The sequence below is a fragment of the Oculina patagonica genome, chromosome 4, assembly GCF_052425735.1.
Source record: "Oculina patagonica isolate OP01 chromosome 4, crgOcupat, whole genome shotgun sequence".
NCBI classification, from domain to species: Eukaryota; Metazoa; Cnidaria; class Anthozoa; order Scleractinia; family Oculinidae; genus Oculina; species Oculina patagonica.
In genome coordinates, this window is record NC_135761.1 from 61168874 (window position 1) to 61240703 (window position 71830).

At 39.5% G+C, this 71830-nt stretch overlaps 4 protein-coding genes and 2 pseudogenes across 8 annotated transcripts in view; 2 read left to right on the plus strand and 4 right to left on the minus strand.

The window, feature by feature from the left end:
• The first annotated feature begins 6301 nt into the window (after positions 1–6301).
• LOC144648933 (adenosine receptor A1-like) lies at positions 6302–7475 on the plus strand (annotated as a pseudogene).
• A 6421-nt stretch (positions 7476–13896) lies between these two features.
• On the minus strand, positions 13897–32686 carry LOC144650986 (uncharacterized; annotated as a pseudogene). The gene is made up of 12 exons (XR_013570237.1): positions 31927–32686; positions 30151–30246; positions 28419–28526; positions 27614–27811; positions 27057–27301; positions 26619–26752; positions 25387–25672; positions 24351–24566; positions 23607–23817; positions 23122–23224; positions 22398–22467; positions 13897–14162 (listed from the first exon to the last, which is right to left on the minus strand). The product of XR_013570237.1 is annotated as an uncharacterized LOC144650986 (transcript).
• Positions 16008–20092, plus strand: LOC144647801 (adenosine receptor A3-like). 2 transcript variants are annotated; one of them, XM_078507509.1, is made up of 3 exons: positions 16008–16042; positions 18289–19255; positions 19653–20092. In XM_078507509.1, exon 2 carries the CDS (start codon positions 18318–18320, stop codon positions 19242–19244), a length of 927 nt encoding a protein of 308 aa, XP_078363635.1. In that variant the 5' UTR covers positions 16008–16042; positions 18289–18317; the 3' UTR covers positions 19245–19255; positions 19653–20092. The 2 variants fall into 2 exon arrangements, with proteins under 2 accessions (XP_078363635.1, XP_078363636.1); XM_078507510.1 differs by having other exon boundaries at positions 19750–20092.
• A 1719-nt stretch (positions 32687–34405) lies between the features above and the next one.
• LOC144650987 (uncharacterized) lies at positions 34406–48064 on the minus strand. Of its 2 annotated transcripts, none has more exons than XM_078510835.1 (10): positions 47314–48064; positions 42001–42201; positions 41121–41370; positions 40077–40210; positions 39498–39780; positions 38812–39027; positions 37854–38063; positions 36516–36618; positions 35857–35926; positions 34406–34737 (listed from the first exon to the last, which is right to left on the minus strand). In XM_078510835.1, the coding sequence occupies exons 1-10, from the start codon at positions 47953–47955 to the stop codon at positions 34636–34638; spliced, it is 2211 nt and encodes a 736-aa protein (XP_078366961.1). In that variant the 5' UTR covers positions 47956–48064; the 3' UTR covers positions 34406–34635. The 2 variants fall into 2 exon arrangements, with proteins under 2 accessions (XP_078366961.1, XP_078366963.1); XM_078510837.1 differs by having other exon boundaries at positions 42001–42204.
• An 18011-nt stretch (positions 48065–66075) lies between these two features.
• Positions 66076–66816, minus strand: LOC144648640 (uncharacterized). Its single transcript, XM_078508148.1, has one exon. It carries the CDS (start codon positions 66727–66729, stop codon positions 66076–66078), a length of 654 nt encoding a protein of 217 aa, XP_078364274.1. The 5' UTR covers positions 66730–66816.
• A 1732-nt stretch (positions 66817–68548) lies between these two features.
• Positions 68549–71830, minus strand: part of LOC144650989 (uncharacterized) — a 19508-nt gene continuing 16226 nt past the window's right edge. For both annotated transcript variants that reach the window (XM_078510838.1, XM_078510839.1), the window contains exons 9-10: positions 69998–70067; positions 68549–68881 (exon numbers count right to left, since the gene is read on the minus strand). In XM_078510838.1, the coding sequence (XP_078366964.1) occupies positions 68780–68881; positions 69998–70067 (172 nt within the window). In that variant the 3' untranslated portion in view covers positions 68549–68779. The remainder of the gene's footprint in view (positions 68882–69997; positions 70068–71830) is intronic.

A 71830-nucleotide genomic window follows, 5' to 3' on the forward strand; every position in this document is an offset into this window, starting at 1 on the left:
TAACATAATTAAGTGCTACCGACTGGAATTTTCGAGAAAAAAATTTCAAAACTCCGATTTCGCATTTCTTCATATTCAGTCAAAAGAAACCCTTTGGTGAACTATTTACGAAAATGACATTTAAAATTTTCAAAGGGTTTTTATATTTGAGAAAATCGGCAAAAGGTTAAAAGGCCGTTTTCGCGTCCCCGCCGCCATAGGGTAGGGTAGGGGGTCAAGGTTTATTTTGTCATTGATCTTATTGTCCCACAAAGTGACTGACCAGATTACCTGGTGTAATCAGTTACCTTAAGGTTTAAGATGGTAGTAATTTTAGCGATTTTTTTTAGCAAGATTTAGCGACAATGTAATTTAGCGATTATCAGATTTTTTTAAAAAACTGAAAACAGCAGGCCCTAGAAAAAAAGATACCCAGTGTAAACCAGTATTTCATAAAGTAATAGCTAAGATGGAAATAAATGTTCAGTAAAAGAACAGAATCACTAGACGGCATTGTCAGAAAGAACAAAGTTTCGATATCCATTTCTTAAAAGAATTTTTGATGTCGACTATGATTAATTTATTTTCCTTTGGGGAGGGGGGAGGGAGGTACTAAAATTTAACGAGTATTAAATTTGACGAAGACTAATTTTAGCGAGTACTTTTAAATTTAGCGATTTTCGTGCTACTCGCTTAAATCACTAAAATTTGAAGCCGTTAAAAATTGCACCCTTGAGGTATGTTGTACTGACAGCAGCCTGGGAACTAGCTAAGGGTTGGCCCTCAGCCCTCAGATACTGAGGTGGACAGAAATTCAGGAAGAGAGGTTTAACTTAAAAAAAAAACAACAGCGACAAAAAACCTTGTAGTAGAGAGAAGAAAAGGACCAACCTTGCAGAAAAAAATTGGTCGGAAATCATTTCCTGTCTCCACTTCTCAGTATTTGAAGGTTTGCCCCTTGCCTTATTTTAGGATATGTGGGACGATTAAATGCAGAGGGCCACACAACGTTAGGAAGACTTTGGCACAATTCTTTGTCGGATCTCACGTAGCTTGGAGATGCGTGTACTAGAAGTCACTCGAGGTGTATAAAACAGTAATTTTAAATGCACGGCTAGTATGACGACACTTAGTATTGGACAATTTATTAGGAGCTAGCTTATGTGTACTAATTATAACAGTGGCGGATCCAGACCTTTAGGTAGGTAGGGCCCCCAATCATCCTTACCTGAAATTAGCTCTTGAAGATGATTTTTCTTGGTCCCGTGGGCCTCGGTTTAGCCTAAAAATAATGGGGACCAGGGCCCAATGGCTTCTCCCCTTGATCCGCCACTGTTTTTAATAGCTGCAGACGCAACAGAACACAGAGCATTTTAACTTGGTCCCGCATTCATGCAACTACATTCCTGGACAAGTTCTTGCAACAGGACCACATAAAGAGCCCTTTTCCTCACTTGTGGTACAGGAACAGCTAGTCCAAGTTCATTGCAAAAGAATTGTAGCTGCCACAGATTTTTCTTCGAAAGAGAGTTTGCCTGGACCATTTCCCACACAAGGGCCTGGCCTAAAAAAACAAATTCTGAAATCGCTAAATTAAATAGTCACTAAATCTTGCTCAGAAAAATGGCTTAAATAAGTAGCCCCTAAAAATAGCAACCTTAAGGTAACGATTACTTCTGCAATTCTGGTAATCTGGTCAGTCACTTTGTGGGACAATAAGATCAATGACAAAATAAACCTTGACCCCCTACCCCCCCCCTCCCCCCGCCCAACACCCGTATAAAACCTTCCCTTTCCCCGCTATCCAAAGGATGGAATTTGATTTTAAGAGTCTGGAGGTACAAAGAGGGAGTCGAGATTGGTTGTGAATGCCGCAGTAAAAAGACAGAGAACTGCAAACGGGAGAAAGGCAGACAGCTTGGGAACAGTGGAGCGAAGGGGAGAGCGTGACGACGGCTGACAACGGCTGTGGAGTTCGCCTTTTCGAATGTGTTTGGTATTTGCTCAACCAGCCGAGAATCGTTACTTGTTATGTTTGGACATGTATGGTAAGCTGCTGCTAGTGGTATAGTATCTTTTGCTTTATAGCCATGAGTGTTTTTTTTTATTGTTATTGTTAAACAGGAAATCAACAGACATTCAGACAGACATCTAATTCCAGTTCTTGCAGTTCTTGGTAAACATGTACATGTATCAGTTCTGGCGTATAATATCAAGTCGAGGACCCGCACTCTTAAAAGGAAAATATACAAGCAGTTGAACACAGCTACTTCATTTTGCGATGTTCTCCTATAGATACGCTTGTCGATAAGATCATCATCTTGTTTATGAACACGATTTGCAAAATTCATGTTGTTGACACACAGACTGAGGTATTCGAAAAACTTTACAGAATCGATACAGCCGGAACTAAAAATAACTTTTACCAGTGTTAAATAGTTAGTAATTTAATGAAACAGAACCACCAGAATAAAATATGACACGCTTCGAGACTACTTTGTGAAGACATTTCGCTTTGAATTGTTTTATTTCTTTCACAGTGCGAGTTACACAGTGTGAGCGGCAAAGTCGGTAAATATGACACGAAACTTGACCTTTGTATTTTTGCGGTCAGATCAATTATCCCATCCTCTACAATTAATTTTTATATGAATACAAAACAGTAAATTATACATAAGATAGGTAGACTTTTTCGAGCATAAACTGTAGCCAAAGTGAGCAAAACTAAAACACATTGAATAAATCAGATCGAAATGTGTTTACTAGTGTTGCGTGACCGTGACAATTTTTGTAGTCAATTTATGAAATGTTCACTATGCGTTTACTTCTCTCAACGGGTGGTTTTTAAATTACCCGGGCTGGATTTTTTATATGTTACAGTACCATAATAGTACTTGACGCCGATCTATATTTTATTCCAAATTTCGATGTACCAGGACACGATTTTTGCCACCAAAGTTACCCTTGTTTCAAGTGTTTACCAAAGTGCTCAAAATACCAATTTTCGGGCTTTAAAAAAGATCTGTTTAATTGCATCGTTTTGCAATATTTTTAGGTTTCTGTGTAGTATATTGGATGCCCCGCATACCTGCCAAAGATAAATTTCATACGTTCAACCTTCTTTCCGTACGAGTGTTTTGAATACCCACAAAAATTCGACAAAATTTTATGGCGGCGGGGACGCGAAAACGGCCTTTTAACCTTTTGCCGATTTTCTCAAATATAAAAACCCTTTGAAAATTTTAAATGTCATTTTTGTAAATAGTTCACCAAAGGGTTTCTTTTGACTGAATATGAAGAAATGCGAATTCGGAGTTTTGAAATTTTTTTCTCGAAAATTCCAGTCGGTAGCACTTTTAAGTGCTATCAAGAACTTTAAAAAGTTCTTGATAGTCGATCTATTAGCTGCTCAGTGTTGTAAATTTACATCTTTGATTTATGGCAATTGATAGATGTTCCTATGCGAACACTTTGATTTATTCTTATTTTTAGACGGTATAATTTTAGTTCTTTTTTTTCCACAGTATTAAAATTTCAAAACAAAACAAGCAGCGGAAAATAGCCATTTTTTCTCTCCAGGACACTTTTGTAACTAAATAGCGTATATTTTAAAGGTACACAAGCTTCCGAACCAACTTATTTTCTTCATTACATCAAAAAATGGCAAAAAATTTTGTAATATCAGTTATATGAAATATATTAAAACGGCCACGTTGACAGTGTCGTTTTGCAGTAAATAGGCATCCACCGATTGTGCTCGGCACCTTTTTGGCAACTTTTGGCTTCTGGAGAATCGTTATGTGGCGCAAGCAACTCAAAGCACTTTTCTCCGGCCAAAGCATGATTGTAGCATCTTTTATCGATCCTTTATCGGACACCATTGGTGAGTTTTATAATTTTTGTATGAATTTTATTTTTTTGTGAACTTTAGGACGATTAATCATTTTAGGAGCAATTTTTTAGCAACGTTTGAGCATTTTTGGAGCACATTTTATCATTTTCGTAAAACAATAGACCAATGCCTAACAGTCTAGTTAAGGGCTTTTAGCGTTGCCGTAGCAACTAATAGAGAGGTTAAGCATGACGTTTACGGCAAACGGCAAACGGCAAAAATAATTCTGATTTTGCTCTCTTTTTCTTTAGCACTTAAATAAAGCCAGTTGAAAAATAAGAAAAAAAATCCCTTAATCACAGTAAATGCAAAAAATATCCCTAAATTGTACAAACGGCTAAAATCAGACACCAAAAGTTCAATTTTTGCCATTTGCCGTTTGCCGTAAACGTCATGCTTAACCTCTCATTATCACTGAACAGTGGGCCAACTGTGGTAAATGCTGCACACTGGATAACATAACATAACATAACATGAACTTTATTTTGAAGAAATTTACCTCACGCTTTATTTCGTACTACAAGCGAGTGTACGTCTCTATTATTACCAACATTTGAAGAGGTAATCCACAAAAGGTAAGCTGAGTAAACTAAAGAAATAAAAGAGCTTTGATGCAATTTATTTCAGTATATTTTATTTTGAATTTGTTTTCCAAGGGAAATGATCTACACTTGTGCATGACTCGTTTCAAATTTCAACAACTAACCTACATCTAACTAGAATGATTGGAAGAGCTTTAAGTTCTCAGTGACGAGGCAATAATTTTCTAACTTTCCTAACCTAGAACTAATTGGGCGACAATATGAAAGATAAAAGTAACGTCTTGTCTTGAACCTTACTGGGCTTGTTCTTATTTATAAAATTAACTTTATTTATAAAATGCTGAATTAACTGAATTATACGTATACGAATTATCCTTCTCAGAGGTATTGCCCGTCTAACACTGAGATAATTATATACGGCCAGGTTTCATCTCACAATTAGTAAATGCAGTTTCATAATTGTCATTGTAGTGTAAGTTTGCAAGAGCATTCAAAGTCTTAGAGTGTCGAATCGGCAAGATAGGTTGAAGAATTTGTTCCCATTTATTTCAAACTGTATTTTTAATATTCTGAAATGAAAGATTGAATTTTTCAATTTCATCCGCAATTGGTAGATACGCATTGCTTCAAAATAAAGTTTAGGTGTCTTTTAATTGACGCATACTTTTTATCACCCAGGTTTTAAGTTATTGGCGTCTAGATATGTCACGATATGGCATGAAGCTGTTAGCAATGACATGAAAACTGACGATGACGTCAGAGTGGTCACATAATATTAAATGCTAAATTAATATCGATGTTCGATTTTGCAAAAGTTTTATTAACGATGATGTGGTATATATTAATGTAAAGGTTATAAATAGTATCGGCTATATCACCTTTCCTCTAAAGCACAACCCCTCTTTATGATCTTGGATATCACATATCTGAAACTTTAAATAACGAAACTTTCGAGCAGTACAAATGTTGTATAAAATAAAAATAAAAATAATATTTATTTGCCAAGGAAAAACACAATGCGGACAACATGTTAGAACTAGAATAATTGTTAATGAACCTAGACTACCATGTTTCTATGCAATAGGAAAATTACGGAAACTATACGAGGGATTGCTTAGTCTTTTTAATTTGAGTAAAGAAAAGACTGGGTCTACATTGAAGAGATTGGTCGATTGCAGGTGCTCCTTTCTGTCAAAAATCCTTTAACAGTTAAGGCTGACATCGGCTTTAGGTTGTGCCTTTAATAATAAACAGACTTTTATTTCGTCTTACATACTCATACTTACTCTTTTTTTGGGATAATTTCCTTGATTGCGAAAGACGAAATTTGAAATGTTCTAAGAAACAAGTGAAATAATTAAAACAGCGAAAAATATATAGACGGCCAGTGCCTGCGAAAGAAGTTCAATTAAGTACAGTCGTTGGAGCAAAGTGCTCTGGGACGATTCGAACACTTCCGTTCCAATTAAAAATTTCATTCGATTTGACAAGCAAACAAATAAAGTTTTCGTTAGATTGTTAAAAAGTGCTCTATCGGGACACTTCAGAACAAAGCGAACCTTTCAACCGAGTTTAATTAAAAGCCGGTGGAAACAAAACGGAAACAGTTGATCAAACAAATCAACCGAAAAGGATGAAAGCTACATGTAAAAGCTAGGATGTCCTTCCATAGGTCGACTTAATTTTATAAAGCCGCTGTTGATCGAAATATGAAACTTGAAAGAAAAGGGTATATGTAAGATCAGCAGAAGTTAAAAACGAAATGTTTGTAAGTAACTTCTATTCAAGATGTAACTTTCTTCCATATAAGAGCATTAATTTTAGATATTTAAAGTCACGGATGCCAATGTTAAAATAAAACTAACATTAAAATTCTCTTTTATTTGAAGTTTGACACCTTTGGCTTTCGTCATGGATTTTAACACATGGAACATCGTCTGGAGTTTGTGTTTTGGATTGTTAGCGACATTGATCGTTGTTGGAAATGTTCTCACCATCTGGATATTTCTCAAACAGAGACTTCGTAAACGCGCTCATTTTCTGCTGATTAGTTTGGCTGTTGCTGATTTACTGGTTGGATTGCTGAGTGCACCTATTTTTATAGCAAATAATGCAACGTTAACTTTTGGTGAAGTGAAGAAGGCAGAGTTTGTATCGAGATATGCCGACATTTTTACTGGTATAACGTCTATGTATATGCTTGCCGTTATTTCCTTGGAGAGAATGTACGCCATCGGTTGGCCTCTTCGCCACAGAACTCTGAACTTGCGAGTTTACATGTTTGCTATTGTCATACCATGGATCCTGGCAGCAATATTCACCTCTATAGTGTTATTACGTGACCTCTCTCTCATAACTCTTGAGCGGTTCTTATACCCCCTCATTTTGTTTCAGAGCACGCCTCTGTTGGTTATGTGTACTGCGTATTGTGTTATTTGGAAGAAACAAAGATCACCGACGATTGGTAACCAGAATCACGTAGCAAGAGAAGCAAGATTGGCAAAGACATTGTTTATGATTACAGGAGCTTCTCTTTTCACCTGGCTCCCATTTTAAATTCTGAACCTGTTGGCAAATGTTGATGCAATTATATTGTTCCCTTACTTTTTGGCATTTTTTTATACCATCAAGTTTTTACAATACAGCAATTCGCTTGTAAATGTGATAATTTATCCATTCAGAATCTCAGGATTTAAGAATGCTCTCCTGCAGATGTTTCACTGTTGTGAAATTCCTCGTGAAAGAGGGAATGAAGTTGATCCGATCCATCAAGTGAGACTGGGTCAGTTGCGCTCTTGCCAAGAGCTGCAGGTTCCTAATTATTAGAAAATTTTTTCAGGGAAAGAATAAACTGCGGTACTTCAGGATTTGCTACCATAAACATATGGAGTAATGAAAGAACCGCTTTCGCTTGATTTCTCATCGCTTTGACTGGCTTTGGGGGCTTTCTTCGCCGGATCCAAAGTCATGGTTGCTAACTAAACTGTTTCAGCGCTCGTCCCACTTTGTCTGATTGAAGAACATCCTGAGATGTGAGAGACGCCATTTCAGTGCTCCAAATTAAAGTTAATTTTTTTTCAGGTTCCTGATTATCGCACTGAAACTAGTTTTTAATTTTTATTGATTCACCATTTTCTTGTATTTGTAAAAGAGGTATAACTTGTCTAGAGCTTATTTTACATTAACATTATAAAAAGTATGAAAGGTACATAAGTCAATAGCTCTTAAATATGTATATTTTTCCGAATGTTGGGAATTGAACTGTTCAGTGTTTAACAGGGTACCGGTTTTTCTATAGGTTCCACACTTCCTGCAAGTGATCGACGTCCTAAATATCTTAAGGCATTTAATTTTAAAAATTAAGGAAATAATTTATATTCTGTGAGTACATAATTTACACTCCGCATGGACATAATTTATATAGCGCATGTATGAAGTACGTAATTTAAGTCGCGTATGATGAATAAGTACAGTTCTGTGTTACATTTTTTTGCACCAAATTTACGGAAATTAGGTCACGAATACCTCGGAATATGCGGAACAAACTCGTGGTCCGGTAACTAGAGGGTTATGCTGGGGTTACTTATTTAGCAACTTATCTGACCTTGGAGACTGCAGGTTTAGCCAGGTTCTAAACCCAGAAGAGTGGCCCAAGCAAACAACTCTCTTCGCGCGTTGAGTTCTTAAGTGTCATTGTCAGAGAAAGTGTTCCAGACCTTGCAAGTCGGGGTCAACCGATTTTCTTGAAACTTACTGCAGAAGTTGGCCTTGATGACGTATTCCAAGAGCCATTTGGGTTTGGTTTTCTTACTTTTACCTTCAAAGTTCCAGGGGTGGTCCCATATTGAGCCTTCAAATCATGAAAAATCCTGTTTTTGAAGGAGTAAGTTTGCACTTGTATAAAATCAAACATTTGACTAACTACTTGTAGGCTGTGATTCTACTATAAATGCTCTTTCATTTTATATATGCCGATTTGGCATAGAGGGTTCTGACAGTGTGAGGTATGGCACGAAATTTGGCCAAATTTTGATGAGAAAACCACTACCCAAACTTGCCAAAATTTCGATGTTCATATTTTTTACTTCCTTACTAGCAAAAAAGGACACTTATATCTGGAGTTATCCCAATGCACGTAGGACAAAATTCAGTTGAGAAAAATTTGGGCCGTGTAATTTTTTAGCTCTTTAATGACCCATTTTGAAACACACCCTGACCTAATTTGCATATTGTCAAAACCAATAGTTTAACATCCATACCTATTTTGTTTATTTTTAAACACTTCAATTTGCCTTGGTGAGGCTTAAAGTTCTTAAGAAAGCTGTTATTGGCAGTAATAAGGCGAGTAACTTAACTCATATACAGCTAATTCGAGAAATGTTGTCGGAAAATAGCACAAAAGTGCACGCAACAAGACCGAAAGGTAGTATGGATAGAGAAAATACTTCACGTGCTGAATACTAATAAGATTGCAACATGACAAACGCGAATTTGCACGTTTTCTGTCTCTTCAGACATGTGGAAACAAAGTACTTTTAGCCAAGCCGAATTTAAGAAGAATTTTAAAAACTCTAAGACATGCGACCGAAAAAGTAAAGCAACAGAAAAGGCCTCCTGAGAGGAAAAACATTTCATCCAGGCCAATATGCAACCACATTTTGGTCTTGTCGCGTGTGCACTTTTGTCCTTTTTTCCGACAACCTTTCTCGAATTAGCTGTAGATTACGTAGCCCTACAGAGATTCATTTAGTTTCTCTGATTGGTTGTTGCTGGGTTACCAATTTTCGCGCGCAAACAACAACAACCAATCAGAGAAGGAGGAATTGCGAATAGGAAATTATGTGTCTTCGTATCTTTCACTATTTCTAAGGCTTGTTGAGGTTTCGATTGTTTAAACCCTCATAACAAAACGGCGTATTTTTAACAAGAGAAACTAGTAGAAAAAGTACTTTTGTGCCGATTTGATTCTATTTTTAGTTTAGAAAACGAGACAAGTTTGGAACACTTCACATTAAAAGCTTAATTTCATTTTTCAACCAATGAAAGTGTCTCAGTAAAATTTGTGATTGGCATGCTGAACAGTTCAGCCCCATGGGATCGATCCCTGTTTAAACCAATTAAGGGTATGTTTATAGCGGCGCTCCAGCGCGCGCGCCAGCGGAGTACCATGGGTAAGGAAATTGGGTAAACCCATGGAACCGAAAAAATTTGGTTATCGAGTGAGCGCCGCGTGCCCGCGTCTACAGACTCTCAGGGAGGGGTGGGGAGTCACAAGGCATCCCTAGCAGGGAGGAGGTGGAAGAATGCCATCTTATCATACCCCAATAAACGTTAAGGTTTACGTCGGCTTGTATCTTTGATATTGGATATCCATGTTATGGTCAATTGACAGCTGTTAAAACAAGGTATCCGCTGACCAGTATCAAATGACCATATCGCGTGCTCACGTGTACAGCATCGAGGTCATGTGTTTTTTATATCGCGGGCTTAAATCTGACTTTTTTGTCTAGGGTAATGACAGGATTTTGTATACGCAATTTCTGCGATTGGATCGGAGTTGACGATTTATTTCGGCTATGGATCTTTCTTGAGTAGTATACGTTTAATAACTATCAATAACTGTATTTTCAATGAGAGTATTTTCACAAATAAGAACCAGAAAATAAGTGTGGAACTCCGCTTTTAGGCTTGGCTAAATCTAGAAATTGTCAAAGAATAATGTTATTATCAATTCTATTGTACTGTGAGAAACGTTACACATTTTAGCCATTTTAGGAGCAACTGTCTACTATTTTGGAGCGGCTTTTGAGCATTTTTGGGGCAAATTGTTATCATTTTCGAAGCACAGTCGGCCAATGCCTAATACTAAAAGCCATAAAAGGTCGGAATAGGGCTAGCGTCTAGGCTTCGAACGTTGCCGTAGCAACTAATAATATCAACAGTAGGGCAGCTGTGGTAAATGGTGACACACAGGAAGTTCAAAATTGTTTGGAGCAATACACTTCACGGGTTATTTCGTACTACAAACGGATCCTCCTCTTTGATATCACAAACGATTATCATTGAAAATATTCCCTCAAAAAGGGTAAGTTCAGTGCACTAAACTCTCCAGAAACCGATCACTCTGCAATCACACTACATCTCAAATCAGAGGATCTAAAGCAAGATAGAGGCTCGGGCACCTGGAAATTTAATAACTCATACAAGACTCCGATTACGTTACCATTCTCCAAGAAAGTATAAAAGACTATAAAGAAAAATATACTGCTATTGAAGATTTAGGGCTAAAATGGGACCTAATTAAAATGGAAATCCGGGGTTTTACGATTAAATATTCCAAGATGAAAGCAAAGAAACGCGAAAATGAGGAAATGACGCTAAAAAAGAAAGCAGAAAAGCTGTTGTTGGAATCCGGAAAGAATCCGAAAGACAAACGAATACTAAATGAGCTTTACGCTACTAATTTACGTCTACAGAACTTAATGCGTCATAAAACAAAAGGCGCTATTCTCAGGAGTAAAGCACGATGGCATGAACATGGTGAGCACAACACCAGATATTTCTTTAACCTTGAAAAGCGAAAACGGTGAAGGAAAGCGGTGAAGGAAAACGGTGACAAAATTGAAACTTGGTGAAAATAAGTACACAAAAGACCAATTTGAGATTTTACAAGAAGAGAAACGTTTTTATGAATCACTTTACAAATCTTGGCGTGTTTGTACCCCGGGGTACTCACATTTCAACTGTTATTTTATATCTGAATAGTTACCGTTAATGCTTGGCGAGAGAGACGAGAGAGGGGGCGCTAATTTGAAGGGGGGGGGGGGGGAACTTGTTTCGTTTATCTATTTTCAGCCTCAAAATGACATTTTTTTTATTTCTAGCGAACCCGCATTTTAACATATTACAGCAAGGCGCCCAAAAGTGTGACCACCTTTAATTAATTCATATTCTTTCGTGCAACCACCATCCAATCAGAAGCCAAGGACAGGTTCCAGTTGACTACTGATTGGATTAAATCTGCACGGAAGAATGTGGATAAATTAAAAGTGGTCACACTTTTGGGTGCCTTGCTGTAATAAATTTTGAGCATGATACGTTCTTAGGGCCTGTTTATATGGAGGAGAGTTGTCCCTGGTAGGAGGGCTACCCTCTCCCCCGAGCTATCTTTTGCCGAGCGTTTATATGAAAAAGTTGTCCCTGTTGACCGAGCCAAAACTTGGCCCTCTCGGTTCAAAAGACTGGCGAGAGTTGTTTTGAAACATCTATTATGTCTGCCTTTTTTAAATAAGGAACGCTGAAACATCGACCACGACCATTTTTTGGACAAATTTACCGCCGAACTCGATTTCAATGTATCTGCAATTTTGTTTTGGTCGACTGCGCATGCCCTGTATGTGTCAACTTGTCCCTGGTAGGCGAGGCGAAAATAACCAAACTGTTTATATGGAAAAAAGTTGGCTCGCTCCCCAGGGTCACCCCACCTTCAAATAATAATAATAATAATAATAATAATAAATAATTTACTTATATTGCGCAATTATCAATTTAAAAATTTTCAATTGCGCATTACAATATAGTTAAAAAAAACTAAAAATTTAAAATTTAAATTCACAAGCTAAAAAAAGATTAAAATGTATATGACTATAAAAAAAAATGTACAATTAAAAAGCTTTTAAAAATAAAAAGGTCTTGATGGCTTTCTTGAAACTTCACCTAATTCACCTTCAAAGCGAGTGACCCTCCACCCAGGGTCACCCTGCCCCCCGAGCCAACTTTGCAATTTCTTATATAAACAGTTCGCAGCTATTTATAAAGAAACGTATGAAAAGCTATTTCGCCCGGGGTAGCTCGGTATGGAGGGTAACCCTCCTTCCAGGGACAACTCTCCTCCATATAAACAGGCCCTTAGGACGCTCTTAATCAGGTAATGTTTGAAGTCTCTGGAGGCTGAAACTTGAAAATGGCCTCATAATTCTAGGAACGTTCAAGGCAATAACAAGAAGTCGACAATTGGGCGCGAAGTTTTACGAGGAACTTACTAACGTGAAGCGCCAATGCACTCACATGGATAATTCCCTCGGGGAAAATGCATATTTGAAACTGGGCGCAATTCGGGCGTTTATGGTACATTTGCTTTTTTCACGATCCCATAACACACCTTGTTTACCCCCCCCCCCCCCCCAACAAACAAAATTGTATAAGCATTGTTTTCTAATTCTCTTGGGACGGTTGTACGTCATTGTAAATCCAAGAGGTATTGATATAATGCTTATGGAAAAAAATTGGAGGAGAAACAAGACGTATTATGGGAACGGTGAAAACAGCAAAAAACTTTAATACGAGGGTACAAAATAAAATTCCGGAAGTAAACAATTTAATTCTGTAAGTACATAGGTTACATTGCGTTCGTTTATAATTTAACTGTATAATTACATAACTTAATTACAAAAGTACAAAATAAAATTCCGTAAGAAAATAATTTAATTCTATAAGTACAGAGTAAAATTTCGTAACTAAATAATTTAATTTCGTAAGTACATAGTTTACATTGTGTAAGTACATTATTTAACCTTGTAATAACATATTAAGTTATTTGTAATAACTCCGAAATACAAAATAAAATCCGCAAGTTCATATTTTACACTGCTTAAAGAAATGATTTATATTCTGTGAGGAATGATCTACACTGCCTAGTAGATAATTTACATTGCCCAAATATGAACACATAATTTAAGTCACGAGTGATGAATGAGTAAGTTTTTGTTCCACATTTATTCTGCAGTTTGACCAAATTTTATTACGCCAAATTCACGGAAATTAGTTCATGACTACCTCGGAATACGTAAACTGAACCTGTGGTCCGCTTACTAGAAGGTTATGCTGGTTTACTCATTTTACAGCTCGTCTGATCCTGAAGTCTGCAGGTTCAGCCAGGTTCTACACCAAGAGGGTGGCCCGAGCAAATAACGCTCTTAGCGAGCCCAGATATCGCGAAGAGATTCGAGCCGCAAAACTTCTATCCTGACGATACAGAGATTCATGTAGTGTCTTAGTTGGTTCCTTGTTTTTCAATTTTCGCGCGCAAATAAGTACAACCAATGAGAGACACTACACACATCTGTGTAGAGCTACGTCATCAGTATGGAATTTTTCGGGTCAAATGTGAAACGTTTCTCGCGCGGAGAACATCCAAGCGCGGAGAGCGAAATGACTGTTTACGTAGGCTAACATAAGACGTCCTGAATTATGGTGTGAGCTGTTTGCTGCCTCGCCGCCAGTCGCTCGCGATCGTTGGGAGAAATGTTAGTTAATTATTGAGGAAAGCGGGGTCCCTCCCCATAACCCACCGCTCGCACTTCGCGCTCGCTCCCAATCTTCCCACTCGCGCTACGCGCTCACTCCCAGTCCTCCCACTCGCGACTCTCTATTAGAATCCGCGCTCAATCGGCCTTGGAAAAGCCTGTGGAGGAGGCAGAGCTGTTTGCACAGCGTTTGGACCCTTCTGGCAAGTGTGGGACACTGCCATTTGTGAGCGCCAGCGGTTTATTAATCCACAATGAGTGCTGCCTCACAAAGAAGTGATGTTGGTTGTGCCTTCGATTGTCTGTTCAAGACAAAAGCAGGCTAACAGAAAAATCCGACTATCCTTCTAGTTTGTCCAACGCATCTGTAAATTGTAGCAAATCGAACAAGCTCTCCAGTTTGAACTCAGTTTTTACTGAAGTATAGAAGAAATCTGGACTTGTCTGCAAAAGAGAAAGAATTTTACAATTAAATTTTTTATCAAAGTAGTATTGGAATATTACCATGATGTGGCGACAAAATTTCCTCCAATAGACCTCTTTAGCTTCGTTTTTGTTGTCCCATTTCAGACCATGTGATGTTGCCCTTGAGAATCTTCCAGATAGACAAAAGAACAACTCTCTGGAGAGTATCACATGATCTGAAATGGACAATTTACATACATTGTTAAAGAGGTCTATTGCCCATGATCGCATCCACTGGTTTAAATCCAATTTCTTGTCGAAATATCAATCAGAGTCAAAGATGAAGGCGATGTGAATAAAGAGACTAAACTCTAGAGTGAAATGCCTGAATATAGAGGTGAATTCCTAAAACTACGGCTCGTAAAAAGTTTAAACAAGACGAATAACGACGTTTGGGAAGCAATCTTACCTGGCGAATTGCAGGCGAACCATGAGAAAACGCTCTTTTCAAACGTGGCATGTTATTATATTATTGTGAAACGGGAACAATCCACAAGTGCAGCTTGAAGCGAAAAATTCAAAGACGTGGTCTGTGGTTGACTAAAAAGTTTTTTTCAACAATATGTAAGTGGGTGACTCAAGAAAAAATTTATTTATTAGTTATTTTGTTTTCATTCAACGCAGTTATCCAGTACTCCGGTTAATGACACTCGGGCACTTGCGAGTAGGAAATTCTGCGTCTACGTGTATCTTTTCCTGTTTCTAAGCCTTGTTGTCGATTGTTTGAGCCCTCGCCACAAAACGGCAAATTTTTAACAAGAGAATCTAGTACATAAAGTACTTCTTGTGCCGATTTAATTCGATTTTTAGTTAAGGAAACGAGACAAGTTTGGATCACGCCACACCAAAGGCCAGTAAATTTCAGTCCTCAACCAATAAAATCGTCTAAATGGAATTTGTGATTGGCAGGCTGAACAGTTCAGCTTCTTATATTGGATCGCTTTCTGTTTAAACCAATTAAGGGTACTTTTATGTCAGTAAATTAAATGTCAAGATATGGCATGAAGATGTTAGCACTGCCATGAAAACTGACGATGAAGCCACAGTGGTCTCGTAATATTGAATGCTAAGTAAATATCGATGCTCGATTATGCAAAAGTCTTTGTCACAGATGATCTGGTGTTAATTTATTTGCACCCACCTTAAGGTTATAAATAGTATCGGCTATATCTCCCTGCCACTAAAGCACAACACTACTTTAAGATCTTGGATGTTCCAAAGAATCAACCGTCTGGAAACTTTTAACAACTAAATTTTCTAGCAGTACAAATTTTGTATATAATAATAACCTTTATTTACACAAGTTTCATAACCAACTTTTTTTACTACATTAAAAGGGCCAAAATTTGATAATATCAGTTATATAAAAATATCTCAAAAGCAATAACTTTTACAGTGTGGTTTTAAACAGGCATCTTTTTGCGTTTAGCTAGATTATTGTTTGTTTGGGAGAAGCAACTCCAGCAATTTTCGGACACAAATGGCAGCTCTTCACCGATTAAGGGTACCTTTATGTCAACGAATAATGTTATTATTTATCCTATTTTATTGTGAGCAACTTTTCGCATTTTAGCCATTTCAGGAGCAACTGTCTTCTATATTGTAGCAGTTTTTGAGCTTTTTTGGGGCAAATTGTTGTCATTTTCAAAGCACAGTCGGTCAATACTAAAAGCCATAAAAGGTCGAAAATAGAGCTTGTGTCCGGGCTTTTAGCGTTGCCATAGCAACTAATAATATCAACAGTAGGGCAGCTGTGGTAAATTGTCCCAAACAGGATGTTCAAAATTATTTGGAGCAATACACTTCACGGGTCATTTCGTACTACAAACCGGCCTCCTCATTGATATTCCCCAAAAAGGGTAAGTTCAGTGCACTAAAGCAATCGAGAAACATTTAAAACAATTTATTTCACTTACTTTTTTGCGTCGAATGTCAGTTTTCAAGCGAGATGATCCACACTAGTACATGAAGACGTTTCAAATTTCAACAAATAACATATATCTTATTCTAATGATTGGAAGACCTTTTGGCGCTCAGTGATAAGCCAATCAACTTGCTAATTTTTCCAAAAAAGAACAAATTTAGTGACATCGTTAGGCTACTTTTGGATAAAAAGATAAAAAGTAGGGTCTTGCCTTCAAAGATACTAAGTTTAAAAAACGTGTTTTTATTAATAATTACAAAATGCTGAATGAACCGAATTATACGAATTATCCGCCTCTTATTGTTCGTTTAACACTCAGATAATTATATACGACCCAGGTTTCAGTTCCCCATAATTAGTGGATGCAGTTTCATCATTTTCTTTGCAGTGTGAGTTTGCAGGATTATTCACAGTCTAATTGAAATGAAAATTGCTCTGTCGGTTTTATTGCAACGCAAGATTGGATTTTTAAATTTCATCCGAAATATTGATATATACGAATCGCTTTAAAATAACGTAAGGTGTCTTTCTATTGACGCATTATTTTTTATCGCCCAGGTTTTAAGTTATTGGTGTCAAAATGTCAACATATGGCATGAAGATGTTAGCATTGACATGAAAACTGACGATGAAGGCACAGTGGTTTCACAATATTAACTGCTAAATAAACATTGAAGTTTTGTCAAAGATGATGTGGTGTAAATTATTAGCAGGCACCTTAAGGTTAGAAATAGTATCGGCTATATCACCTTACAACCGTGAAAGCAAAACACTTCTTTAAGATCTTGGATATTTTGGAAAATGAACAGTCTGGTAACTTTTAACAACCAAATTTTCGAGCAGTACAAATTCTGTATATAATAAAATTAATAACTTTATTTGCTAAGGAAAGCACAGCGTAGGAAAAAAGAACTAGAATGTTTGTTTGGAACCTGGTGGCTTAATTTATTAAACAATTTTTCGAGTTAGTCTGCAACCCTACCATGTTTCTACGTAATAGGAGCAGAAAATACACGAAGGATTGCAGGCTTAGTCTTTTTAATTCGAGGAAAGAAAAGAATGGACCCATAGTGAGAGAGATGGGTTGTTTGCAGGTGCTCCTATCTGTCAAAACTCCTTTAAAAGTTAAGACAGTTAAGGCTTGTGTCTTTGACAACATAATTTTTTATTTCGTCTTGTATACTAACTCCTTGTCTTGCATAATTACTTTGGTTGTGAAAGCTGCAATTTAAAGTGCGTTTAGACACGTGTGAAATAAAACAGCGCTGAAAATAGAAAAAAAAAATGGCCAGTGTGTGCAAATGAAGTTCAACTATGTGTATTTGTTAAGCAGAGTGGTTGGGAGGAGTCGAGCACTTCTTCGTTCACTTAATTAAATTTCATTCCATTAGAAAAGCAAACGAACGACGTTTTTGGTCGATCTTGTTAACAAGTGCTATTGGGACACTTGAGAACTAAGGCCCCGTCCACACTGACCCGGGTAAATTTGAAAACGGAGAAATTTGAAAACGCCGCGTAAAATGTTTTTCGTCCACATTAACCCGGGTAAATTTGAAAACGATACCCTTCATTAGTACGTAAAAGTAAAAGTAAAGTCTTTATTTTACGAGGGTAGCACTAAAATAACATAAAAAATACTAACAAACCAGTGGCCCTCTAAAATTATTTACAATAAAATGTAAAAATACACTATTTCACGCTCCAAGTCCAAACGCTCATTGGTGAGCGTTTTTGAAAAGCTCCGTTTTCGGTGACCGAAAACGCCGTTTCAGTGTGGACGGTTGGCCTAACCGGAGAAAAAAAGATGCGTTTTCAAATTTACCCGGGTCAGTGTGGACGGGGCCTAAGGGACCGTTTCCGTCCGAGTATAACTTAAGGCAGAAACAAAACGTAAATAGTTTATCAAACAAATCAACCAACCAGTAACTAGGATGTCCTTCCATGTAAGTCGACTTAATTTTATAAAGCCGTTTCTGATCGACATAAGTTGTTGAACGAACAAGGATATGTTATGTTAGGAATTGGTAGTTATATTAATCTTTACAGGATAGTTTAAACGATGATGTTTGTAACTAACTCCTACTATAGATGTAACTTTGTTACTTATCAGGACATTCATTTCAGAAAGTCAGCGATGCCAATGTTTGAATAAAACTAACATTAATTTTTTTCTTTTATCAGTTGGAAGTGTTAAACCATTGGCTTCTGTCATGGATTTTAACTCCTGGAACATCGTCTGGAGTTTGTGTTTTGGATCGTTAGCGACATTGATCGTTGTTGGAAATGTTCTTGCCATCTGGATATTTCTCAAACAGAGACTACGCAAACGTGCTCATTTTCTATTGATAAGCCTGGCTGTTGCTGATTTACTGGTTGGATTGCTGACTGTTCCTCTTTACATAGCTATTAATACAATGCTGTACTCACCACGGCCGTATCTTCTGCTGAGGTCGGTGTATCTCGAGGTGTACATATTTACTGACATTCTTACTGGTATAACGTCTCTTTTTACGCTTGCCTTTATTTCCTTGGAGAGAATGTACGCCATCAGTTGGCCTCTTCGTCATCGAACTTTGAATTTTCGTGTTTACGTATTTGCTAATGTCATACCATGGATCGTAGCAGCAATATTCAGTTCTTTGAGCGTAATGCATTACCTCAACATCATAACGCGTGACAGCTTATTTTATCCCCTTGTTTTGTTTCAGAGCACGTCTCTACTAGTGATGTGTATTGCGTATTGTGTTATTTGGAGGAAACAAAAGTCACCGATGGGTAACCAGAATCACGCGGCAAGAGAAGCAAGATTGGCAAAGACTCTGTTTATGATTACAGGAGCTTCTCTATTAACTTGGCTCCCATTCCAAATTATAAATCTGTTATTTTCTTTTAATGCATTTACATATTTTACTTACAGTTACGCAACTTTTTACACCATCAAGTTTTTGCAATTCAGTAATTCGCTTGTAAATGTAATAATATATCCATTTAGAATCCCAGAATTTAAGAATGCCCTCCTGCAGATGTTTCACTGTTGTGTATTTCCTTTTGAAAGAGGGAATGAGGTTGCTCCGATCCATCAAGTGAGATTGGTTCAGTTGAACCCTTGCCAAGGACTACAGGTTTCTAATGGTTGAAATTCTACAAGGTAGGCACAATTTATGGCATAGTACTTTATGAGTTGTTACCATAAACAGATGGGGCAATGAAATATCATTTTCACGTCATTTCTCATCTCATTTACTGCCTTTAGAGGTTTTCTTCGCCGATTTCCTCGAAGAATAAGCACTGCATGGGGACTGCGGCGCTAATTCGAGTACATACGGTATGCCAGCTTACACTACCTATGGAAAAATTTGGTGTGTTTGTACCCGGGAGTACTCACATTTTAACTGTAATTTAACTGTATAATTACCGCAAATGCTCGAATAAGTGCCCGGGGCGCTTATTTAATTTTCTAAGGCGAGAGAGGGGCGCTGTTTAAAGGTGGGAACTTATTTCGTTTATCTATTTTCAGCCTCAAAATGACATTTCTTTTTTTCTAGCGAACCCACATTTTAACACAATAATAAATAATAAAACTTGAGGTAATGTTTGACGTCACTGGAGGCAGAAAACTTTAAAATGGCCTTAGAATTCCAGGAACGTTCAAGGCAATAACAAGAAGCCGACGATTGGGCGCGAAGTTTTACGAGGAACTTACTAACGTGAAGCGCCAATGCACTCACATGGATACTTCCCTCGGGGGAAATGCTTATTTGAAGCTGGGCGCTAATTTGGGCGTTTATGGTACATAACTTTAATCCGAGAGTACAAAATATAATTCCGGAAGTAAATAATTTAATTCTGTACGTACATAAATTACATTGCGTTCGTACATAATTTAACTGTATTATTACATAACTTGACTCCGAAAGTACAAAATAAAATTCCGTAAGAAAATAATTTAATTCTGTAAGTACATAGTTTTCATTACGTTAGTACATGATTTAACTGTATAATAACATAACAATAACGTAAAATTCCGCAAGTAGACAATTTAATTCCGTAAATACATAGTTTAATGTTCTAATAATTTAATTCCGAAAGTACAAAGTAAAATTCCGTAACTAAATAATTTAATTTCGTAAGTACATAGTTTACATTGTGTAAGTACATTATTTAACCTTGAAATAGCATATTAAGTTATTTGTAATAACTCCGAAATACAAAATAAAATCCGTAAGTACATATTTTACACTTCCTAAAGAAATGATTTATATTCTGCGAGGAATGATTTACACTGTCAAGTAGACAATTTACATTGCCCATAATATAATATAATTATATATAATAATATAAGTCACGAATGATGAATGAGTAAGTTTTTGTTCCACATTTATTCTGCAGTTTGACCAAATTTGATTACGCCAAATTCACGGAAATTAGTACACGACTACCTCGGAATATGTAAACTGAACCTGTGGTCCGCTTACTAGAAGGTTATGCTGGTTTACTCATTTTACAGCTCGTCTGATCCTGAAGTCTGCAGGTTCAGCCAGGTTCTACACCAAGAGGGTGGCCCGAGCAAATAACGCTCTTCGCGAGCCCAGATATCGCGAAGAGATTCGAGCCGCAAAACTTCTATCCTGATGATACAGAGATTCATGTAGTGTCTTAGTTGGTTCCTTGTTTTTCAATTTTCGCGCGCAAATAAGTACAACCAATGAGAGACACTACACAGATCTGTGTAGAGCTACGTCATCAGTATGGAATTTTTCGGGTCAAATGTGAAACGTTTCTCGCGCGAAGAACATCCAAGCGCGGAGAGCGAAATGACTGTTTACGTAGGCTAACAGAAGACGGCCTGAATTATGGTGTGAGCTGTTTGCACAGCGTTTGGAACACTTCTGGCAAGTGTGGGACACTGCCATTTGTGGGCGTCAGCGGTTTATTCGTCCACAATGAGTGCTGCTTCACAAAGAAAGGATGTTGCATGGTTGTGTCTTCGATTGTCTGTTCAAGACAAAAGCAGGCAAACGGACGATTAACTCTAAATCCGACTATCCGTCCAATTTGTCCATTGCATCTGTAAATTGCAGCAAATCGAACAAGCTCTCCAGCTTGAACTCCGTTTTTACTGACGTATAGAAGAAATCCGGACTTGTCTGCAAAAGAGAAAGAATTTTACAATGAAAGAATCATTAAAATAGTATTGGAATACTACCATGGTCCGAGTCGTTCGACAAAAATTCCCCTCGTATTGCCCGTGATCACAGTCAGTGATATACTACTTATCCGAAGGAGAACAGGACCGAGGGGATGATTGACCGAGGACAGCGAGGAATCAAGGTCGAGGTGAGATCTGGGCGAAGAATAGTAAATGACCAAGCACACAAAAAAGAGAAATCAAGGAAAAAACACGGAGGACGCCCTGTGGCCTCTCGTCCCCAACAGAAGTATCGGAGCACCAGATGAAAAGATAGAAGCGGCATGTGGCCCCCTCGCTAGTAGCTTTACTCACAACTCAAAAAACCGTCGAGCCGAGAGCAGCCCGGCAACAAGAAAAATGCCCACTCAGCAGCCAATCAGAGGCGCGACTATTGTGGACATATAATAATGAAATCTAATTTCTTGTCAAAATATTAATGCGAAGTCGAAGATGAAGGGTCGAGAAGCAAGGAAATAATCACCCAAGGGAAATGTCTGAATCTATAGATAAATTCTCCAAACTTGAACTCCAAACATGAATGGCAAACTGGATTAAATTGTTTAAAAATATCCTTTACATGTATGGTGAACTACTTTCTCATCATTACACCGGCACTGTGTCAGGCTGACCCGACATTTCGCCGGTACCTATTTTCTTACACCTGGGTAGAGTCAGGCACTGTGAGAGTATAGTGTCTTGTCCAAGAACACCAAGGACAAGGCTCGGTCACGGCTCAGTCAGGGCTCGAACTAAGACTTGTCAATGTGCAGTCTGATGCAAAAATCGCTGGGCCACTGATTCTGTTTATTACTTTCACGCTACTGGGGAATTTGCTATCTTTTCCCATAAAACTTCACACAATTCTTGTCGTACTAGGCCTGTATTCAACCACCACACCACTGACAACGCACTTTGTCTAAGGTAATATAAGCTTCTTGCCATTTTCCTGATCCTAAATAAAAAAAATTGCTTCATCCCAAATAAACGTTCTCTACGTGATGTTGACCATCTTAAATGAGGCGTTTAAAAGAAATTGGCTTACTTCGGAAACGTAATGATATCAGATTCTGAAAGTGAATGGAAAAGAACTAACACTTACCTCTTTTCTAAGATCTTGCAGTCGTAATAACATCGGACCATCTAGTCTTTGCACAGCCTTTGCATCAAACCTGCAAAAATTGTTTCGAAAAAGTTCAGAAAATGAAGGAACTGGCAAACAGTTAATTTTTTTATCAAATGTAGAGCTATTAAACTGAGTAATTATTGACTGATTAGGGGATCATGTATTGTGCCTTTAAATAAGACATAGCCTGTGTAGCAAGCGTTTCCGCTTTTCACTTTTTCGCCACGCAAAAATTGGAGCGAGGGCAAAAAAAAATAGGAGGAGGGGAAGGAAAATTGCAAGTTTTGCTGGTAAGCGTTCCCTCTTCTCTCCTTCTTCTACCTCTCCTCCTTTTTGTTGCCATCACTTCAATTTTCGCACGCCCAAAAATGAGTTAACGCAGGCTTAGTTAAGACACTACACTCTTCTAGTGCCTCAACTAATGTTTATGTTCGATTGCTGGCCACTGTCCCTGAAAATGGTCCCTTGTTCTTCCTCCCCCTCCGTCCCCTCGCCTCTATCGAGGAGGAACGTAGACCAAACTCAAGAGGTGGTAGAATATCAAAACTACCAAATGCAAGGAGTAATCATGAGATCAGATCCTATGAATTTTGGAGTGAAAAACATCAATACCGAACAAGTCTTCCTTTATGTCTTTGTTTTCCTTGTACATGCAGTCCTAAACTGTGTTTCAAAGAAATCTCGCCCTTTATTTACTGACCTCTCTTCCAATCCTACATCCTTCAGCCAACATTTGACATCACGGTGTGTCCAAGATCTGATGGAGGACTGGGGCGAGGCTTCTACAACATCGACAACTGAAGCTGCAGTTCAAAAAAGAAATATTTTTTGTGTTAAATCGAGTTCTCTTTGAAAGTAAAATATTAACTCACAAAAAAACAAATATATTTTACTTCGAAATTTAAGAACGTAGATAAAAGTCGACACTAACCGTGCTTTGAACAATGGAAACGCTTAACATTAGAAACGATGTTCTTCCTAAAGTTCTTTGAGAAAAATTAATTCTTAAAGCTGACAGTTTTTAAAACTATCCCTTGATATACTAAGATTTTGTTTGTAAACAACTAAATTCGGCACCTACAGATAATCTCTTTCAGTTTTGCGTTGCCTTTACACTAAACCCTTCTAAAAAAATGCGTTTGATGTGCAAAACCTCCTCGCAAAATTTATCACCACGTTTAATACCTTGAACTGTAGTTTCCTGAGCTGTGATTTTCCCTCTGTCTCCCCAGTTCCCTTACGAGCTTGTCCGCGTTCGAGTCCAGTTTATGTTTTTCACTGAAGTCAATCCAGAATTTGGAACCCACTATAAAGCCAAGCCATCCGTCAGGTCTGTATTTACTGTCCATCATCAGCGGAATGACGTCTTTGTGTAGCTGGAAAGTGTACTCTGCTTCTAAATTGATACAAAAATACAAAAGAAATTTCTCGTCAAACTGGTTGACTGTAAGCAGGGTCAATCTTAGTTCATTTCTAGACGAAACAGTGCAATGTGATTGGACAGTGTTGACAGACGTTGTGTGTTGATTGGCTAACAATTCGTCCATGCATCTAGAGGTGACGTTCAACCCTGGTCGTAGTTTTCCCGCCAAATAAACTACGTGTACTCCGCCACTTTTCTCGGGGTTCGTCGAGTAGGCAAGACCGCGAACGCGCGAGAGGCGCGCGTTCCCCACGTGACCTACCACTAGAAAAATAAGGGACTGCGCGTAGTCTATGCTAAAACGGTACAAGAGATGATTGCGTTCACAAACGACGATTTTGAGAGATGATTGGCTAAAATTATGTATGACACTTGCGTTGTGATTGTTTGGTTTTTGCTTTTCGCTTTGAAGTCGTAGACACAACGTTTGAGGTTTGCTGTATCGATTTCACCATCAAAAAATTCGACTTAATTTTATTAAATAAATGGCTTGAAGTTATCCTTACCTGACCGGCAGTTGGGACTCTCTTTGTATTTCTGAGACACACAGACCAACACGACGCTTGCATTCTCCACAGCCCTGGCCATGCTCTCCAATGTAGAGCCGCCCATCTCATCAATGTCCATCCAAACCTTGTAGCCGTCCGCCTGTAGCTTGTTTTTCAACTGAATCACGAGTTTTTGTACATCCCATTGGTAACTTATCATCACGTGCTTGGTGTCTGAAACATACATGTTAACAAAGACTAAGCAGTCAACATTATTGATCAAATCGGCCACAACCTAGCTGTACGGGACTTTCTAGACGGCAGGCCTTAATTTACAATGACCTGAAGCAGTTTAGGCCTACGTTTTACCCAAATTTACTCTCTAACTACAAGAAACCCCACTTTTTTCTAGGGTTGAAGCCCAGTATCATACGTACGTCCCCTTGAGTAATACTATACTTTATTACCCCACTCTTACGTCATTTGATCATAAAAGGACACGAAACATACATGTACAAATCATGACGCGTTATTACACTGTAGTATTCCGTATTATTAATTTTATGGAAGAGAGTGTTTTACTGGGAACTACATGTAAAACCACTCGTAGATTTCATACGCCACTCCATCCGGGACCCGAGTGGCGCATTTTCCGTGTATTACCCTTGCGAGTGTCGCATCGTTAATTGATGTCACGATTCGCGCCGTTTTTCCACTGTTGTTGAATGAACTTGGTTTCTTGCGTCAATTGTTGTTTAGCAAGCAGGTTTGTTAGCGACGAAAAGGATCGCCCAAGTATCTCCCAACCATACTGTTAATCCTTTCCTTTATACCGGTGTTATCCTCTACCTTATCAAAGGACTATTCTTTGCATTCCCAACGCTATCTCTGTCTGACCAGTGCCAATTCTCTGCTTAACCGAAAGGCTAAACCAAATCAACGTCACAAGATGTCGTCTACCCTGATTCAGGCCATTGTTGGCTCTATATTTTATACATGTGCTCTATGTTGACTCTTAATTAAGGTTCGAGTCAGACGAAAGTTTTACACGCACCTGTGACTTGTTGTACTGTAACTGACTGTTGTTTCTCCTCTGAGTATTTCTCTTTGCCTTCGCATTCCCATAATGCACCAGCTGCAGCTCTCTTTATTTGGCTGTTTTCTGAAGTCAGAAGTTTCTTCAGCTCAAAAATAGCGTAATCATCGTTATTAATTTCCTTTCTATTATCAACATCAAAAGCCAAGCTCCATAATGTGTTACACGCATTCAGTCGCTCCTCATCTCCTTTAGCATTCTGCAGCATTTTGACAAGGATCGGGATGGCTCCACATTGGACAATCTGAAATACAGTGAGCAGACGAAATTTATTATTCCTGTAACTCTAATAATTAGCTAACTTAACTTTCAACTGGCTCCAAAAGCAGCGAAGTCGTTTTACAGTAGGTTAGTTACCACCGTCTCGTTTCTCTCAAGACGTGTTTTTCGTTTCTCTTCAAAACACTGGAAGTACAAGCGCTTCACATTAGTTAGTTATAATAATATCCTTATGGAAGGATTGTTCATTGTTAGTTATAATAATAATTTATCCTTATGGAAGGACTGTTTTGCGTATCTACATCATCTGTAGAAATTCAGTGTTTTATACAGGAAACACACGACTTTCCTAAAATAAACGATGTGCATACCGGAGCGTCTTGTATGAACAAGTTTGGCTATTTTTCTATGACTTACATGTAGGCCCTGAACCGTGAGTTAAAAGATAGTTTTTAATTCTGGTCGAAAAATTACAATTTCACTGTGGCAAAGGTATTAGTGACGTGACCTATTGTTATTTATAAGTAAGCATCCAAGACGGCGACACCGAAGACAAAGTAGAATTAAAAAAAAAAAAACTACTCACGATTCTTGCGATAATCTACAACTAAACTTAGGTAAAAAAACTGCCACGTTCTCATTTTCCTTGAGTTACGGTGTTCCCTAAAGTATTTCTTCGATTTTGGTGTTCCTTGTTCCCTAAAATATGCCTTTGTCCCAGTGTCCCCAGTTAAATATCCCTTTAGTTTTGTTCCCATGTTCCCAAAAAGTTAATGGCCGTGTTCCCTTGTTCTCTGAAACCCCTAAAGGACCCTCCCTTTTTGGGTTGATTTTTCGTCTGGGGTGCCTTGCCATGTGAGGTGACCCCCTATCAGGGACAACTTTTCTCGACATAAACAGTCCCCTACAGACTCAAAAATGGGAATTACCGTAAACAACAACAACAACATCAAAATACACAAGAATATTACCGTTTTCTTGTTGTTATCATTGACTGCAATTTGTGTTAATCCTTCAGCAAGTTCTGAAGCAGAAAGGCCTAAATATCTATGTGTGGATGATCCGATGGCCTTTTTCAGTATGCTCGTAAGAAACTTGATTGGTTCTGAAATCAAGATTGCAATAAGTAGCCTAAATTAATAGTCAGGTATAGTCTTAATGCTGGCTTTCCCAGGGCATAAACACAAGCACAAACACAAACAATCTCCCCTTGTGTTTCCTACATGTTCATAGTTTTCCATTTTTACCCAGAACATTAGTTTACATGTATCCCTGCAAGTCTGGATAAGCGAGATTTAGTATATTCAGTAGTATTTTGACTCTCTATAACCTAAAGAAGGGAAAAGGCCGGGATAAACACATTTTAAATTTAACATTTACATGTATTGTTCAGTGTATGTATTCTATACCTTCATCAGCCATGATCAAATGATTGTTCTCTTCATCAATCAAGCAGGCCAAAACAAGCAGGCTCTTAGCACTGAAAAGTGTCACTTCTGCTTTGAGGAGTGGAATGAGAACACTCACTGCCTGGCAAGCAGCAAAGTTTGACCTTGTTGGCACACGTTTTGACAGGTTGTGAAGGGTTCCCAAGGTCCTAGTTCAGCATTTTGCCACGTGATGTGTACTTGGATAGGTACTGGGTTTTAGGATTCTGTTTACAATAATTACATAAAAGAAAAGAAAAAGGAAAAAAAAAAGAAAGTTGTAGTGTTAGTGCTTCCACTCCCAAGTATGATGAAGGTTATGGACAGTTGCAATGGGAAAGACAATTCACCTTGAAAAAAACCCTGACTGCCTCAGTTTGCTGTACTAAAGAAACAATTGTTACATTGACCAAAACTACATGTATACAACAATAAAGAAGTTCATTTTTTGAAAATTTCATGTTAACTCTTCATTTTTAACCTCCACCCCGCTAGGAATTATACTAAAGCTTCATACATGTAATTTTCTTGATACCTACCATAAATTTGACATGGTACGGAACTGAATCTTGGAGATCTTTAGTCATGTCAACAAAGAGTTGGACCATTCCAACATCACTGCATGCCAAACAGAACTTGTCATGAAGGTCAGAGAAATTTAGAAGTACTGCCAGCAGGTGGTTAATAAGATCCTGTGACATTTTCAATGTACTTATCTTCTCTTCATCATCTTCAGACTGTATGTAAAAGGTTAAAAAGATAAAGGATTTCAGTTCAATGCATCAAGGAGACTGACATATATCCACTGCTGAAGGTTTTAAATGTCTCTTACACAAATTTATGTTACTTTATCAGATTTTGATCAGTTTTCCTTTAGGCTATTAGCCTAAGAGTGCACATGTACACAGGGCTTCCATTTTAAAAGGACTGTAAATCGTAACACCTGTTATTACTCGTAGCTGTGCTCACTCCAGAGCTGCAAATAACAGTCAGTCATCGGACATTGGCTGACCAAATTTTGCTAATGTCTGACGAAATCCTTAGTGTGGTCAGACATGATGTCCGGACAATTTTCTGATTGTAAATCATTTTACGGAAAGGATGAATAAAAATCTGTCTGACCACAATTTTGTTTCGTCAGACCAAGATGGTGTCTTAGAAGGACATACATGTATGTCCTTTCGAGTGAAAAAAAATAATTGCAGCCCTGCACTCTATGTTGTGGGTGAAGATGTAAATTGGTGGTATATGTTACACATTTGTGTTACACACAAATTCCACATACTGCACAGGTGCAGTATGTAGAATTTATAAATTAATGTGCAATGTTAACATACAGTGTACCTGGTTCTCGGCACTCATAGGGGTGTTGTCATTACCTTCCCCCTGAACTCTCTCCAGGATCTGCCCTTCTTCAGAGTTTTGTCCATCCTTGATAGTCTTTTCCAGGTTCTGCAATAAAAGTCACACCATATAATATAAATGTCAACACACATAATTTCATGCGAGGAGATTGGTGTCAGGGAGTACAGTATCAAAGGTACAATGTAGGTTACCACCATCTTACGAGACCAAATTGTTTCCCTTGAGATGCTTCTCATTTCTCTCAAGATTTTGAGGGGAGCAGGGATGGTTTACTGGTGAGAGGCCTCGCCTCCCACCAATGTGGCCTGGGTTTTATTCTGGACCAGTGCCATACATGGGCGGGTTGAGTTTGTTGTTGGTTCTCACCTTGCTCCAAGGGTTTTTCTCCAGATTCTCTGGTTTTCCTCCCTCCAAAGAAACCAACATTTCTAAATTCCAATTGAGCCTGGATAGAGGACCAGCAGAAAACACTGTAGAGCTGATGTGGCTTCCTCTCTAAATATAGTATTTTTTTATATACCGTAAAGTTCCGTGTATAAGCCGCACCCGTAGATAAGCCGCACTCCCGATTTGGAAGCTCAAATTTCGAAAAAAAAAAAATACAGACAAAAAAGTTTGAAGTTCAAGTGAAGTTCTATTGGTAAACAAACAAGGACAAACAAGCATGGTTTCAAAACACTGACATGGCAGTTGTTGCAATGTTTAATATGAATTAAGTCTTATGAAAGCAAAATTTCACTTGTCATACCTTCTTTTTAGTTTGAATTCACAATATCTTAAACTTGAGATGCTCTCTTGCTGTCTTTTTTTTCAAGAAATTCACGTCTAAACACTCGATGAAATCAGCTGTGAAATTCGTACGCGAATGAATGCTTAGTAACCAAGCTTGAAATGTGGAGAGGAGTCTGGGCATCACAAAACAAACATGGCGGCATTTTCCTTTGGTTTGGCCCTCGTGTAAAGAAACCACGTTTTCAAGATTCTTGGAGACTGCTACCCGCAACAATACAAAAACTTCATGCAGAATAGGAGTTTGATAATCCAAAAGCTTCATTTGCTGTGAAGGTCAATAAAAAAGCGAAGGGGTCGGGCATTTTTTGCCTCGTGAGTACTTGCGATTATGTTGGTAATTCTCGGACGCAGCGGAAAGGCAAGCGTTGAAGTGACCGCCAGGCGTCACTGCAAACAGCTTTGCAGAGGAAAGACAAGGCAGTGAACGACAACAAAGTTTTCAGGTTGTTATATGTTTATTCAGTGGTGTCTTGAAAAGTTTTTTTATGAATATTAATTAGGCCTTTGGAAACTCCACCATAGATGTTTCCGTAGATAAGCCGCACCCCTGATTTTTGACTAAGATTTTAAGGAAAAAGGTGCGGCTTATACACGGAACTTTACGGTATTTCTCTTGAGTGCACTGGAAGTACTAGCATTTCACATTCTGTGATTGCTTATGGAAGGATTGTTTTGTGTATGGCACGAAAAATCAAGGAGCTGCATAAAATGTTTGATACATGAAACATGTGACTACCATAAAATAAAATTAACAATGTGTTAGTAAAAAGAGAACTGGAAAGTCATTAACATGAGAGGAGTATGGAACCTGCAACACATGTGTTGTGCATGTAGATTCCTTATGCTTTCACCTACAAATATATGAAAAAGAAAAGTGTCCAGAATGTTTATAATCAATTTAATATTAGCCCAGATGTACCTGGTTGTCAGCATTTGCTGGTTTGTTGTCATTCACTTTCTCCTGAATCTCTTCTTCCCTGATTGGTTGACTATCCAGTGTGGTCACTTCTTGGTTCTGAAATTAATACAAAGTCACACCGTAAAATCTCTTGTGGTATGGGTGGACAGAGTGCCCACTTTCCCTACTCACTCCCAACTACTCTCCTTCAATGAAATTCTGCTTCTCATTCTTTCACTATCCTGTCTTCCATAGCCTTCCTGTCTCCTTTTCTACCAAGTCCATGCCTCACCCCCCCCCCCACCCCCTCCACTTCAGTGTTCTAGTATACACAACAAAAGATATGTTTTTTTTTAAAGTATGAATGAAATACATATTTACACGACACATTCTGCAGACAGGTCCTCCATAGAGTGTAATGCCCATACTACACACAGAGAGACCTTTCCTTGTGAACTCTTTTTAAAAATGTGTCCCACAAGAAAATATCTATACTCCTCCCTCAGAGGGTTTTTGTTTTGAATCCCTTTCTCCACCGCTTTAGAAGTTTTGACCACCCCTCCTCTCCAATAAGAGGGGTGGTGAATGGTCCTTCAAAAAATGTGTCTCGCAAAATATTAGCCAAATTTCAGGGGTCTCATCATCTCAAATTTTTCTTTGACACCTTCCCAGAGTCTCAATTTCTTTTGCAAGGCTAAAAATGTCTTGGGCTTGCGGAAAAGGTACCAGTCTTGCCGTCTCGCATTTACCATTCAAGTCACCCCTAATAAGCGACCCCCCCCCCCCCCTCAAGCTTCCATAATTGGATTATCACCCAGGCCACTAAATGAAATCAATCTGGTACTCAAGCAGTCTGGTTTAAGGGATTATGACAATAGCTGTTATTGCAGTCGAGCCTGTAATTATATATTATTTTGTTAACAAGGTATGAGAATGATGGATCAGTAAAAACAATGCCGAATGACCCTTTCACCTTGTTTGTGTATTAGGATGTGTTAGGTCCTATTTAGATGAAAAGAGGATCTTTCCATGTAAACAGGATGGATCCTAGTGCTAGGACCATCCTAGCCTGATATGTTTCCAGCTTTAATTGTAAATGGGAAAGGTTTTATTTGGCTCTAGGATCACCCTAGTGCTAGAATCATTCTATCTGAGAGGCACTGTAGGATGATCCTAGCACCAGAATCATCCTAGCACTAGGGCCAAATGCAACCTATCGCATGTAATGTATCAGTCAATTCCAAGCGAGATCATCCCCCCAGGCAACCCCATGACATTTGACCGCTACTGAGGCCCAGATAGTGGGGAATTTGATCGAACAGAAGCCCGGATGGTCGGGCGTTTGACCATCGACAAAATGTGCCATAAACTATAAAACGCTAGCAAGCTCAAGCTCGTGAAGTTAGTATTTTGTTATGTTAATGTAGTTTCAACATTTCAACATTTGGCCGAGTGTTTGTTTAAATCAAGTGTTAACGGGAAAACCCAACTCACAATGACATATTAGCCCGACCAGTGGGGCATTTGACCATGTACATGTAACTGGCCCACATAGTGGGGAATTTGATCAGACATTTTGAAAAAAAAGTCAAATGCCCAGGGATTTGCCTGGGGGCCATGATCTTACTTGGAATTGACTGATACACTTACATAAACTGAAAGCTGAAACACATCACACTTGCACAACAGGATGATCCTAGCATTAGAATACATCCTATGTATGCGAAAAGAGAATGATCCTTAGGCTAGTGCTACGATCATCCTCTTTCCTGCAAGGCCTTAATCACATCAGCCCACCTGGTTCTCATCTTCCCCTGGTGTATCCTCATTCTCGTCCTCTTGATTTCCTTGCTCTTTTTCCTGCACCGTGCGGGGTTTTCTATCCCAGGTTGTTACCTCTGGGTATTTAGTTCTACGATCAACAATTATTTCGTACACAAGCTTCGAAATCCCCAAGGCTAAGGCAAAATCTGTCAGTACACTTTTACTCGATCGCTTCTTGCACTTCGAGTAAACATCAATCAAGGATTTGGCATGTTCAAGCACCGTCGATATCATCAGATTATCACTGTCCAATGCTTCTTTCAAAGCTTGATAGTGCTTTTTGGTTGAAATCAGACGTGGTTTAAGTTCCGGATTTTTTTCGCTGAACGAAGTTAGCAACAAAGTTGATTCGACGTCAACATTTTGTACAATGTCTTCTCCGTCTCGCGAAGCTTGTAAAACGGGCACTGTTTTATCGTTGTTTGTATTCGAGTCATTTAATAAAGATTTTCCCTCTTCATTCAGAGATTCCATTGTTTTTGAAGGTTTACCTTTATTATGGAGCACCCTGCCGTCTGTCGCAGTATTCGAAGTCGTGTTGTTGATTGCTGTATGATCATTACATAACTTTTCATCGGCTGACACTGTTTGAGCAGTCCTCTTTGAGCTACCGGTCCCCATCAATAAAGATGTTAACAAGCTAACAGCTCGAGGTATAGAGTAACATTGGTAATACTGGCCTCCAATTTTCCCATTCGAAGTTGGATGAGCTTGTCACAGACGCCATATTGTTTGGAGCCGGTCGCGCTTGGTAACCATGCGCAACAGAGTCTGTGTGAGTGGGGTGGGGTGAGGTGGGGGTGTTTACAGTAAACTGTTTAATCGTGAACCGGAGATAAGGGGGCTATTTTCTGAACGAAGAAACAGATTAACTAGACTTAGCTACGCCACTTCAGTTTTGCCGAGGCGAGTGAAAGACACGGCATTCCTGAAAAGCAGGACGTTTGTTTTTACATGTATTTATTTATTTATTATATTTCTATTTTAATAGGTCTTCATATTTTGTGAATACTTTAATAATGATTGTTTTCTTAATTCTTATATTTTTAGATAAAATGTTTTGCTTGTTATTGAGCAGTCCCTATTTTTTCGCAGCGTCCGTCGAGCATGAAGCGAAAAAGTAAATGACCGTCGAGCAAGAAGCGAAAAATAAAATGAGCTAATGTCTATCTGCTCTCTCCTCCGCCATTTGTACAGTATATCCTTTCCTATTACGGAGAGCGACAAAGCTATATTTTGCAGAACGCCGAACAAAGATCTGCTGTCAGTTTTGGTTTGGATACTGACTGATCACTACTTATGGTTGAAAACGGGTTCTACAGGCAGCTAGCTTTATTATGATACGGGGGATATTTCAGTCCCTTTATAAGGCGGTATGGATACTGCAAAAACGATCTTTCTTAGAAGGATACAATCGTCATCATCATCATCGTCATCATCATCAAATTCATAGGTTTGTCTTTATTAATCACGGAGTTAATTTTTTGACTATCAGCTTGCGGCTTTTCATCACACAACGTAACTTTGCACGTTTGTTATACAAGAAGTGAAGAAGTTGAGTTAACTAATGCAAAGAAATCTAAAAACGAGAGAAAGAAATAAAAAAGCAGGAGGAATGATCAAAGGAGAAGCACAAGGGGAAGAGCGGGAAAGAGAAAAAGACCTAAGATCTATTATTCGGTATGAGTAGTGGAAATGATAATATTGAAAGCGATTTGCGATGCGTTAAAGGACAGGTTAAAACCGATCTTAAAGTTTGACTGCCACCTGATTATCAGCTGGCTGGGAATTCCCCTTGTCAAATTCCTGCTTAACGATAAACCTAGACTTGCCCCAAGTCGCTGGTTTTTCTTTGCATTTATAGTTACTTAAATAAAATCGCTTTGGAGTCAAGCGAGAAAGACCACTTGAGTAAAATCACCTTTGAAATCGCGCGCTAGAGATCGCGTGGGATTCGTTTCTGTGAACGCGTGCGCAAAGGAAAACAAACACTTAGGAAAAGCTCGGAACGATCCTCCGCCATTTTGTTTCTCATGCCCGCGCGCGTCCTCCGTTTCCGTATCCAGCGGTCTCCTGCGAATCTAACGAGCGACTTGGAGCAAGTCTACGATAAACCAAGCGTCCGTCATTATCGTCTCGTTTCACCTTTTCCTTTTCATTTAAATGACACCGGAGGCACGGTGCTGTACAATTAAAACAAAAACGTTTCCGTTAGTAGACCTCGTCATTTTATAACCGACGAGCAAAAGCAAGTACGTATTTTCTCGATTAAACACCCCCGGCGTTTATTTCAAACTTGGCTCGATAGAGCCGGTTCCAGCAGTTTATTCAAGCACTATGTTTCTAAGAAATGATTAATTATTTTTGACAGCCATATATGAAGACACGAAAATGTTGCGGACTTTTCTTTGCGGTTACGAGGGAGAATAGACACTAGGTAGTGCTACCGTAGTAGGAGTAGTAGTAACTTTATTTAACGAGGGAACACTTTACAGTCGAGACTGGTAACCCTGTGGCCCTCACCTAAATAGTTAAAAAAATTACAATAATTTAAAAATATCTAACTAAGAATAATAACATGTATAAAATTGGTAAAATTTTTAATTTATCGTGCTTCTATTTTAAATTGTCCTCGTTTCTTGGCGCAAAGTACTGTCCCTCGAAGGCTGATTTAAAATGCATCTACCCCGCCAGTTTCTCCAGCGCATCTGTAAACTCCAGCACATCGAACACGTTATTCAGTTTAAAGTCTGTTCTCACTGATGAGTAGAAGAATTCTGGACTCTGTAATCAGAAAAGAATTTCATGGTGAGATTATTATCAAAATGGTACCTTAACATCACCAGCCGTTGAAGTACCAAGGAGGCAAGTTCTTCTCTTTACAATCCTCGATTTAAATCTAATTTCGTATTCTGATCATCGGGGAAAAAAATTACCAAAAAGATACTTCAAATACAGTAGACCCAATTGTAGCATCCTATATTCTTACAATTTTTCCTCTTCTAGTTGTCCTCAAAACAAATGCATATTCTCTAAACTATGTAAGCTCCCTTCAATAAAAGTCGGCTCCTGAAGTGAATTCGCAACTTAACAAGGAGAAAACTGGGGACGCTTATGGGATCGTGACTGGGAACAATATGGCTTCTCATCTTCTGTTTTGTTCCCAGTGACGATCCCACAAGCTACTGCGAGTCGACACTCGTCAAAAGATTTAATTTGTTTCGGTTCCAAAATGGCGAATGCCAGTTGTAATATTGCAGTCAAACACAAATAAACAGATTAGATCAATCAATATCCTTGGCTTTCGAAAAAAACAACACCTTTCGGGCCGACACACATTCTATGTTTTCTTCACAGACTTTAAAATAGCGACAATACAGGCTTGTTCAGTTAAGTTGGCTCACAATGGTTTTCATCACTTTCCAGTTCTTTAACTTTGACGGGTTAGTACTACAAATCTTTATCAGTTGCTACTACTGTAAAGCGCTTTAGAATAATTTTTATATAATTTAAGCGCTATATAAATTAGATTATTATTATTGTTATTATTATTACTCCCATAATGATATTAAACAAACGTCCCATCATTGTTGAACAAGTTGAGGCAATTTTTATGACGTCAATTGTCACCATAACAAAAGCATAACCTATTAAAACACCCTTCATTTTACGCTTTAAGTGCTTAAAATTCAAAAAAGGGCCCGGTGACCCATTTACTATTATTGAATAATGATCAGCATGAAAAGATACAACTTTTTGCAAAGTTAAAAAAATTATCCGAAGCGGTTTCAGAGCCATCTTAAATTGTCGAAAATGAGTGGATTTAAACACATACAAAGCTGTATGCATGCTTTATTAAAGGTAAGGGGGCGTGATTTGATATGTGATGTAAAATATTCCTACCTCACGTCTGAGTTCTTGCAATCGTATCAACATCGGTCCATCTAGTCTTTGCACAGCGTTTGGATCCAACCTGTTAAAGTGTTTTGAAAGTTGAGCTAAAGTTTTAGAAAAGAGGAAACAATTTGTTCCAATTTGAACGTTTACATAGAGTAGCAATACATATGCGTCCAATGGCACGAAAAGGATCGATGATGATAGAGTAGCATGCGAAACGTCAAGTTAATTTTAGATTTTTTTTTAAACCATGCGTAGTCCATGTGTTATGTTTGTTTCCGCTGTTTGTATTTTATATTTTGCCATATTGAAATGGCCAAGGAACAAGAGTGTTTGTGTTGTTTGCAGTCTTATTCTAAACTTACGAGAGTTTTTCATCAAGCTATGTATACTGTGAACACAACAGCCATGACAAGCTGACTTAATTGATTAAAATCAGTATGGGGCCAATGGGAAGGAATGCCACGCGCTGATTAGTTGTTCGCCACTCTAGAAACGTCGGGAGCCCATGCACCAGCTCTTGGCAATAGAATTTCTGAGATGATCTATGATTGGTTCATGGTTGCCTTTGGAAACCATCGTCCAATCAAAGTTCACACAAGCTAGTTGCATTAGTGATCTCTAGTTTCTTAAGTGGCGATTTTTAAAACACTTCAGTCACTGACCGGTCTCTGAGTCTCGTTTCCTTGAGCCATTTTTTAACATCATTGAGTGTCCACGAACTGATGGAGGACTGGCGCGAGGCATCAATGGCATTCACAGGTTTAGCTGCAATTCGACAAAAAAGAAAGATTTACACTTGGACTTGTGCCTGTGTAAAATGCGGCTCTGAGAATCTTTTTTGTTCGTGGGGAAATGTTTTAAAGCCAAAACACGCTGGCAGAGGCGTAGCCTGCTTAATAATAATAATAATATTCGTTAATGAGGAGACTTTTTCACACATAGGTGGTTTTCAAAAAGGACCTCCAAGATAAAAAACTAAAAACTAAAATTAACTTAGAAAAACATTTAAATTAAGAAATTAAAAACCTGGCGCTTAAAATTATTTACATTATCGGAGTCTCGTATAATCTGGCTAAGGGAATTAAAATCATTAACTGCATGTTTTTTGAAGAGTAGTTGGCCCGGCCAACGGGGAAGGTTTTGAGATAAAGACCATAGGAAAAACTTTTCCTTCCGAATCCTAAATTCGCACATTTTATAACAAGGAATTGTGTCAATTGTCGCTATCACGTAAATAAACGTGCTTATTTGGTTACTACTTGGCTAACCCAGAAGGCTTCACAGTTTGCACTAGGCAGATATGTCCAGGATTGAACGCTAATGAGATGCACGTTCCTCATGACAGGCATCACAAAGTGTCCTTATTAATAAAAATTCACCAAAACACACCAAATTTTGTCAAATATGAAGTAATATGGAAATGTCAAATAACACAGTCAAACATGAAGTACTCATTAAACAATACCTGCGTTCAATCCTGGACATAAGTGGCACTAGGTAGATAAGCCTTGATCTCATCAGGAAAGGGAAGTTATGATATATAATATATGATAAAAATTGCTTTCTATTTTATCTTGAAAGTGCATCAGCTTGAATTTATTTTATTGTTCATTTTGAAAATACGAGTAGGCCGAAAAATTTGTTGGCGCAGGCCTACGGGTCTATAGGCCAGGTAAGCCCTTGGATGGTGCTTTCTTTTGTCACACCAGGAACGACGCTGTATATTTTCTGAATTAATTCGAGAAACGAAGCACAATCACTATTTCAACTATTGATGGTTTTTAAAAAAGACCAATAAATTTTACCCCGTGATACCGGCATTTTCAAGTACGCAAATAGGTTTGGAACTACATTAGCTTGGCAAATTCTTCAGCTGCATAAAAGCTCTTTCCATATAACAAAACGAAGCCCGCTTTGGCACTGAAGAAAATTGTACGTGGTACTGCCTAAATTTCCCGAAAATCTCCCGTAAAAATTAATCCGTGATTTAGTTCTCGTACCTTGAACAGTATTTCCCTGAGCTGTGATTTTTCCTCTGTTCCCCAGTTCCCTTACGAGCTTGTCCGCGTTCGAGTCCAGTTTATGTTTTTCACTGAAGTCAATCCAGAATTTGGAACCCACTATAAAGCCAAGCCATCCGTCAGGTCTGTATTTACTGTCCATCATCAGCGGAATGACGTCTTTGTGCAGCTGGTAAGTGTACTCTACCTCTGGATTAGACAATAATAATAATAAAAAATCAATTTGATCTAACCGTCGATAAACCGGTTTTCTGATATTATAATCAATTGTTTTTAAAATGTCATGGAATTGAATTAAAATAATATTTTTCAGCGGCAAACAATACTCCAGGTTATTCTTTCATTAGGCTTTTCACAACCCAAGGGCATATTTTTCATGAAAAACACAAGTGAAGGACATCGGAATATTACATATTTTGAGGAAGTACAGAATTGTGCACGCGCGTTTACATGGACTAATACAAATACGACTGGAACTTTTGCAAGAACTTGAAAATTTATCTAAATCCGAGCTGCATAAGCATCGTTGGAATTCTCCCAATCTTCTCGACCGGCCGTGTAAACAGAAAGCGGCTTTTTTCTTTTTTTAAAATAAAGCCAAAATGCAAAGATACGTCATAAGAACGACCACATAACCAAACTAAGTGTAATTCATATGATGGTATATATCTGTCTTTGACTTTTACACCTTCCTGTAGCCTGGTTTCCGCCGGCGATAGTACGGTTTCCATATGTTAAATTTTGTAGCTCGTATAGCATTGTAGCCACTCACCATGAGTCTTACCCGTAAACGGACCATATGCTTCCCTAACTGTGGATAAAGCGCCCGCCTGTCCGGTGTCTAGGATGTCTTGGATTTGATTCTTAGACCTTTCTTTGTTCCACGTTCGTGACATGAAGAGCAATACATATTTCTAAGCGTTGTAATTATTCTTACCTGACCGGCAGTTGGGACTCTCTTTGTATTTCTGAGACACACAGACCAACACAACGCTTGCATTCTCCACAGCCCTGGCCATGCTCTCCAATGTAGAGCCGCCCATCTCATCAATGTCCATCCAAACCTTGTAGCCGTCCGCCTGTAGCTTGTTTTTCAACTGAATCACGAGTTTTTGTACATCCCATTGGTAACTTATCATCACGTGCTTAGTGTCTAAATGATGAAACAGATAGTTGTAAGCAAGACTCGGAGGTAGCCAGTGTTCAGTAATACTAACATCAGTCACAGGCTCAAGAAGGAGGTTTGGAAATAAGCGTTTAATTGAGCACCAAAAAGTTAAAGTTTTTCAGAACGTTTAACGACTGAAATGCAACTTTTTAAGGACACATTCTACGGAAAGGTCTTCTTTCATACACATAATTCGTATAATTACAGACTGAATTATTATCATCATTTAAAGTCATTTTAATTTCAGACGGTCCAATGTACGTGAATGAAACTTTTTACTATTTATCAGATAGACGATTTACGATAAAAAAAATATATCAAATCTGAAGGACTTTCGGAGCACCAGATTATATATTTTTTAATGACGACCAACTTCAAAGACGTTAAAGATTCAAGGTTCGTACTTGCCCTGTATGGAACTTTCAAATAATAACTCATATACTGCGCATGCGCACCTGTTGCTTCTTGTTTAACTGATTGTTGTTTCTCCTGTGCATGTTTTTCTTTGCCTTCGCATTCCCATAATGCACCGGCAGCAGCTCTCTTAATCTCGCTGTTTTCCGATGTCGCAAGTTTCTTCAGCTCGGGAATAGCAGATTCATCGTTCTTGATTTGTTTTCTGTTTTCTTCGTCAAAAGCCAGGGTCCACAGCAAGTTGCATGCATTTATTTTCTCGGCATCGTCTTTTGCATTTTGTAGCAGTTTGACCAGAACAGGAATAGCCCCGCATTTAACAATCTAGAAAGGAAACATGCACGGAAACAGTGAGAATTAACAATTATTCCATGAGCGGGCGTTGGACATGAGGTGAGTCGGGAGTAGGGCAGGAAGCATCATTCTCGTTCCCAGAGCCCGCCTCCCCCTGGACCATCGGCAAGAGGCAAGCAGTCGAGAGACGAGTCTCTCGAACGCTGGTCCAGGGAGTCGCGGGCTCTGGGAACAAGAATGAGGAAGCATATAAAGGACTGGTTTACACAAGCCAATGGCACGACAAAAGTGGAGTTGGAAAAGCTAAAGAACAACAACAGCATTACCGTTTTCTTGTTCTTATCATTGACTGCAATTTTTGCCAGTCCATTAGCAAGTTCTCTGGCAGGAAAACTCATATATCTGTGGCCGGTAGCGTCTACGGCCTTCCTCAGCAAGCGTGTAAGAAATTTAATTGGACCTGAAATGATATTTTCATAATTACCAATTATTTCGTGAGAGCACGTTGGATATATAATAGATAGCCATAGCTATCTCTTATCCAACAAGCGCGAGTGGAATTGCAATATTTGAGCCCCGCCTGTTCTCACTGACGCGTACTCCTATCATATTTGTGGTTCATAGTATATGAGCTCATATACCACTGCCTGTAAACTAATCAAAACGAAGGAAATGAAATAAATCATGGCTAGTTTTTAATAAAACAAGGTATAACGTGTATGTTTTGCGTTGCTCTTGTTCACAAAATGGTGTTCAATAAGAGCTTTGTTTCGGTTAGAAAATATGAAATGTTGGAAAAAATAGTACTTTGTGGTAGCTGACTCGTCCCCAGTCGTCTCTCTGTCACTATTAAAATCTTGGGGACGAGTCAGTTGTTGTAAGGTGTTACGCTATGTAATATTTTGGTGTCGGTATCCATTCCCCTCAGTCTGATCTTCATGTGTAGGGTTGCATAACCACCTTTGTTAAGAATTCTCAAGTACCAAAAACTGCATACTGCTCAAAATACGACCTACTAGCTTTTCGTCAGTATCCCTTTTATAAATTGGATCATGCTTTAACTTAAAATGTGGACACCACAGTAGGTTCTTTAATACGAGAAGGCAAAAAGGCTGCGTCGACTGTACAAATTACAGTCAACTCCCGCCTTGCGGACCCCTCGCTATTAAGGACACCCCATTATTACGGGCATGCGGGAGCTGAAAATAACTCCCGCTCTCTAATACGGGCACCAAACTGTGGTCCCGAAGGTGTCCGTTATAGTGAGAGTTGACTACAATGTTCTACTCGGTAAACTCCACATTAACGCGATCTAGGACACATATTAATGCTCCAATAAAAAAAAAAAAAAACAATTGCACAGGTTTTACCTTCGTCTGCCATGATCAAATGATTGTTTTCTTCATCAATCAAGTTGGCCAAAACAAGCAGGCTTTTTACACTGTAAAATGTGATTTCACTGAATTTAAATATAGGAATGAGTATTGTGTTCACTGCCTGACAAGCAGCAAAGCTCTCCCTCGTTGCCTCTCGTCTTGACATGTTATGAAGAATTCCCAAGGATCTAGACAGCATTTTTCCACGCACTGTAAATTTAGTTAAGTTCTGTTTTTGAGGATCCTGTAAATTACAAAACAACACAGTTAAGCAGTGGTAATACTTTTTTCAAGAGTACTTGTAACAGTATTTTCAGTTATATCACTAACACCCACCGAAGAACGTGACCGTGATTTGGATATATTTTGAAGACACTTTGCCATCCCTAATATTTCTTTCTTGGAAATTAAAGAATCTGGTCTGTCCCAAAAGGCAGTAGATAAAACTAAATATCCGCTATTATGATTATCATACACATTTATGTTGGCCAAATACAAAGTTATTTTATATAATGTTACGTATGGAAAACAGTCATATTGTTATATGGGCCCAAAAATGTGGAGCAAGATAGCAAACGAAGAAAGATCGACCATCAGTTTAAAGAACTTCAAGGCCCAGATACGCAGAGTTGATCTAAGTAGTATCTAGCGGATAGATGTAAAGTTTGCTTTCTTTGCAACTCATAATTCTTAATTTTCTTATTGAATATTTCTGTATATGTTTCTTCCATAATTTTGTTATTTTCATGTATTTGTACTTCGATTTTGTATTCATTTTTGTTATCTTCGTTAGGTGTCCCCAATTAGCAGATAGGTCTCCTTACCGGCTAGATGTAACAGACACATTAATTAAGTTATTATAAGTTATACTTACCACATATTTAACATTGTGTGGAATTGAATCTTGGAGTTCTTTAACGATATCGACAAAAAGCTGCACCATTCCAAGTTCATTGCATGTTAAGCAGAACTCATCATGGTGGTCACCATAATTCCAAAGTGTTCCAATAAGCAGACAAATGAAATCCTGTATCATTTTTAGTGTACTTATCACCCCTTCATCATCTTTAGACTCCTGCTGCAAAAAATAAGATTTTTTGCCAATGTAATTAAGCATATTCGTGCGGCACCTTCGGTCCTGGGGGGGGGGGGGGGGAACCCTTTATTTTGCCCGAAAAAACAACGGCATGGGTTGAAAGCCGAATAAAGAGGCAGATAAAACGTAGTTGTGTACAAAATTCGCCTACTAGCTTAAGAGTGTATCCATAAGAGGACCAGGCAAAATTTGATACAGCTCATATCACCGATTGCGCCCAAACTTAGCATAAATGTTGGGTATGGTGAGCTATTTACTGTGACAAAACATCAGCTCAAAATATTTTATTCCCTTCAAGTTATGGCACCTTTTGCAAAAATGGCCATTTTTCACTAATTTATGCATATTTAATTAGCTGACTTTGATTGACCAGTTCCACAAGAAAAAAAGACTTCTGAAAATAAAATTCACTGCATTATATTCTGTGGTTATTAGGCTTTAAGTACAATAATTCACTTCAACCGTCTGATTTGATTTCTTCTCCTCAAACGGTCTTTTGGAAGGTACACATTTCGTACTGTTGGAAATAGCCTTTAACTAGTGCCCAATATCTCCCATGAGCAACAACTTATATACATTATTCCTACATGGGTAATGAAATCCATCATTAAACTTCACAAAAATGCCACAAAATGTCTGGGGACTTCAATATTCTATTAGTATTGAGGAACTAAACACACGTGACTTAACGATTTCTTGCTATTTCATCAAAATTCACCGAAACACAGAAGCCATTTATTTGCCTCAATTTGGCACAACATCGGTACGAAATAGCTAATCAAGCATAAATTTATAGATAACAATCAAAATATTGGCGAAGATTGGCAGTTAGGGCATTTTTCGGAGCGTTTTCAGAGCCATATAATTCGGCAATGTTGTGATAGTAAATGTAAAAATAGCAGCGAAAGATTTTCTTCAAAAGCTCGCTCAATTCAACATTTAGGCATATCAAAGTTAAGAAACAAGAAAGTAATACTACATACATGCCACTTATCGACACACAGATGCTTTCTTTTGAAGAATTTGTTCTTCCTCGCTGCACTTCGATCCTTCGATCGATCTCAATTGACATGTACTGTTGCTTTGAGGCGCGATGAACTTAGCCAATACATCGTGGTTCATTCTTCGTGAAAGTTGTAAACAGGTTGTCAATAAAGTCATTCAAAGAGCTGTTTAAAGTTCACGGAAGGACACTTGTCTCAGCCAGTTTGAATGAAATAAAATTAACTGGAAAATAAACAGCCGCCATGTTGTATTTGTACCTTTGAGCCTGCCGTTTCAGTCAGCGGTAAAGCCGTACACTTGGGCAAGTACGTAGTGTAGTCATCATATAGTTGTTTGACTAAATTCTATATAGGGATATTCATAGAGGGGATACATAGCCTAGCCCCACACAGCTATACACGCCTATACATAGCCCAACACAGCTATACACAGCTATACACACGCGTGTTCATTTGCTTTTCCTCCACAAATGTTTGTTTTCGTCGGAATAAGTAGCGGATGGTGTTATCTACCCTCTGAACAACCGGGGCTTGATCTTAGCCTTATAAGTAGTGTGCGCTTCTTGTAAAAGTGAGAATTTTTTTCAACTTCTCCATTGAATTTTTTTGATAAATAGTTGAAGAGAAATACACTGGATGCAGTGTAATGTATGCGATGCAATCGGTTTTGATGCTCTGAAATTGAGCTGTGAAATGTCGGAAACCATTAAATAATTCTGTTCAAATCGTCTATATTATATTACACTTTGGCAGCTAGGAGACTGAATTTGTACCCACTCTCTTTTCGGGATCCCACAAAGTTCTCCATCTGTCCATTTACCGATAAACGTCATTACTGCAGTTTTATTAATTTGTTTTAGAAAAGGGCTTTTATGGGGACAAATTTTTCCTCCTGAATGCCCACATTGCAAGTGACGAATTGCGGCTTCAAATGATAATTTTTTTCATCACCGACTCAATTTAAGTGGCTATGTGAGTTACAAAGACGCGAATGCAGACTTTTGTAGAGAGCTTAAACCCCGCATTAAAACTAAACTTAGCTAATGTTTCAACCAGCACAGGTAGTCTTCTGTCTTCTTCGAGGTCAACGCGAGGGAAACCCGTTTTATTCTTTGTTGTTTTCTCTCTCTACATTCACACCTTTATAGATATATGTATATATTTGCTGCGCCATATAGACTGCGTCGCTAAAGGCATTTCGTACGTGAATACTTTGTTCAGTTCAGCACAGACGCTCCCCCAACTAAAGCACTTGCGCAAGAAATGATCACAAAACCTACCTCGCTATCCACCGTATAGTGATTTATCCCGTGGTAAACGTTATTCTCCAATTTTGCTGAGTTATTCATTTTTTCCCATTTATGCCCCGGAGGTAGGGGAATTTGGTCAAAAAATGTAATCGTTATGCGCGGTATTAATCACTATTTCCGCCAGGGAAGGGGAATTTGAACAAGCAATAAAAAAATACAAATGTCTGGAAAGTAACTGGGAGACGTTGACATTTTGATTTGGTTAACTGTGTAGCGTCTTTTATGCTAAAAATAATTGTTTATGTTCCAAAATGACACTAAATGGCGGTATAAAACTGTTCCGACGTTTCGGCAATACTGCCTTCTTCAGGTTGCCATCCCCAAAAAGGCAGTATTGCCGAGACGTCGGAAAAGTTTTATACCGCCATTTAGCGTCATTTTGGAACATAAACAATTATTTTGATTTGGTTGCCGTGCATGCCGACCGTTGAACAGAAAAATCAAGAACTCTGTTTCGATGAAAGTCAAATGGAACAGTATTTTTTCTGGAAAATCTCTTCGGAGATTGACGGAACGTCAGAAATTTTCTTACCATTTGTAAGGTTTCCCAGTTCTAGTCTCCCATCCTTCAGGTCTCCCACCAACGGAAAGAAATAACAGGAAACTGAGCTACAAATGGTAAGCGACATCTATTTCGGTTAGTTTGCTAATTTTGGAAAGAAGCCTTTCCATATTTCGCGGTAAACACGTCAAGCTGTAGCGGAGGAAATTGTTTTCCCTACGACAATTTGAAAATATTCTCATTTTCATCACAAACGCATCCAACGAACACTCGCGGAGGAAAAGCAAATGATCGCGCGTGTGGTCACGCGTGATGGACGCGTGATGCCCAGTGAACGGCCGTACCGCTGACTGAAACGGCAGGCTCAAAGGTAGAAATTCAACATGGCGGCTGTTTATTTTCCAGTTAAATTTATTTCATGCAAACTGGCTGAGACAAGTGTCCTTCCGTGAACTTTGAACAGCTCTTTGAATGACTTTATTGACATCCTGTTTACACCTTTCACGAAGGATGAACCACGATGGATTGACTAAGTTCAGCGCGCCTCAAAGCAACAGTACATGTCAATTGAGATCGATCGAAGAATCGAAGTGCAGCGAGGAAGAACAAATTCTTCAAAAGAAAGCATCTGTGTGTCGATTAGTGGCATGTATGTAGTATTACTTTCTTGTTTCTTTACTTTGATGTGCCTAAATGTTGAATTGAGCGAGCTTGTGAAGAAAATCTTTCGCTGCTATTTTTACATTTGCTATATCACAACATTGCCGAATTATATGGCTCTGAAAACGCTCCGAAAAATGTCCTAACTGCCTTTTCTGCGCCAATATTTTGATTGTTATCTATAGATTTATGCTTGATTAGCTATTTCGTACCGATTTTATGCCAAATTGAGGCAAATAAATGGCTTCTGTGTTTCGGTGAATTTTGATGAAATAGCAAGAAATCGTTAAGTCACGTGTGTTTAGTTCCTCAATACTAATAAAATATTGATGTCCCCAGACATTTTGTGGCATTTTTGTGAAGTTTAATGATGGACTTCATTACCCATGTAAGAATTATTTATATAAGTTGTTGCTCATGGGAGATATTGGGCACTAGTTAAAGGCTATTTCCAACAGTACGAAATGTGTACCTTCCAAAAGACCGTTTGAGGAGAAGAAATCAAATTTGACGGTTAAAGTGAATTATTGTACTTAAAGCCTAATAACCACAGAATATAGTGCAGTGAATTTTATTTTCAGAAGTCTTTTTTTCTTGTGGAACTGGTCAATCAAAGTCAGCTAATTAAATATGCATAAATTAGTGAAAAATGGCCATTTTTGCAAAAGGTGCCATAACTTGAAGGGAATAAAATATTTTGAGTTGATGTTTTGCCACAGTAAATAGCTCACCATACCCAACATTTATGCTAAGTTTGGGCGAAATCGGTGATATGAGCTGTATCACCTGTTGCATGGTTCTGCCCTGTTCTCTCACGGGCACACTCTTAAGTTTTTAATAAATTTCGTAGCGTTGTCTGAAGGTGTCAATACACTGAATACTTTTTGGGAAATATTTTATTTATTCACTCTAGTTCAGCAAACAATAAATTAAGTTTGGGGAGCCAATAAACATTGCTTTCCCTCCATTTGAAAGTAATACAAAAGCGTGTAAAACATTCAGGGATGAATGGGTTTTGAAACATTTCGTTGAAAGTTTTAAGCTAGCTCTGAGAACTAAACGTTTGAGTCGAAAGCATTGATTCAAAAATGGTAGCTTAATATGTTTTTCTTTGTCAAGATTCAAACAAAAATACATTTTTGTATACGCATGGAAAAATACTGCGAGGTTTCTTTATATTTTTGACAATTTAGTCGATAATTTAATTAGAGATTTCGTGTACACCACACGAGGCACAAAACTGAGAAGACGTTTTGTTGACACTACATGAAGTCTACTGAGCGAAGAAGACTGACCTGGAGGCCGATTAAAAACGCGATGGAGTCAAAGATGTTAAGACTTTACCGCCGATGGATTTAAAAATTGTGAATAAAGCCATTTTGCTTTGTCAACTTCAAGAAATGCATGAGAGAATTAAATTTATTGTGTGACTGTTTTGAGTTAAAAATGAAAATGGAGGTTGCCAGGCCGGGTTATGACAAATTCCTTGTTGCCACATTATTTGAATTGCGAAAAAATGACTCAGAAGACTTATTTGTTAGGGATATTTTTCCCCATCTGCGTCAATCGCAAAAGTGCGCTCTTGGAACTGACACTAATAAACGCCCCTGCCTACCTTGTTCTCAGGGCTGGCTGATGTATCATTCGCATCATTCTTAGTTTCGGCTTTTTCTTCCTCTAACTCTCTATCCCATGTGGTCAATTCCTTGCAATTAGTTTGGCGGTCAACGACGATGTTGTAGAAAAGCTTCGGAATCCCTAAAGCTACAGCATAGTCTATCAACACAATCTTTGCCGGCTTCCCGTTCTCGGTGTAGCATTTGGACAATCCTTTAACATGTTCATATGCGGCCTTAGTCATCAGATTACTGCCCTCCAGTGCTTCCTTTAAAGCCTGATAATGGTCTCTCATTGCTTTTAAATCTGATTCAAGTTTCGGATTTTTTTCACAGAACGAAGTTAGTAACACGGTTGATTGGTCGCCGACATCTTGTGCTTGTGGGTTTTGATCTTCCGTTGCATTTGCTGTGTCTTCTTCGTGTGAAGAAGCCGGGGTTTCAACATTTAACATTTCCGACGTTTCCTTTGAAGGTTTCTGCTCCATTTGTTCATTATGAGATTCTGCAGGCTGGGAAGTTTCTTCGCGATGTTCTACGTTCGTGTCCTTAATAACAGAGTTATGATTTTCAACCGAATTTAAAGTGGTAGCATCGGCCGTCACAACCTCTGCAGCACCTTTAGAGCATCCTGCTCCCATCAGTTAACAAGTTGACAATCTTAAGAGCTTAAACTGTAGTGTAACACTGGTAATACCACACTTGTAACCGGTGTTGGAGATTCCGTGACTTTTAACTCAGTCGCTTCTTTGTTTTGAAGCCGGCTGGGTAACCATGACAAGAACATGCTAACACCTCTCAGCAGGATTAGAGACCTGAATAGAAATGCTAATTAAAACGCCTATTCTTGTCACCTGTTCTAGCTTTTTTATTTCGTTAATTTCGCAAGTCGTCTAGATTTGCGAAAACATAACAACAATTAATTTACATTTTCAGTATGGAAAGGTCTATATAAATTACTTGTTCTGCCACGACAATTTTTCGCCTAAAGTCTTAGCAGGAGCATTTTGCAAACTATAAGCTATTTGCGAATTTAAAGTCATTTATTGATTAGCCAACGGGTAACGTAAAGGTTATTGCTTTAAGTGGCTATTAAAACGACTTTAGCGAACAAATTAAAAAAATGCTTACAAGTCACAGATAAAATAACCTAAAAGTCTAAACACAAAGCGACGGAAATTACAAAGCTGCAGTAAAAAGTTGCGTAATCCAGCTGCAGCGACCACAAACGGGAAAAAAGCTGCTTAAAATAACCTAATTACACATGCCTTTAAAACAAGGTCGTCAAGGTTCATATTTTTTTCCTTCTCGCGTCATTTCTTTGGAATATTTGTTTTTCGCCTCGCTGCTCGCTTTGGCTTATTGACATTGCCCATTAAATGTTTGGACAACTGTGACAGCGGATAATGGCCGTATTTATCTGGGAAGCTTATTGACTGACCGGTAGAGCTAGTGAAATGACCCATCGAGAGCCAAATATTTACCTCTCCGGCCCGACTTAATTCAGTCAATAAGTATTTTCCCGTTACGGCTTTTTTGAGCGTGGTTCCGGTTGAAAGTTAAAAAAGCTTCGTGAATGTTCTGTATTGTCTCGCGGCTGAAATGCTCGCGCCAAATGAGTTTGTGACGTGTTGGACGCCGAGCGGCTTCTTCCGGACCGGCTTTATACGTACGTCAGCCTTCCTAACCCTGCACACGTCAGCTCGAAGTGTTGTCTTCTGCTTCGGTGTTATTTTCTATTGGGGCCGTAGACGATAATTCGCCTTATTTTTTCGCGTTGGCCGTATTTCTCTTGAAATACGTAAAATAGGAACGGGGATTATGTGTTTGTTTTAGTTATCATAAGCTTGACTTAAGGCTATTTTTTCATCCCAAAGTGATAATCAGCTCTTTTATGAACCACTCCTTGTAGCTATGACACCTCTTGACGCCGCGCAGTTTACTCAAGGTTATTTTTCAATTAATTAATCATTTATTTGCCCTTTTTGATGATTACAGAAATTGTAACAGATTATATAACCTTTGGAATGATTTAAATATACATGACTATAATATATTATATTACAGTACTCTTATCAATACTGTTTATTTAGTGATATATTGATTTAAAAATTTTAGGGTGCGTTTCTGTAGGAAGATCCAAACCGGATTCTTGTATTCAAAAACGGATTTTGTGTTCTTTTGCTAAAATCCAAACATAGATTATGAATCTGAAGAATGCACACTCTGAGTGGATTCATTACATCAATAAATCCAGAGTTTTATGATTCGTTATCTGTGCGTTGCTTTGGGAAAGGATTTAAAAAGGGCATTGGCCCACTGCCTATCTCGATTCACATACAAAAATTATTGTAAATAGTGTCCACAATTAGTTTTTTTAAGCTAAATACTTCAGACACTTTAATAAAGTATTTCATTCATTCATTCATTCATTATAAAAGGTAACGGTAGCCGTAGTTTCAGTGTGTAGTGTCATTTAAAACTAAATGCTTTACTCGAACAGTCACTTTGTGCCTACAGAAGCTGTTCCCTTCTAAAATCTTCAGGAGTGTAGTTTGCTTTGATCATCTCAGGCTTTTCGCAGAATTCTTTGCTTCCAGATGCGTTATTGCCACATTATGCTTCAGGCTGAAAAAGGAACTGCTTCGGCGTGTAACCTTGTGAAGGCTTTTGTATGCTGAAATGATTTTGGCAAGGAAACCTTCGACGAAAAATAATATGTGCTGATATTTCGTTTTCTGCGCGAATAGTGTCTAGGGGGTTGTCCATTGAATTGCACTTCACCGACTTCAGGGTTCCCCACTATCAATGCACCAGTCTGACTGTGATAGCCTACTGGACTGTCATGAATTAGCTTGAGAGTTGTTAAAGAAGGAGCTACCCGGATCCTAAAAGTCTCTGATAAAAACTTCCCATTTTTCATCAGTTAAAGCGGCAAATGGAATGTTGTATAAAGAACGATCGGGAACGATGATGATTTCAGAGCCGATAAGTAAGTCCACCACAGGAGCGATGATCAATTTGTGACCACAAAGAAAGATTTACCTTCGGTCCTAGATAGATTATCTTTGTCATCCGTTCCAATCCGGGCAGCTTCATAGCTATTTTGCTCACATGACATTGGTTCCCTTTAAAAACTGTTCAAAGATCGGTCTTCATAATTTTCCTCAGCTAAAATATAAAAGCATCTGAAGATTTCATTGACAAAGAGGTCATCCGCACTTCTAACTAATCCACTTTCGATATCCATTCCATCTTCTGGACATTCACTTCTCCTAAAATGCATGACTCCGTTTGCTTTAAGAATCCACAAACATATATTGTCACAAGAATAAGAGACGTAAAGACACGTAGATTTACATTGGTTGGTCATGACCTTTTCAATTCCAACCCATGTTTGAGGATTAGCTGAGATTTGATTCTCCACAGAGTACTAAGCTGACATTAACTCAGCCAGGGCTCTGGCCCGTCCAAGTTCTGAAACATACAGAGCTTCGTTAAGATTTCCAGCATCACAAAACAAGGAACTAAGCAACCAATAGGGGGAAGCATTCGTGTCTGTAAACTATATCTGAAATTGATCGTTGTGTCGGAGAAACCCACGCAAATCCTCGCATTTTTGAACAGCTGAGAGGAGATATGACAAAGCTTCCTGAACTATGTTTTTGTATCAGTTTAACCCAAGCAAGTTTGCAAAACAAAGAGAACTGTTTCATTTCATCGCTAATCTCTTCACTTATTGAGAGTCCCTCCTTGTAATATTCTTCCGCCTTATCACACTCACCAAGGCATTGAACTGACACAGTACCTAAGTTCAGGTAATTTAGAGCTTCTCCTTTCCTGTCGCAAATATCTTTTCTGATGGCAAGAGCTTTCTTGTGATAGTCTTTAGCATTGTCGAAGTCACCAAGATATAGAAGCAGATTTCCTAAATTTCCGTACGATGACGCTTTCCCTCGTCTGTCACCAATTTCGTTTCTGATCTTAAGTGCTGGAGATATTCGTTAGCGTTGGAATATATCTTCCAAGTACTTGAAACAGAGTTCCTAGGTTTTCGTAACAATCTGCTTCTCTATTTCGGTCACCAATTTCTTTATTGATCACTAGCGCTTTTTCATAATGTTTTCTGGCCTTCTCATATTCTCCAACAGATTCAAGCACAATTCCAAGGTTTCCCCAACACGAGGCTTCCCCTCTCTTGTCAAAATTATCTTTATGTATCGCCAGGGCTTTTTCGTAATATTCTCTAGCCTTTTCAAAGTTACCAACGGTTTGAAGCGTATTTCCAAGGTTTACCCAACACGAGGCTTCCTTGTTTCTATCACCAATTTCTTTGCTGATTGTAAGTGCTTTCAAAAAATATTCTTTAGCTTTATCATAGTCACCAAGGGATTGAAGAGTATTTCCAAGGTTTGCCAAACACGAAGCTTCTGTACTTCTGGCACCAATTTCTTTGCTGATCGTAAATGCTTTCTCAAGATATTCTTTAGCTTTATCATAGTGACCAACGGAGTGAAAAATAGTTCCAAGGTTTGCCAAACACGCGGCTTCCGTATTTTTGTCACCAATTTCCTTGTTGATCGTAAGTGCTTTCTCAAGATATTCTCTAGCTTTCTCATAGTCCCCAACGGATTCAAAAATAGTTCCAAGGTTTGCACAACACGAGGCTTCTCCATTTCTGTCGCCAATTTCTTTGTTGATCGCAAGTGCTTTCTCGTGATATTCTCTAGGCTTTTCAAAATCACCAAGTGAATAGTATACCGTTCTCAGGGTTTGGTAACAAACGGCTTTCCCTTTTGTGTCACCAATTTCTTTTTTGGTAGCCAATGCCTCTTCAAGATATTCTCTTGCTTTGTCATGGTTGCCATCGTTCCAAGGTTTATGTAACAGAAAGCTACTCCATCTTTGTCACCAATATCTTTTCTGATAGCAAGTGCTTTCTCCTGAAACGCCTTGGCCTTTTCATATTCACCAACAGATTGAAACATAGTTCCAATGATCTCATAACAGGAGGCTTCTCCATTTCTGTTACCAATTTCTTTGTTAACCGCCAGTGCCTTATCGTAATACTCTCTAGCCTTGTCATATTTACCAACCGATTCCAACACGATCCCAATCATTCTATACGCGAAGGCCTCTCCATATCTGTCACCGACTTCTTTTTTTAATTGCCACGCATCTTCAAGGTATGATCTTGCTTTCTTGTGCTCACCGATTTTTTGATATACAGTCCCCAGGTATATGTAAGAATGTGCTTCACCGCTTTTGTTATGCATTTCTTTCTGAATCGCAAGTGCTTTTTTAAGTATTCTCTAGCGTTGTCATACTCACAAAGTGATTCGCACACAGTTCCAAGGTTTTCGTAACAGGCGGCTTCTCCATTTCGGTCACCAATTTGTTTGAAGATCGCAAGTGCTTTCTCGTGATATCCCATAGCCTTCTCGTATTCACTAGTTGATTCGTGAGATACGGTTCCCAGGACTCCGTAGCAAAAGTCTTCTACATTTTTTCTCATTAATTTCTATACTGATTGGGAACACTTTCTCACATAGTTCTTTTGCCTCAACATATCTACTTTGATTGAGATACATTATTGCTAGTTGTATGCTTAGCTTACATTCTTTATGTTTTTCGCCACAGTCGCGGTGAATACGAAGAAGTTATGGCAATGACGAAAGAACTGTCTTTTTTGAGAATTCTGAGAAAAGCTTTCATTTTCGACCAAAATCTTCCAAAGACACGTTGACAGCAAGGACCCAGTTACGCGTATTACATATCCCTCATTGAATTTATGTGTCAGCCGAGTTTGAGTAGGCATTTAGCACTGTGGAGTATATGCATATTATCATCTTTGTAATGGCTACACACCCTCGTCACGTTTTACTTTCCAATGTGTTTCAGTTTTCAATCGTGATTCAAGTTGAAAAATACAATCTACGTACATCCTCAAATTATAGCCATGACCCAATATATTATCATGCAATTTTTGATAAATCTTTCATTACTCATTTGACAGGCAACTGACATCAATGAATCATTATTTTCACTTAATGTTGAATTTATCATTGAAAAAATATTTATTCACCTCGGGAAAATAAAAAAAGCTCTTTATTTCACAAAAGAATGGCACGCAAATCACAAGCTATCAGATTGTATACTTGCTACGTACGTAATATGAGATTTCGTCTTCCTCTAAAAAAGTGAAACATTCAGGAAGTTGAGTCAGATCTGTCAGAAGTTATTCGTAATGAATCACGAGCCGAGAAGGTTGACCATTTTTATTTCCTTATCATTTGAAAACATTGTTTATTATACGTGGAATGATGCCTTAGACGAAATGAAATATACTAAGAAAGCAACATGTCTGAGCTACAACGGAAGTCGAACGCATGGCCTTCCAGATGTCGGTTGTGTGACGATAGTTTTCCTTGGTTGTGCGTTTGAACCGACTTTTGAACTGAGAGAGAAGTGCGCTGTAGCTACGCTGAAATATGGCTGAGATATGACTCAAATACCACTGAAATATGGGGAAACTTAACTCGGTAGAGCACTCACTTGCTGCGGAACCGAAGCCTCGTCAACAAGCTTCAAAGTACACGGCGATCTAACTTCAAGGAACTTCAGAACTACAGACGTAAGGCTGAGAGAGAACTTGGGTCCAACAGTAGTTTATTCTAACTAACTTCGTAATCCTCGATGTAATCGCCGATGCGATCACCGATGTAATCAAAGAAACTTTTACAACGTAGCTCCTTATATATCGTTGCTACAAATAAGGTGTTTACAATGTGAACAAAAGCTTTCTATTGAGTACAATAAATAAGGAAACGATTGCAATTACAAGAGCGAACTTATATCAACAGTAGGAAGCTTACAAAATTAAATACGAGAACTTAGATTAAAAATCACAACTTTGAAATTAGAAATATAGCGAACTTAAATTAAGCTAAAGCAAGCATAGGAAATTAAAACTGAAAAGCTTATTAAGATTTCTGGAATTGGTTTGCTCAGCTAACTAACTAAGAGCAACCCTTGAATGAAAAGCAACATAACTTCATTAAGGAAAATAAGTTCAGCTGGCGAGCTTCCGTGGAAAGTAATATAAAACCAGGAACTTTTAATTATGAACTGAAAACTCAAAAGAACGAACTACCGCAATGTTTATCTACTAAATTGACTGTGGTTATGAAAAAGGTGCAGATGTACAGGTGTACAATTTCCAAACACACGACAAAAGATGAATTTCTACTTGGACGGGAACTACTGTTGGTTTTTGAATGGTTTTAAAATGCAGAAATAAGGATAACATAGAAATGACTGAAACACGGAAAATTCTCCCGTAACATTCCTCCCACCTTAGTTTCAGCTGTCCTCAGCTGAATCCTCAGATTCGTAACTGCTGATATATCGATATTAAAAAAAGCTGATTATAACAAGGCAAAACTACACAATAGAATACTGAACAAAAGGTGCCCGAATTTTAACTGGAAGCAAACGATTAACAAATATCGTGCCTCTAAAACTTACTCGAAGCGACTGAAATTTTCAACTTATATCAATGCGACATTCCCGACAATGGAAACTTTGGACTCTTCGGAACATGGGCACTCTCAAGGCCCTCAATGAGCATGTATCGGTGCGGTACGACGGAACTTTGGACTCTTTGGACTGAAAAACATCTGAATAATGCCACAGAATTTGCATTATGATTAACTTCAATTCAGATCACCACTTGCAGTTGAGATGGACAACAATGCCAACACGTTCAATATCCAAATTATATCCAGGGAAGCTGTTTCTCAGTAATTTCCAATGTGTTCTTCGATCTTGTTATCTTGCTTTCTGATATTCCTAGGTGTTGTAACGCGTCTGCTTCTTGCCAGGAACTAAGATGGGTTTCGCTGTTTCTTGTTTGTTCTTTTTCTGCTTTGTTCTGTTCTGTTCTGTTCTGTTCTTCTTTTTCTTTTTTCGGCTTTTTTTTGGGGGGGGGCAAGTCCTTGTACTTATTTGCTGTTCAGCTATATTAAACGTCCCAAATCCTCTTGTTTAAATTTGACTGTCCGGTAATTGCTCAGAGTACTTCTTCATCAGGGAGTTGATTCCATTTTCGCCTTTCTTTCTTGAGTACGTAGATGATTCAACTTCGCAACTTCGCTGTACATTGAGTTGTGGTTTCCTCGGCACGTTACTAATTTCTTTGAAGAGAGATTCGTCGGTTTTCTCGTCGATTACTGCAATTACTTCAATGGATTGGGTTCTGTATCTTTTCTGTATGGTCGCTGAATCGTCTCCTGGATGTTGCTTGTGAGTACGCTGTGATGATAGGTTTTACTTGGGCGAGTTTTTTTTTCTTTCTTCGTCGCCCAAGGGATTACATCGGTTTGCGACAACTTCGGCTGGCATTCATTCTTCTCTTGTTGCCTTGATAACGTCTTTGAGGTTCCAAGAAGCACCACTCTTCTCCAATCACTGTGACGATAAGTTTTTCCTTGCTTTGTGCGTTTGAACCGACTTTTGAACTGAGAGAGAAGTGCGCTGTAGCTACGCTGAAATATGGCTGAGATATGACTCAAATACCACTGAAATATGGGGAAACTTAACTCGGTAGAGCACTCACTGCTCAAAAGAACGAACTACCGCAATGTTTATCTACTAAATTGACTGTGGTTATGAAAAAGCTGCAGATGTACAGGTGTACAATTTCCAAACACACGACAAAAGATGAATTTCTACTTGGACGGGAACTACTGTTGGTTTTTGAATGGTTTTAAAATGCAGAAATAAGGATAACATAGAAATGACTGAAACACGGAAAATTCTCCCGTAACAGTTGAAAGCGCCAATCACTGATGGTGAGCAAGGTCGTAAATTAGCTTTTTGTGTTAAACAACAACCAATAAAACACTTAAATGTTAACAAGAAATTGCGTTTTTCTTTTTCACCTTGAGCACACCGACAGTAGTGGACGGGGGTGATGGGAGATTGATGAGAGTTCCGTTTAGTGTTGGAGGATCTATGAATAATGATAAAGGGAGCTCCACCAAATGAAAAAAAAACAACCTGTAGCATCGGGAAGTTTTCTTCATTTTATTATATACAGTGTTTTTCATTATCAAATGTATATTTGAATAAAGATTATGCATTTAAACAATTTCAACTATAGTGTTTATTACTATACATCGAATATTTATTACAACATCATTTATAAATTTAAATTAAATAAACGGATACCGCAAACAATACAGCCTGAATATTAGCCACCTACTCTCAGACCTTAAATATAGGCATGCACACGCAAGACTGTGGTAACTATTTTCACGTTCAGAGTGTATCGTCTTGTTAAATTCCCTTACAGTGTGACTGCGCCAACCAAGGCCACCTGGCAAAATATTGTGCAAATGATTAATAAATACCTTGGACGTTAAGAATAGATTTACGACAAACCTAAGCAAGCTGCACACTTCAGAAGAAATAAATTGTATAGAACTGAAAAGTTGTATAGAAAACAAATGGGCGAGCAGTTAATGTTGTTAATGGCCATTAACAACATTGTCAGTAACTAGTGTTTTTCTTGAGGTATCATGTTAGGAATACGAAGAGCTGGCGCAAGGGCAATCTCTCCTCTTTCTGCATTACCGTGTTCAGCAAAATGTATCAGACATACAGACTTCATTACTTCAAGTACTGCCTGCTTAGTTGCTTGCGATCCTAATAAAGGCTTAACACCTAGCTTTCTTGCTACCATCTTCTCTTCGCTTTCTGCACAAGGCAGTCGCGAAATGTCCGTGAGCCGTTCTTTGAAATGCACCTCACCGACTTCAGGGTTCCCCACTATCAGTACACCAGTCTGTCTGTGATAGCAGTGGTGTACCCCCAGCAGAATTACTACCATTTTTGGGAAGCCATCCACTTAAAGTGGGCAGCAAGAATAAATTAATTTTGGATGACGTCATAATGGAGGTGTGGCTTATGTCTAAAATGCGCGGGAATCTTTGGTGAGGTGAAATAAATTAAAATAAAATGCGCGCGGGAATTTATGCAGCATAATTTATGCCTTGACGACACGATAAGTCTACTTGATTGACAAATTGACAGAGTAGGGTACATAGTCTACTTGAGAGCACTTGTTCCACTGCGGATCGAAGTGAGAGAATTTTATAAGAATTTTTTAAGATTACTTAAGATATATTTCCTTTAGCTTACTAGAGGTTTTTGAAGCTCAAATAGATCGAATAGTTATTCACGAACAAGCAGACAGAGGCTTAACCATGCATTGTTCTCATACAAAGCCGGCGAACGCGCTTGAGTGACCACGGATATAAACCGATTACAGGTTTTATTTAGCGAAAGCGAATCGCTTCTGTATGGAAAGAGTGTAAACTATTAAAAAATATATTTTTCCCCATACAAAATTTCATTAGTCGGCCAATACGGCAATACTACAAAGGCAATATGGAGTTATCGAGCAGTTACGAGTAAAATAAATTGTAAGACCAGCTGTGAACCGATTTTGTGAAAACAATTTGATCAATGTACAACTTTATGACTAGAAAACCTATATTTGACGTGTTTGGTTTCATCTTAATTTAAAGTAGAGAACGCGTATGAGCATTTAAGCGAATTACGGTATAAACTCGGTGAAGTTTGCTTTAGAAATTAGCATCTATAAGCGTTTATATAAACAAGTTACGCAGCGCGAGACACAAGAAGGAACAAACAGCTTTTCTCTTTTAAACGTTTATTGATTATTAAAAATATTGAGGTGTCACCAGAAAAGATTAACAGACACAGTTCAATTAGTCTTCGGGAATAGTTTGTTTGACAAACAACCGATTGAGTAAGAATTTTCGCTTATCGATAGCGAGTTCTGTCGATTCTAACCAATCATATCCCTCTGTATCTTTCAATTCATTTTTGGTTTCTATCACTTTACGGAAGGTCGAATCTTTCTTCATTGCATGCATCCACTGTAAATACTCCAAAAGAACTTTTCTCAGCTCCTTCCTGTATACTGGTAGCAGAGCATTTGCAGCCTTAACACGGGCCACTTCAGACGAATCTCCATGTTGTTCATACTCGTTTATCAGAGCTGCGAGCTTGGCTTCGTGACGACTAGTGACTTCATCTTGAATGCGCGACCAGGGATCTATATTCTCCTTAATTTCTTCTTGGGAAGAGTCTATTTCTTCGCTCGATTGAGAATCTTGAGATGACTGTTCGCTTTCCTGTGAGCTCTCATCATCGCTTTCATCTCTACTATCATCGGGCAATATGATATTTCCATAACCCTCTTGAAAGAATTGATTATAACTGCTGTACATTGTGATCTGAACGGTGTCAACTCTGAGAATAGACTGAACTACAAGCAGCTTCTTTTATGGCTATTGGTGAAGGCGGGGTTACCCAGTAAATAAGTATATATAAATAATATTTCTTTCCATCCTCCTACCCCTCTACTAAAATGTTGTATTATTTGTTTCTCTTGTACCCTTCCGGTACCCCATTTGTACCCTTGTTGTATCCTTTCTGTACCCTATTGTACCCCTTCTGTACCCCTCTCATACACTGAATTAATTTTATAAGGCAAGGATTAAAGGAGGGCAACAAGGGCAGCAAAGGCACCAAGGGCACTAAATTGTGATGTGTTTTTCCTCGAAACGTGCGTGGGGATCTCGCGTGGGGTTCGCACGCGAAGTTAGACAAGAAATAAGCCAGGTTTATATATCAAACTCTATTTATTACTACACTAATTAACGTTGTAATGGACATAACTTATTTTATGAGATTTGAAACAAATGATTACCTCTTTTCTGATTAAGCGAGGAAATCATGGGGAAATACATTTTTCAAATCCTGGACATTAATTAAATAAAACTATTTACAAATTAACTACAAGTTGATCATTTGTTTGTCATGCTGATCTAAATTACAATCTCTTTAAAATAAGTTATGTCCATTACAACGAATAGAGTTTGATATATAAACCTAGTGCTAGGATCATCCTATCTGAGAGGCACTGTAGGATGATCCTACAGTGTAGCACCAGAATCATCCTAGCACTAGGGCCAAATGCAACCTATCGCATGTAATGTATCAGTCAATTCCAAGCGAGATCATCCCCCCAGGCAACCCCAGGGCATTTGACCGCTGCTGAGGCCCAGATAGTGGGGAATTTGATCGAACAGAAGCCTGGATGGTTGGGCATTTGACCATCGACAAAATGTGTCATAAACTATAAAACCCTAGCAAGCTCAAGCTCGTGAAGTTAGTATTTTGTTATGTTAATGTAGTTTCAACATATCTTTTTCATTAAAATTGGCTGAGTGTTTGTTTAGATCAAGTGTTAACGGGAAAACCCAACTCACAATGACATTTCAGCCCCGACCCGTGGGGCATTTGACCATGTAACTGGCCCACATAGTGGGGAATTTGATCAGACATTTTGAAAAAAAGCCAAATGCCCAGGGATTTGCCCGGGGGGCCATGATCTCGCTTGGAATTGACTGATACTTATACCTAATCGTACCTTTTTGGTACGCTTCGGCGGCATATCAGACGAGTTTGGTCGAGCCATGATTCGTCGAGCCAAAATACCCATGGCGAGACCAAACGAGCCTGATATGCAGCCGAAGCGTACCAAAAAGGTACGATTAGGTATTTACCGTACCCAAATTTAGCCAAAAATCCGGTTATATTTATTGCTCTGTTGAAGCCATGCAAATTGTGTTCACCTGCTTGTGTAGCGTGGGGCCTGAGCCCTAATGACTCGCCGCGCTTGCGCCGTGTGTGTGTGAATAAAGCGAAGCGTGTGTGCTTAGGTGTTGTGTTGTGAAGACAAACAGCTTTCCTTTTCGTTCACATTACATTTGGTGGCAGCGGTGGGATTTTTTTTGCGAAAGGAAAGACCATAGAAGAAACTGTTAAAGCGCTGGAGACGAAATTAGCCAAATTGGAAGCGAAACTTGCCACGAAAACCGAGAGTTCAGCATCTGCTTCGGCCAGCTCAGCCAGCTCGCCTGATGTACACAATGCACTTCGAATTAAGCCTGAAAGTTTCTCGGCTGGTTCGGGGGAAAATTGGTTGGCGTGGCTGAGGAAATTTAAAAGTATTGCTGCACTTAACAAATGGAATCAGGAACTGCAATGTCAGATATTGCCGGCGTATTTGAAGGGTCTTGCCGAACAAACGTATTACAGTTTACCGACGAGTCAAACCAACACGTGGGCGACAGTCGAGCGAGCACTGACAGATCGTTTCCACCCCAAGGAGTCTCGTCAAGTGCATATTTCTACCTTACGGGCCAAATCGAGACAAGCCAACGAGGATTTGCACAAGTTGAGGTGTGATATTTCTCGTCTCGTGGAGCTGGCTTACCCTGATGACCCCCCGGAAATTTTAAATCGTACCGCCAGAGATTTTTTTGTGGGTGCACTTACGCCAATAAGCTTGCGTGAAAAAGTTCTGGACCTGGGCCCCAATTCCTTGGATGAGGCCTTGGCTGCTGCACAACGCTATGAATCTAATCAAAAAGTCTTGGAGAAAGGAAGTGCACGAGTGCTCACCACAAGCTCAGGAGAAGGAGAGGGTGCCTCTTCAGCCAGTTACAGCGCCTTTCAGACAAGTTTTGGTCCTGGTTCTCAACAGGGGACTCAAGAGCGCCCACCATGGGCAAGAGAGCTCTTTCAACAACAAGCTGAAATCCTACAGAAACTGAAAAATATTCCTCATGCGGGACAAGAATCAAGTGCAGGGAGGCGTGAAGGTGTGGAATCTAGACAAGGCCCCAGAGCATGTTTTAAGTGTGGCAGCTTCACTCACTTCATCCGTGATTGCCCATCGCAGAGCATTCCATTTCAGGGAAACTTGAGAAGGGCGGGGCGCAACCAGAAGTGACCCCGCCCGGACCCTCTCAAGGTGCATTTCTGGACTGCGAAGTAAATGGATTTAGATGTCGAGCTTTATTGGACACTGGTGCTCAGGCTACAATTATCAGTGACATACTGTATCATCGTGTTAGGAGCTGTACGGATAAACTCTTGCCTCAGCAAAAGCCTGTCCTTGGAGCTAACAATATGCCACTGGATATCCTGGGGTCAGTAAAGGTAACACTTAAGCTCGGTGGTATTGAAGCGCAACACATGGTGTTTGTGTGTGGGGGCCTGGCACCAGAAGTATTAGTTGGCATAGACTTTCTTAGGACCCACAAATGTGTGCTTAACTTTGACACTGACACTGTCAATACTATGGAAGGACCCAGCAAGATGGTCTTTGGGCATCTTGACAAGGTTTGCAGAATCACAGTGGCCGAAACCGTAACGTTGTTACCAAACATGGTTGCAGACATACCTTGTCAGGTACAGGAAGCAAATGGCTTAGATGAGTTAGTGGGTGTGCTGGAACCCTCAGACAAGTTCACAGAACGATATGCAGCTGGAGCACTTCGAACTGCAGTAACCATCAAGGGTGGCCGAGTCCCGGTTCGAGTTTTCAATCCTTCCAACCAGCCAATAAGGGTCTACAGGTGCAGTAACATAGGAAGTCTCCACCCATTGGAGAGCGAGTGGAAGTCGTCTAAAGAGGGCCGTGCAAGTATGGACTACAAAATTGTCTCTTCGGTTTCCTCTGAGAAAGATGCGAGTGTTCTACCTGGAGTTAAATGGTGCAGTACAGTACGCATGGAAGACTTTGAAAGCTGCCGCAAGTCAATGGAAGAACTATTCCCCATCAACTGTGAGTCAGTACATGAGGAGGAAAAACGCCGGCATTACGAAGTACTGGCCACCCATGCTAACTGTGTCTCGAGAGGACCGATAGATTTAGGTACGGCAAAGGGAGTGCAGCACACCATTGACACAGGTTCCGCACAACCAATCCAGGTGCCACCCCGTAGAGTCCCTTTTCACAAAAGAGAAGAAATACGTCGACAAGTCGACGAGATGCTGGAGGCCGGGATAATCGAGCCTTCTGAATCACCATGGTCCTCTCCAGTTGTGTTGGTAGCCAAGCCTGACGGCAGCCAGCGTTTTTGTGTGGACTTCCGTGCTCTGAATTCTGTAACCAAACGTGACCTGTATCCGCTTCCTCGGTGTGACGATATATTGGAGAGCTTGGCAGGAGCGCAGTGGTTCTCCCACCTTGATCTGCTAAGAGAGTACTGGCAAATAGGTGTTGACGTGGAAGACCGTGAGAAAACAGCCTTTGCAACCCCGGATGGCCTTTACCAGTTCCGTCGATTGAGTTTTGGTCTTACAAATGCACCGGCTTGTTTCATGCGTGCTATGCACATTGTCCTCAAGGGTTTATGCTGGTCAGACTGTCTAGTTTATCTAGATGACATCATAGTCTTTGGTCGAACACTGGAGGAACACAGGGAGAGGCTCGCACTTGTTCTGTCCCGCTTGGCAGAGGCTGGCTTGAAGATTAATCCTAAGAAATGCAAGCTGTTGTCTGAACGGGTGGTTGTGCTAGGTCACGTTCTGACTCGGGATGGTATATCTACTGACCCAGAGAAGATACGTGTGGTAAAGGAGTGGCCTGTACCTTCAGATTCCCGCCAGTTGAAAGCATTCTTGGTCACAGCTGGATACTATCGACAGTTTGTGCCTAACTATGCCCAGATTGCATGCCCGCTGTACAGAGCAGAACAGAAGGGAGATAATTTCACGTGGTCAGCCGAATGCCAGGAAGCCTTTTTGTCCATTAAACGCTACTTGACAAATGCCCCAATACTTGCTTTCCCACAATTGGATGTGCCGTTTATCCTGGACACCGATGCCTGTGACAGTGGGTTGGGCGCGGTGTTATCACAAGTTCAAGGTGAAAAAGAGCGTGTGATAGCCTTTGCTGCCCGTGCGCAAACAAAGGCAGAAAGGAATTACAGTACTACCCGGAAGGAACTTTTGGCCCTTGTGTGGGGCTCAGAACACTTTGAAACATATCTCTATGGGAGAAGTTTTCTCGCCAGAACTGATCATAATGCCTTACAGTGGCTAAGGAACTTTAAGAATCCTAAGGGCCAGGTGGCTAGGTGGCTTGAACGGTTAAGTGACTTTGACTTTGAAGTGAAGCATCGCCCTGGTAGTTCGCATAACAATGCTGATGGTCTGTCCCGTCTACCCTGGGCCGAGGAAGAAATGGTGGACCCTGAAGTGGGAAGCAATGTTGCGTGGGTCCAGTCTGTGAACGTGGATCCCCTTTCGAACGAGAGCATTTAAGTGGCTCAGAGTCAAGATGTGGTCCTCTCTCAAGTTTTGAAGTGGCTTGAGGTCGGTGTCAGGCCTCCCAGGCGTGACGTTGAGGGAGGTGGACGCAAGCTGCTGTCATACTGGTCACAGTGGAACCGGCTACTTCTCAGGGGTGGTCTTGTGTTCAGGCGCTGGGAGGATGAAGAGACGGGCCAAGAAACCCACCAGCAGCTTTGCTTGCCAGAAAGTCTTGTCCCGAAAGTGTTGTACGCCCTTCATGATGCTCCCTCTGCAGGCCACCTTGGTGTGACGAAAACCATAGAGAGAGTACGGAAAAGATTCTTTTGGCATGGCTTGAGGGAGGATGTTGAAAACCATGTCAAGAGGTGTGGACCGTGTGCTGAAGTCAACGACTCCCCTAAAGTGCCCAAAGCTCCCTTGATCAGTGTTAAGTCAGGCCATCCTCTGCAGAGAGTAGCTATTGACATTGTTGGTCCTACACCAAGGTCTAGCTCGGACCATGAGTGGTTGCTTGTGGTCTCAGACCACTTTACAAAATTCGCCCAAGCGTTCCCGGTGAGAAATACGACAGCAGTCACGCTTGCAAAGAAGGTGATGGATGAGTACATTTGCCGATTTGGATGTTTTGAGAACTTGCACTCTGATCAGGGTGCTAATGTCGACGGAGCGGTCTTCTGAGGACTGTGTGACTTGATCGAGGCAGCAAAGACAAGGACAACACCGTATCACCCTCAAGGGGATGGCCAGGTGGAGAGGCTGAACAAGTCCCTCGTAAAGATCTTGTCTAAGCTAATATCCGATCATCGCCGCGATTGGGCAGACTTTGTTCCAAAGGCCTTGTTGGCCTACAATACCAGCGTCCATGAGTCGACGGGATTCACCCCCTACCGCTTAATGTTTGGGAGAGAAGCCATCTTGCCTTTGGATGCTGCCCTTAAGTTAGAGACCTCGACGTTCCCCGGGTCAGCGAAAACATATCCGGAGTATGTTGTTCAGCAAAAGCTTCAGGTGGAGGTTACAGAGCAGCTAGTGAGAGAAAACCTTAAGCGAGCACAGAAATCTCAGAAAGCCTATTATGACACCAAGTGCTATGGTCAGCGGTTCCATGCTGGAGACCGGGTGTGGTACAGAAACCGAACCAGGGTCAGGAGGAAGAAGTTCCTTAAGCCTTGGTGTGGCCCCTGGAAGGTCATAAAGGCCCTGTCTGATGTTACCTATCGTATTGAGGAGGAGAAAAGAAAGCCTGGAAGGCGTCGGCAAAGGAGAGTGGTCCACTTCAACTACTTGAAACCGTGCCATTCTCCCCCTCAAGAGACTCTTTCTCCTTCATCGCGAGAGCTCAGTGACCAGGTGCGGAGGACGTCAGTAAACTCTGGCGAGGTTGAGTTGGAATGGTTGGAAATTCCTGCTTCTCCAGTCACCGAAGGCCAGCCGGATGCTTACGAGGATACTAGTGTGTTGAGTCCTGTTTCTCCAGTCGCCGAACGCCAGCCGGATGCTCGCGAGGATGCTGGTGGGTTGATTCCTGCTTCTCAAGATGCTGATGTTCCAGATTCTCCAGTCGCTGAAAGTCCACATCAGCCCGAGACTCCTGTGGAGAGTAGCTCACCAGTTGCGGAACCAAGTCAGAGACCGAGGCGTGAAAGGAGAGAGCCACCGTGGCTCAGAGACTATGTTAGAACAGTTGTGTGCTAGCTTGTCTAGCCCATGGACTTTGTTAGAACAGAGACTATGTTAGAACAGTTGTGTGCTAGCTAGTCTAGCCCGTGGACTTTGTTAGAACTTTTGCATGTTAAAGTTACTGAATTCAAAGGAACTAATCCTGCTCTTAAGTGGCGGGGGATAGTGTAGCGTGGGGCCTGAGCCCTAATGACTCGCCGCGCTTGCGCCGTGTGTGTGTGAATAAAGCGAAGCGTGTGTGCTTAGGTGTTGTGTTGTGAAGACAAACAGCTTTCCTTTTCGTTCACGTTACACTTGTATTGACACTTTTTTGGCCTTCAACTCTTCTAACAAGTTCCTCTTCTGCCTTTTTTTCCACTTGTTTGTTTGGAGTTTCATTCTCTAAATTTCCAAATCAAAATTTAGCGAAAAATGTGACAAATTCCGACTCCATTGTAGTCTGAATGTCTCAGTACTCGTCAGCAAACATCGCGCAATTGGCGAGTGCGCTCAAGTTTAGTTTTGGCGGAAAATTTTTTCTCCTTTTACGACCATTAAACACCAGCTAAATTTAAAATATGAGGTTCCGTTTTATTGGTAAAACCTTTTTTTAATTCATCGTACGGTAACACTACTTTACTTCAAAGTGACCGTGATATGGTGGCATATCAGGTCAGTGACTTGATATCGTAGGATATCAGGACAGTAGATCGCGCTTCTGATTGGCTACTTGCGAATTTGGGTACGGTAAACTTACATAAACTGAAAGCTGAAACACATCACACTTGCATAACAGGATGATCCTAGCATTAGAATACATCCTATGTATGCGAAAAGAGAATGATCCTTAGGCTAAGTGCTACGATCATCCTCTCTCCTGCAAGGCCTTAATCACATTAGCCCACCTGGTTCTCTTCTTCCCCTGGTGTATCCTCGTTCTCGTCCTCTTGATTTCCTTGCTCTTTTTCCTGCACCGTGCGGGGTTTTCTATCCCAGGTTGTTACCTCTGTGTATTTAGTTCTACGATCAACAATTATTTCGTACACAAGCTTCGAAATCCCCAAGGCTAAGGCAAAATCTGTCAGTACACTTTTACTCGATCGCTTCTTGCACTTCGAGTAAACATCAATCAAGGCTTTGGCATGTTCAAGCACCGTCGATATCATCAGATTACCACTGTCCAATGCTTCTTTCAAAGCTTGATGGTGCTTCTTGGTGGAAATCAGACGTGGTTCGAGTTCCGGATTTTTTTCGCTGAACGAAGTTAGCAACAAAGTTGATTCGACGTCAACATCTTGTACAATGTCTTCTCCGTCTTGCGAAGCTCGTGGACGCACTGTTGTAACGTTGTTTGTATTCGAGTCATTTAATAAAGATTTTCCCTCTTCATTCAGAGATTCCGTTGTTTTTGAAGGTTTACCTTTATTATGGAGCACCCTGCCGTCTGTCGCAGTATTCGAAGTCGTGTTGTTGATTGCTGTATGATCATTACATAACTTTTCATCGGCTGACACTATTTGAGCAGTCCTCTTTGAGCTACCGGTCCCCATCAATAAAGATGTTAACAAGCTAACAGCTCGAGGTATAGAGTAACATTGGTAATACTGGCCTCCAATTTTCCCATTCGAAGTTGGATGACCTTGAAACAGACGCCATATTGTTTGGAGCCGGTCGCGCTTGGTAACCATGCGCAACAGAGTCTGTGAGTGGGGCTGGGTGAGGTGGGGGTGTTTACAGTAAACTTTAACAGTGTTTAATCGTGAACCGGAGATAAGGGGGCTATTTTCTGAACGAAGAAACAGATTAACTAGACTTAGCTACGCCACTTCAGTTTTGCCGAGGCGAGTGAAAGACACGGCATTCCTGAAAAGCAGGACGTTTGTTTTTACATGTATTTATTTATTTATTTATTTATTTATTATATTTCTATTTTAATAGGTCTTCATATTTTGTGAATACTTTAATAATGATTGTTTTCTTAATTCTTATATTTTTAGATAAAATGTTTTGCTTGTTATTGAGCAGTCCCTATTTTTTCGCAGCGTCCGTCGAGCATGAAGCGAAAAAGTAAATGACCGTCGAGCAAGAAGCGAAAAATAAAATGAGCTAATGTCTATCTGCTCTCTCCTCCGCCATTTGTACAGTATATCCTTTCCTATTACGGAGAGCGACAAAGCTATATTTTGCAGAACGCCGAACAAAGATCTGCTGTCAGTTTTGGTTTGGATACTGACTGATCACTACTTATGGTTGAAAACGGGTTCTACAGGCAGCTAGCTTTATTATGATACGGGGGATATTTCAGTCCCTTTATAAGGCGGTATGGATACTGCAAAAACGATCTTTCTTAGAAGGATACAATCGTCATCATCATCATCGTCATCATCATTAAATTCATAGGTTTGTCTTTATTAATCACGGAGTTAATTTTTTGACTATCAGCTTGCGGCTTTTCATCACACAACGTAACTTTGCACGTTTGTTATACAAGAAGTGAAGAAGTTGAGTTAACTAATGCAAAGAAATCTAAAAACGAGAGAAAGAAATAAAAAAGCAGGAGGAATGATCAAAGAAGAAGCACTAGGGGAAGAGCGGGAAAGAGAAAAAGACCTAAGATCTATTCGGTATGAGTAGTGGAAATGATAATATTGAAAGCGATTTGCGATGCGTTTAAGACTGCCACCTGATTATCAGATGGCTGGGAATTCCCCTTGTCAAATTCCTGCTTAACGATAAACCTAGACTTGCCCCAAGTCGCTGGTTTTTCTTTGCATTTATAGTTACTTAAATAAAATTGCTTTGGGGTCAAGCGAGAAAGACCACTTGAGTAAAATCACCTTTGAAATCGCGCGCTAGAGATCGCGTGGGATTCGTTTCTGTGAACGCGTGCGCAAAGGAAAACAAACACTTAGTAAAAGCTCGGAACGATCCTCCGCCATTTTGTTTCTCATGCCCGCGCGCGTCCTCCGTTTCCGCATCCAGCGGTCTCCTGCGAATCTAACGAGCGACTTGGAGCAAGTCTACGATAAACCAAGCGTCCGTCATTATCGTCTCGTTTCACCTTTTCCTTTTCATTTAAATGACACCGGAGGCACGGTGCTGTACAATTAAAACAAAAACGTTTCCGTTAGTAGACCTCGTCATTTTATAACCGACGAGCAAAAGCAAGTACGTATTTTCTCGATTAAACACCCCCGGCGTTTATTTCAAACTTGGCTCGATAGACGCCGGTTCCAGCAGTTTATTCAAGCACTATGTTTCTAAGAAATGATTAATTATTTTTGACAGCCATATATGAAGACACGAAAATGTTGCGGACTTTTCTTTGCGGTTACGAGGGAGAATAGACACTAGGTAGTGCTACCGTAGTAGGAGTAGTAGTAACTTTATTTAACGAGGGAACACTTTACAGTCGAGACTGGTAACCCTGTGGCCCTCACCTAAATAGTTAAAAAAATTACAATAATTTAAAAATATCTAACTAAGAATAATAACATGTATAAAACTGGTAAAATTTTTAATTTATCGTGCTTCTATTTTTAAATTGTCCTCGTTTCTTGGCGCAAAGTACTGTCCCTCGAAGGCTGATTTAAAATGCATCTACCCCGCCAGTTTCTCCAGCGCATCTGTAAACTCCAGCACATCGAACACGTTATTCAGTTTAAAGTCTGTTCTCACTGATGAGTAGAAGAATTCTGGACTCTGTAATCAGAAAAGAATTTCATGGTGAGATTATTATCAAAATGGTACCTTAACATCGCCAGCCGTTGAAGTACCAAGGAGGCAAGTTCTTCTCTTTACAATCCTCGATTTAAATCTAATTTCGTATTCTGATCATCGGGGAAAAAATTACCAAAAAGATACTTCAAATACAGTAGACCCAATTGTAGCATCCTATATTCTTACAATTTTTCTTCTTCTAGTTGTCCTCAAAACAAATGCATATTCTCTAAACTATGTAAGCTCCCTTCAATAAAAGTCGGCTCCTGAAGTGAATTCGCAACTTAACAAGGAGAAAACTGGGGACGCTTATGGGATCGTGACTGGGAACAATATGGCTTCTCATCTTCTGTTTTGTTCCCAGTGACGATCCCACAAGCTACTGCGAGTCGACACTCGTCAAAAGATTTAATTTGTTTCGGTTCCAAAATGGCGAATGCCAGTTGTAATATTGCAGTCAAACACAAATAAACAGATTAGATCAATCAATATCCTTGGCTTTCGAAAAAAAAAAACACCTTTCGGGCCGACACACATTCTATGTTTTCTTCGCAGACTTTAAAATAGCGACAATACAGGCTTGTTCAGTTAAGTTGGCTCACAATGGTTTTCATCACTTTCCAGTTCTTTAACTTTGACGGGTTAGTACTACAAATCTTTATCAGTTGCTACTACTGTAAAGCGCTTTAAAATAATTTTTATATAATTTAAGCGCTATATAAATTAGATTATTATTATTATTATTATTTCTCCCATAATGATATTAAACAAACGTCCCATCATTGTTGAACAAGTTGAGGCAATTTTTATGACGTCAATTGTCACCATAACAAAAGCATAACCTATTAAAACACCCTTCATTTTACGCTTTAAGTGCTTAAAATTCAAAAAAGGGCCCGGTGACCCATTTACTATTATTGAATAATGATCAGCATGAAAAGATACAACTTTTTGCAAAGTTAAAAAAATTATCCGAAGCGGTTTCAGAGCCATCTTAAATTGTCGAAAATGAGTGGATTTAAACACATACAAAGCTGTATGCATGCTTTATTAAAGGTAAGGGGGCGTGATTTGATATGTGATGTAAAATATTCCTACCTCACGTCTGAGTTCTTGCAATCGTATCAACATCGGTCCATCTAGTCTTTGCACACCATTTGGATCCAACCTGTTAAAGTGTTTTGAAAGTTGAGCTAAAGTTTTAGAAAAGAGGAAACAATTTGTTCCAATTTGAACGTTTACATAGAGTAGCAATACATATGCGTCCAATGGCACGGAAAGGATCGATGATGATAGAGTAGCATGCGAAACGTCAAGTTAATTTTAGATTTTTTTTTAAACCATGCGTGTAGCATTTGTTGTAAGCTTAGGTCAGCGGTCTACATTGGGCGCATGCTCATAGTAATAAAACGTGTTCTGTACATCCGCCATCTTGTGTTGTGTTCCTTCACACTTCATGGTGTCAGAAGCGGGATGGAGCACCTAAAACCGCCTGAAGCTCTCATACTGAGTGCGGCGACGAATAAAGCCGAGGCATGGCGGCGTTGGAAGATGTCCTGGGAGTTGTACAAAGTGGCAAGTGGTCTCGATAAGAAGGATGAAAAAATTCAAGTCGCCACGTTGCTCCATGTGCTTGGAAAGGAATGCGTGGAGGTCTATTCAAATTTCGTTTGGGAAAACGAAGGTGATCTTAACAAAATAGCGGTAGTGGAGGAGAAATTCAAGGCTTATTGTGCGCCATTGACATCAATCCACTTTAATCGCCATTTGTTTGTCGAACGCAAACAGCAAGACGGCGAGACAGTCGACGAATTTTGCAGCGCTTTGAAAACACTTGCCAAGAATTGTGATCTCGGCAACAAAGAAGAATCCTGGGTAACGTCTATGTTAGTTCTGGGCCTCAAGGACCCGAGTGCAAAGGAGAGACTTATGGAAAGAGATCAGAATCTCGAAAGAACATTACAAGCCGCACGTATCTCCGAAACAAGTAAACAACATATGAAGACTTTAAAGGACGAGAGCAGCAAAGTTGAGAAAGTGGATTCAGTAGACGGTTCAGGTCGTAAGCATCAAGGTGGTATTGGTTGCAGGAACTGTGGTATTTTGCATGGGCTTGGGAGAGGTTTATGCCCTGCAGCTGGTAAACAATGCCACAAGTGTAAGAAGATGAATCATTTTGCAAGGATGTGCCAAAGCCCAGGAGGACAAAAACAGCAGGTAAACACAGTTTATGATTTTGACTCTGACTCTGACTCTGAGACTATGTTTATTGGTTCAGTCAACTCGGGGGACCAAGACTGGGTTGAAACAGTAGATTTTGGCAGTGTTAAAGAGGTGTTTAAGCTAGACACTGGTGCCCAGTGTAATGTTTTGCCAAAAACTGTGTATGACAAGATCACAACTATGCCTTTGCTACCATCCTCTGCAAGACTAGAAAGTTATTCGAAGACCTCTATAAAACCAGTTGGAAAATGTGAGTTGACATGTTGTGTGCGGGGGCAGAAACATCAAGTCTTATTTCAAGTAGTAGATGGCAGTTATACTCCCCTCCTAGGTCGGGCTTCCTGTGAACAGATGGGTCTAATACAACGCATAAACACTATCAGTAGCAGAAGTATCCTGGATGAATTTCCAGACGTATTCCAAGGGCTGGGATGCCTACCCGGGAGATATCACATCAGCATTGACCCCTCTGTCCCACCTGTCATCCACCCACCCAGAAGAGTTCCTCACTCAAAACGGGACCCGTTGAAAAAAGAGCTAGACCGCATGGAAAGTGTTGGCATAATTGAGAAAGTGCCCTTAAATGAACCAGCAGATTGGGTTAGCAGTCTTGTGTGTGTTGATAAACCAGATGGGTCCATTCGGGTGTGCCTTGATCCAAGGGATCTTAACAAAGCCATTAAGAGGGAACATTACCCACTTCCTTTA

Bases quoted from the DNA above. Each gene is read 5' to 3' on its own strand.
- LOC144647801 (XM_078507509.1), top strand. From the start codon at position 18,318: ATGGATTTTAACTCCTGGAACATCGTCTGGAGTTTGTGTTTTGGATCG.
- LOC144650987 (XM_078510837.1), bottom strand. From the start codon at position 47,955: ATGGGAGCAGGATGCTCTAAAGGTGCTGCAGAGGTTGTGACGGCCGAT. The intron at 42,205-47,313 runs GTAGGCAGGGGC...TATTTTTTGCAG, and splicing joins CAGCCAGCCCTGAGAACAAG to CAGGAGTCTAAAGATGATGA. The intron at 39,781-40,076 runs GTAATGCTGTTG...TTTCCTTTCTAG, and splicing joins ATGATAAGAACAAGAAAACG to ATTGTTAAATGCGGGGCTAT.
- LOC144648640 (XM_078508148.1), bottom strand. From the start codon at position 66,729: ATGGGGACCGGTAGCTCAAAGAGGACTGCTCAAATAGTGTCAGCCGAT.